Source organism: Pinus tabuliformis, chromosome X (genome assembly GCF_031772625.1).
Source record: "Pinus tabuliformis cultivar Carrire ecotype Pingquan chromosome X, CPIR1, whole genome shotgun sequence".
In the NCBI taxonomy this organism is placed as follows: domain Eukaryota; kingdom Viridiplantae; phylum Streptophyta; class Pinopsida; order Pinales; family Pinaceae; genus Pinus; species Pinus tabuliformis.
In genome coordinates, this window is record NC_142308.1 from 294,352,486 (window position 1) to 294,424,574 (window position 72,089).

Below are 72,089 nucleotides of genomic sequence, written 5' to 3' on the forward strand. Positions count from 1 at the left end.
ATGCTAGAGGCATTTCAAGATTCTTTCACCAACCATTGTGGTTATCTGTTTGACATATATAAAATTAGTCGTATATTATGGTATTCAAGACAGTGATGTTGTAAATTGTGTGAAAGTTATTTGTAATGTAATATTTATAGTTAATCCAATTTCTCTGTGATAATTCATTTGTGTTATCTACTTTTTCATCTTCAAGATGTCAGAGCAATGAATTTAATAATGAATTGAAATAGAATTTTAGAACTTTGGGAGCCTTCGCTATTGTCTACTACTACGACATTTAATTGTATTAGTCAACATATTTAAAACTTTTGTTATGAATTTAGGATGAGCATGGTAGTGTCAATTTCTGAAGTTGCACTATCATTATAATTCTAGCTTATTGTGTGCTTTTTATCCCCATTCAGGTTGCTTCTTGGAAATTGGAAGTGAGCCTTTTAGGTATGATTCTAGAGTCCTCGGCCTTGGAACCCATTCTTTGGTTTTACAGAATTGTATGCTTATGTGATTAATACACTAAATGGTCCTCTGCCCTTATAGTAACTCGTGAGCAACACCAACCTCAGAACAACCTCAACAGGAATTCCATCATGAAAAAATCTAAAAAGATATCAGCTAGGACTTCATACAATATGCTCCTCGATTACCCTTATGCATTGGAGGTTACAGGGGATTCAGATGGAAGGAGGCAGAAGGTTCAATATGTAAAATATGAAAGCTTTGGAGATTCCGTCAGGTTTGATTCCGAGATTGCCTCGGAGGATTCCTGTTCCCTCAAGAGAGTCTATAAATCTTAATTCTGCAGGCCTATATGAAGTTGGTGCTATATGTGTAAAGCCTCGACTTCTTGGAAGATTTGAATCAAAAGACGTGAAGAGGTTGAAACGGATCCTGTCCAAATAAAAACAGTTGCTGAGTAGATGAACTAGTGTGTTGATACTCTCAGGACACATAAATTTGTCTAGGTATTCAATGAGCATGTTGATCCAGTTAAATTAAATATCCCTAAGTATTTTCAGATTATCACTCAACCCATGGATTTGGGCACTATACAAAGTAAGTTGGATAAGGATCTCTATTCCACCCCAATGGAATTTGCTCAAGATGTAAGATTGACTTTGTCCAATGCAATGAAATATAATCCTCCTGGTAATGATGTTCATTATATGGCAGTTAATATGAGTCAATTCTTTGAGGGAAAATGGAAAATTATTGAGCACAAGTTGGATGGGGAAGAAGTTTATAGAAAATTAACTCAAGATGTTCAGCGTATTCCAACCCAGAAGTGCAGTAACAAAAATAGAAAAACAAGAAATAAACCAAAGGTGCAAACTCCAAATTCTGCTCTTCTCTTAGATGTACTAGTGAGCATAAACCGAAGGTTGAAAAATGCAAGCACCCGATGTCATTTAATGAAAAGAAGAATCTTAAATTGTAAATAATTTACAAATGATCTTGGACATTGTAAATATATCATTTTGAAACATTATAATACTGTGCAGAGATTGCATCGATTTTAAATGACACTTCAAGCTACTAGTTCCTTTTCTACAGCCTTACGGCGTTTTCTTTGCAACATCTGGTGCAAATGCTAGTTTTACATTGTGCCCCCGGTGAACCTAAAGGCTCAGATAAATCGTGATCTATGACTATCATGAATGTCGTTTTCCATGCAACAATCTTTTGGAGTATGACAAAATCATATCGGGCTTACACTAATTTACGAAAGGTAAATTCCTATTTCCGAAAATTTTGCAGACTCGGGCCAAATTGCGCTTCACTTAAATGAAAGAAAAAACTCGCCAATGATATCATATCGATGATGAATCTGTTTCATAAATATACGCTTAAAAACAAAACTTTGTAAACATACTCTTTTAAGTTTTCTCTAAATTGATTCGTTTGTTTCATTTATTTTATTTTCTTAACTTTCAGATTGAGGAAATCATGTTATTCATTTTCATTTTTTGAATTGAATTAAGAAATTAAGTTATTTTTTTATTTTATTTTTTTATTCAATCTAAAAAGCCAACTTATGATTGGCATTCATGTTAGACATGATATGATAATTGCGGATGTTTTTTTGTAAGCTTATACATTTTGTAAAAATATTATGAAGATCAATATGAGTTGTAGAACTGCCATCTTCCTACTCAATATTTCCATTTTGCACTTTGTCATTTCGGATTTGTTTTTCATGACCTTGTTGTTTCAGATGAATATGAGGAAACTAGGAATTATGTTGTTGCACTTCATATATATGAACCACACTTTACAAGAGTTTTGGGCTTAATGGTTGGTCTTAGAATTCTTCTCATCTTTTTTTATTTGATGGTGAAAGATATTTCAGAGGTGGTTGAGGATTCTAGAAGAAGGGGGTTTGCTTAATGAGATCTTAATGTCATATTTTTTTCTTTAATCCCTATGATAGAGGAGCCCAAGTCTTCCAATGATTTTAGGTCGATAACCCTATGCAGTTCTTTGTACTAGATATTTTATAAGATGATTTCTACTAGGTTGAAGGTTAGTCTATTAGGTAGATTCATGATGAAATATGGACAACAAAAGAGGTCATTCATACAATCAAGGCTCAAAATTTTCCGGCTTTGGTGATGAATATTGATTTGAAAAAATGTATCATAGAATGTACTACTCTTTCTTAAGATTGGTTTTAATAAAAAATGGTTCAAAATTTGAAGTTGTTTCTTGGATCTTGGGTTGTATCGATTGAGAGCCTTCTAAACTCTTCAGAGCAAAGGGGAGTAAGGCATGGATGCCCCCTATCTCCTTTTCTATTTATGCTCACTATTGAAGGCATAAGTAGGTTACTAACTAAAGCAAAGGAGAATGGCACATTTAAAGGAGTAGAACTAAGGCCTCACATGTTGATAACACATATCTTATTTCTTGATGACATGTTATTATTTGGTGAGGGGTAATTGGATGAGTGGAAGATGTTTAAAGAAATTTTAGACTATTTTTGTAATGTTGTAGGAAAGGAAGTAAGCCTTGAAAATGAATTGGTATTAGTAGTAACCTGGAGGAGGAGAATTTGAAATCCATTAAAGATATTTTTCCTCCCAATTTGGGTATACTAAACGATGGTTTCTTGGATATATCATTAAACCAAAAAATTATAGAGTAGTTGATTGGTTCTGTATTATAAGGAAAGTGAGAAGAAAATTAATCTTTGGTGTACTCGGTGGCTCTCATTAAGAGGCTCTCTAATTCTTGTGAGATATGTGATAGAGAGGATTCCTATTTTTTGGGTAATATTAGCCAACATTCCCAAAAAAAAAAAATGATTTTCATAAGGAAATTGAGTGCTTAGGTTTTATGGAATGGAAAGAATAAAAAAAGATTTTTTCTCTGGCGAAGTGGTAATTATTGGAATCTAAAAAAAATTGGAGGTTGGGGCCTAAGAAATATGGACCTATTTTCTTTAGCCCTTATGTAAAAAGAGGATGGTGGATGATTTTTTAAAACAACCTGTGGAGTGCAATCATGAGGTTAAAATACATAAAGGGTAAGTCAGTGGATGTATGGTTGAGATAGCAATGAAAATCAACTAGGGGCAGGTCAATGATTCATAGAATTGTGGTATGAATTGTACACTTAATGGGGAAATGGATCACATGGAAAGTTGATAATGGCATGAATGCATTATTTGGATAAAATATGTGAATTGGGTGTGATAATAGGCATAGGTTGTCTATAGATATGGTAGAGTTTCTAAATTCTCATGGTATTTATTATATTGTGAATGTGTCTACAGATGAACCCACAAATGTTGATAATCAAGTCTAGGATTTTGCTTAATATTTACAAATCCCACCAATATTTATAGTGAATGGATTTTTCTTTTAATTAATTTGGGGAAAGCATGGATTTGTTTAGATAGAGATGGGGAGGATAGCCATTCTTGGTCATAAAATAAGGAATGTGGGGTTATTTCTTCGAAGAAGGGATATAATGCTTTGATTAAGCAAAATATGACCTGTTAATCAAAATGGTGGTTTAATTTAGTTTGGAAGGGTCAAGGACCCCTCAAATGTCATATTTTTTATGGATTATCCTTGGAATCAATATTTTCAATTGGGATGTTTTAGCCAAAAAAGGATGCCAAGGTCCTACATTATATGTCTTATGTCATCGTGATAGCTAATCTATTAACCATTTACTTGTTTTCTGTCATTTTATGAATAATATTTGGAAATTGGTTTTTTCAATCCTCAAAATAAAAAGATGGTGGTTTGGGAAGTCTGTTGAAGAAATCTTGTGGTTTTGGATTCAAAGATTATGTTTGTTCTCTTTTAAACTTCTCTGGGTTTTTGTCACGTGGGGCATTTGGTTAGAGAGAAACAAAGCTCTCTTTCAGAATTATGTGATATGCTCAATAGTAATTGCACATAACTCTATAGTTTATTTTTTGGAACACGTCAAACCTTTGAAATTGAAAAAGACAAGAATTATAAGGGAGTTGTTGTTGTTTAAAGGAAACTTATGGGGTTTCTTTTATGGTTCCAATCTAATGGAAAATTGTGGAGTTCTGTGTATTCTCATTCCAATCCATCGGATTGTGGTTCTAAAATGTAAGTTGGGCATTGGAAATGATATGAAATTTGTTTTTGAGTTTATTTATATATGGTGTTATTTGTGGTTAAATTTGTGGAAGCAGGCGAATGTTTTTAAATTGATTGGTGATTCTAAAATAATAGTGGACTGGTTCAACTGAATGGTGTATCTTAGAAATCTTCAATTGGAATAATGGAAAAGGGAGATCCAGAAATTACAACAATAGTTTGATGATATTCAAATCCTTCACTATTGTAGGAAGGATAATGTTCTAGAATATTTTCTCTCAAAGGAAGCTTTACTTTTGGATATTGTCTTTTGTTCCTTTTCATAATTTGATAATGGTGTTCTAAGGCTAGTCTTTTCCTTTAATCTCTTTACTCTTTTGTTCTAGTGACAAGTTAGTATTTCTTCCTTATCCATGACTAAACCATATTTTGGATGCTAAGGTAAATTTTTGTTAAGAAATCAAGTGAGCTTCTTTGTAGAAAATAGATTATACTTTTTTAGTTATATCTTAGAAATATCAAATGTATTTTCTTCATTTTGAAGTAAGGACTTGTTTTCGTCCCACTCTGTTCTTTGATACCAAACCATTTATGTTGGAGACACCACTAATGATACCACCCATTGTACAAAGACAATGTATCCATGTTTTTATAATATTTGAAACTTTTTTAAATAGAAAAAACAATTAGTTGAGTGTAAGCCATGCACATACTCAAATTAATATTTTTAAAGAAAAATCATTGTGAATATGGGAAGCATATCTAAAAATATTTCTTTGTGAAGCTATTTCTCTATAATTATGATTTCATTACCAAGTGATTTTTTTTGAAAATATAAATCATGGTTTTAATGAAAAATAGAAATAGGAACCACACATCCATTTAGTGATCTATGGGTGAACATTAACTTGTCTATTTCTTATCACTTAATAATTCATCACTTGAAGGTTATAGAGCCATTTGGTGTATCCATCAACACTCCTATGAATTAGTGAGTATATTTGGCATGACTAGGGTATGCCCACTCTAGAAGTGGTTTTATTTGATGTTCTACCAAATGAGTCCCAATTGTGTTTGGTCAAATGTTTAGTGTCAAGTGGGTTCATGGTGATATGGATACCATAGTGGTTGTGTTTGGTCAAATGTTTAGTGTCAAGTGGGTTCATGGTGATATGGATACCATAGTGGTTCAAAATCCTAGTGCAAATATAAACAAAATCCCAATCAGAAAAATAGTTTAAGATCAAACTAAGATTGAGATGCAGCAACCTGAAAGAAAGTTGTAGGTAGGTTCGCTAATTTTATTGAAATACCTACTTGAAATTTCTTGGATTCTCTAAGTTATTCCATTCCAATAATTTATAGAAACATGGAAACAGATGATGGTTAATGATGTACAAACCTATCTGAATGCCACTTCCACCTCTCAATATGGTTTTTAATCCACTTTTCGTGGTCTCAACTAGAAGTAGTTGATGAGAAGCACAACTAAAGAAATAAATGGTGTGATGAGGTCACACAATATTTATTTTTGGATGTTGAATGAGAAGGATACTTATATCTACACCATCAATTCATGGAAATTGCCATAGACAAATATATCCATGAACTCCTCATCAACATTTCTAGATTGGAAACAAAGTTAAAATCTTGTGGATGTATTGGCAAAAGTGGGGTACTATCAGTCCCTAACATAATAGTATCAATTTTAGAATGGGAAATTGATTCTAATGGATATTCATCAACCATTCAAGCTAAAGTAGACAAGTCCATAGATTTCTCAATGAAAAGGATCATAATCAACCTCAAGGCGACTTCCCAAAGTGGAGGAACTACTAGTGTTGAACATTATAGTATCTAAGGTAGAAAATGAGCTTGAGACAAACCAATATTATTCCACCAATAAATCCATAGTGGGGAGTGATCCATATTACTTGGTTAAGAGGTTTAGATTATACATTAAAGCCGAAGTTTATAAAGTGATGTGAGAATTCCTTCAAGAAATATGAAGCTCATGTTTCTTAGAGATGGCATGGATCAAACTATCATCATCAATTAATTTCCTTCCCAAATGATTGGTGTCAATATATATGGATCTATAATTATTGGTAAATAATACCTATTATTAAAGAATCTAACTTTAGATGTATATTCAATATATAGGATCAATTATATCGGCATATACACTACGTTTTTCAATATAGGATTGGGAGTTTCTAAGTAACTACAGGGGTGAACACAAATGGTTGTGGTGTAGGACATGACATTCCAAAATAGTGTGGGGTCAGAGATGCATTGGGATATACCCCTCAAAGTTGATAGATGTCTCTCAACATTTTAGAGGTAATATATCCTTCCCATAACAAGGTAATATCTACTTCCCATAACATTAGTTTGAGAGATTTATTTTTTGAATTTGTTTTTGCAAAAATAAAATGTAGAAAATAGGGAAACAAAACAAAGATAGTTTGGAGAAATAAAATTTATATTTTATTTCAATCTTACATTCAACTATCCTATAGAAATATAAATACAAAAATATAAATTTATATTTAAACTTTCTTTATTATTCAACTTTACAACAAAAATATAAACTTTTATTTAGCCTTCCTTTGTTTCAGCATCCAAACAATTTTGTGATCTATTTTGTCATCCAAACATAGTTTTCATCTATTGTATCTTTTGAAATCTAACAGATTTAGTTGGAAAAAATCCCATGTATCATCTTAAAACAAGGGTATTTATATATGAAGAAAAAACATGAAAAGAAACCGCATGAACTATTTACTGATGCATTCAAACATATATGTCTCCTCATCTCCCGTTAGGAAGCTTGGGGATTCAATTGAATAAAGCTTCAGGACTTAGTTATAGAGAAAGGATTCGGTTGAAATGAGGCATCCAAAATTTGTCTTGATTTAATAACAAGAAGTAGGGAAAAATTATGGATGTTGTCACCTAAGGAAGCAGGTTCTACATGGCCACATATCATGGAACAAGGCAATGGCATATATTCATAAATGGTACAAGGAAATGTAATACTATGTATTTAGTGATAAAATTTCCATCAAAACAATATATTAACTAACTAATGCTAAGTGAGACTTGGAATTAGTCCATTCATACTAACATTTTATTTGATATTCCATGTACTTACCTATGTCTGAATCCTTTGCACAAGTTTAAAATCTAAGATATATACATTGATAAAACAAAGATGATAATTAGAGATTGATTTCTGAGGCAAATTAAACAAAATGAAAACAACAAAAAATAATAGTAATTATAATGATTTCCCTATAATTTCGTTAAATGGCTAATATGAATAAAAGTTCAAATCAATTAATATACATTCAAGTAATTTTGATTGCTACATACTAACTTCAAAATATATAATAAAATTTCATATTACATGGAATTGTATTTTTGTAACAAAGTGATCATTGGCTTAGAGTATATCTATGTGAAAGTTATGAAATAACATGGTGTTGGTTGAAGTATATGTTAATTAATGACACAACATGCTTGTGTCAATTCAGGGTAGTGTATACTTTGAGATGCAGCATTGCATGTGCATGAAGAAGACTTCAACACTATGGTAAACAAAAACCTATTCTAATATATCCAATAGAACTTCATCAATTTTCTGCAAACATTATCATATTCTTGTTCTAAATTTTCAAGCAAATGGAAATTGTTGAATGCAAGCCCTATGTATTAGTCACGAAGAGATGTGAACTCTGGCTCCTTCTAGGTTGAGCAGCTTCAGTGTGAAAGGTTCTCTCAGTGGGCTAGAGGAAATAAGAGTCAAGATTCCGTAGCAACCTTCACTTCTATTGTAAGGTTTGTAAATGTAACAACCTTCTTTTCCACACAAAATGTATAGTATAAATCCAAAAGAAGAAACAAAAACTTTTATAAATTTGCGCACAGTCCTACACTGACTACTCTAGATAAAATCAAATGAACCAAAAGGAAAGGTTTTAGATCTTCTTATGCCAGGACAATCTAACGAATATGCTAACTATGCAACTCAGGAATCATGTGCATAAATGAATGTCTTTTCTCAAATCTGGCACTCAATATTCATTTACAACCTAGTGGACAAGTTTCAAATCATTACAAAAAAATCAACTCACTCATATAACGAAATATGAATATCGGAAATAAGTAAGTTTCCACAACGAGAAATATTATGGAAAAGGAGTAGCAAAAAGATACTCTGAAGCTACAAGAAGAACATAACCATTACAGTGTTTTCAAACAGTTGTAAAACCTACAGGTCATTCATTCAACGATCATATTGTTTTTATCAAATAATCTAGAAATTAAGTCCATGTTAAATGAGTACATATCAAAATATTGGAAAAATGAAATTGGATATATTAAAAAACTATTTTTAAATCCACAAGTCTCCTGATCAAGAAAGAAATATATATATGTTCAAACTTCATTCTAGTGTTTAAACACATGAAAATCCATGAATAAAATTTCAACGCACCCAAGGTCACAGATAGATCTGATGAAAGTTTGTATCCCACATCAACAAAATATCTTAGATCACAATAGATCTAATGTATAAGTTAATGAAATACTGTAGATCACAATAAACCTGATGCAAAAAATTAATAAAACGCTCTAGATCTCATCCCATAATGAAAACTAGATATAACAATCTTGCAAAACATAGTATTCGGTTATTCCTTCATTACAATGCGCAAAAGTAAAACTTGCAGTGGTTTAAATGTGGGTTTTACAACAATGGTTTATCACACTTGAATTCGTTGTATTTCCAGATGCACATGCATATGAAGGAAATACATATAAAGGGTTATGTCAATGAAACAAAGCACACAAACTTTATCACGGTTACCACAAAATAACTTCTCCAAATCATAATAAAACAAGGCAGGCTGCGATGCAGCGAGTCCCTGCACTAAGTTGAGCTAGCTTATAGCTTAGATGCTGCAAGTGAGACTGAGTTTGAAACGGGCGCTTCAGCCAAGGTGGCTGCACAGCAGCAAGTCCCTGCCGAGCCAGTGAACTTTACCAATGGAATTAAGGCCGAGAGGAGCAGCGAAGTCAATACGAGCCATGGAGATTCCCAAGGCGTCTCAAGACCTGCAATTGCTTGCAATATTAGTCACTGCTTTTTTTAAAATTGCAGCCTCTCTTTTTGAGTTTGAGAGCTAGACACAGAATCTTCAATGCTAGAAGCCAATCCATATAAGTTCATTTAATGGCTTTAATTTCACGTGTCAATAGTGGAGAGCATGTAAAATAGAAAACCTAACACATACACAAAAATGTGTTCCACAACGAATAGATATCAAAGTTTGTTTGGTGTCACCCCATCACGAAGTTTTTGTTGGAGAATGTAATCTAACAATTTATGATTCTCCAACGACCTATAAGTGTCAAACTCGTTTTTTCAATTGTTTTAATTCAGCTTCATGTACTCCAGTTTAAGTAAAATCTAAATGAGTCATTTATTATTGAGCTTTCCAATGTAATTTTTTACGTGATTTATAACACTAAAAAATCAAAACTTTTGTTCTCTTCATAGCAATAAAAAGAGACAAGTTTGCATAAGAGTCTCGAGAACAACAATGTGAGCGCAGATAGCGTAAGACTCGTTGAGAACAGCGTTTCATACGTGTGTGCATTCACAACAAAAAAGCACTGACTCACTACAGAAATTGTAAGGTTGCTGCAAACTCTGCGTTGATTTTTTTTTGAAGATTAACGTTGTCTAGGAATCAAACCATACCATACTAATGCGGTGCAGCGAGACGACAAAAGCGTTAGTCACCTTTAGTTAGACCAATTTCGGCTTAACAGTGCGCTCCATGGAGCACTAACATTGAACTACTGGTCGAGAAAAGAGTTCTATTGGAAAAGTAAAACTTCCCGAAAGGGAGTCGTTGGTATGTTACTTCACGGGTCTGTATGTTATGAATCTTTTTAAACACATGATTTAAAAGAAAGGAAGGTTGCCTTGTAATATTTTAAAAGGGAGTAAGCCCATTTTTAAGGAAAAGGGATTTTAAAGAATTACGAAAACGATTTAAAAACAAATATTGTTAAAGAGGTTGTGGAATCTTTTAATAAGGGATATTTTGAAGTTTATTTAAAAACGCGTAGAAATTTTCTTCCACATCCACCATTCTATTGGCGTTAAGGTACTAAAATTTCGCAGCCAAAGTTCCTACGCAAAATTCCACAGCCACCATTCTATTGGAAAAGTAAAACTTCACGAAAGGGAGTCGTTGGTATGTTACTTCAAGTAAAGTATGTTTGTCTGTTTATAATATTTAAGGAACTAAAAAAAACTGAATAGACACTAAAACCTCTTGAATGTGAAAGAATTTATTTGAACGAAAAATACTTCCGTTGATTTATTCGTTTAGTACCTTGATTGTTTACATGTCAATCTCCATGTTAAGTTAATGAACCTGAAATCAGAGCGTTGCATACGATTCCAACCGTCGAAGAACTCCACGAAACGCCTGTTTCATGAAACAGATGTATGTACGCTATGACTATCATGGGCATATACTTATTTGTCACATGATATAAATACTTCTGTTGATTTATTCGTTTAGTAATTTGATTGTTTACATGTCAATATCCATGTTAAGTTAATGAACGTGAAATTAATCACAAAAAATCAATTATATGTTACAATAACCCAATAATAATATCTTAAAGAACTCAGAGCGTTGCATACGATTCCAACGGTCGAGTGTTTCCAACGACAGGTGTTGGAAGGAGAGGCACAGTGCCCATGCAAAGAACGAAGGCTTCTCTTAACTGAGTGTTTCCAACGACAGGTGTTGGAAGGAGAGGCACAGTGTCCATGCAGAGAACGAAGGTTCTCTTTTCTTGTATTCGTGTGTCAGCAGCTCCCATGGCTTCTGCAAGCAAACTCTTTCTCATATGTCTTCTGATGATGGTATTTGTTCAGGTAACGACCATGTAGTTTGGCTCTTGGAAGTCTTATTTTATATTTGTAGCTCATTACTGTTTCATGATGTATGTGCAAGCTGCCGACAGTGGAGCTTCAACCACAATTCTGGTGTTTCTCCTAAGTCTACTGATCGCCATCAGAAAATTTACAAAGAAACAAGCCTTCCAGCTCCAGTGCCTACTAAGGATAAAAAAGGTACGAAATGACCTTCCAGCTCTAGCGTAGAATAAAAAAGGTCATTTGTCTATTCTTTTCATGTCCAGTTCTGATATGAAACTCTGTAACAGATATATAGAGATTCAAGAACGTCACTGCTTAATAGCAATTTTGCAGACCTACTAAAAACTAAATTAATTTCATCAGTTATTATGGAAGTTCTGTTTTGCCCTTCATCACTCTTTGTACTCTCAGATTCCTACTAAATTGGCAATTAGTCCAAAAGGCAATATATACATACTACTCTAAGGGCTCTATTCTGAACAGAATCTGTAACTGATATTGACTATGAAGTCTAACAAAGCCGGTATTAAACAGAGTTCCCCCATATCAGTAGATTTGCAAACCATAGGAAAATCTAGAACTGCTGCAAGAGGACAAGAATAGATTTGATCTCAATAAATTTTCTTCTCGAACAAAATCTTAAATTATCGCATGTTGCATCTGGATTATAGCACAAAGGCATTAAATTATAACGAAATGCTCTGTAAATTCAAAATATCTTTCCAGAAATTCTGTAAATTATAACGGCATGATGTAAACCATACCATACTAATGCGGTGCAGCGAGACGACAAAAGCGTTAGTCACCTTTAGTTAGACCAATTTCGGCTTAACAGTGCGCTCCATGGAGCACTAACGTTGAACTACTGGTCGAGAAAAGAGTTCACACGCGGCATGCTGCCTCTGTTCCTTACAAAGTGCGTTAAGGTACTAAAATTTCGCAGCCAAAGTTCCTACGCAAAATTCCACAGTCAATCACGCAAGATGAAGCTGCGAAAGGGAAATTCTCTTTATAACTGCACATTAAAAAAAATTTAAGTGGCAGCAGTACTGAATAGGTAAAACAGGAAAAGAATAAAGATAAAGTGGGAAAAACTATGAAGCTTCTGTAAACCCTTGATCTTTCATAGTGTGGTAAGAGGTTGGGCCACTGCATGGGAAAAATAGTAACCGGAAGATTGAAAACATTTAATGAAAACCTACAGATTTGGTAGCCTCGAAGGAATAGGCAAACTGAAGAATTTTTCTTACCTGATGGTTCAATCAGACCGTGTAGCGTTGACACGACTCCAGAGCTATGAACAATTGCCATGGCTGGACTGCAATAACCTTCAGAACTGGTAAACCCTCTTCAACAATAGGAAGCAAGATGCAGAGCAGGGAATGAGCAAATGAGACCCACCAGGAAGAGAGAAAGAGTCACCGTAGAGGGCTGCAACTAGTGGATGAGCCGAGACCTCCTTGCGGCAGAGGCACGAATGACCGGAGTGAAGCAAGGAAAAGGGCAATTGTTACCCTAACAAAGCGCTGGGAGATGGAGGGACTTTATTTGGGAGATTGCAACAGCCATTCAGTGGAGACATCGACACGTACACCACTTCATGCAGAACAGCTGCCAACCTGCAAACAAACCTGCTATACCAACCTGCAAACAACCCTACAAACAAATGTTAGCGAACTAATGCTAACATATCTGTAACATTAATATAAATATACGTAGACCGCGAGAGATAATAAACACGGTAAAGGCAAATAAACCTATGGTCCAGGCAAATAAACCTATGGTCCAGCCTCTTCCGCCTCGGGAAGAGGCCAAATAAGAAGGCAAAAATGGTCACTTTCGGAAACTTTGGTTACGCTGATCATGGTAAACACAGCAGCGTTCAAAAACTTTGGTTACCTTGCCATAAGCCGCTTAAAGTCGCCCCGAATTAATGCTACAGCATCGCGGATCGATTACTATAGTCCCTGCCGGATGCCAGATGGCAGGGACTAATAATATCTTATATCAAAGAAACAAAATATGTAGTCTCTATGACTATTGAAAACAACAACTCATACATATTTGTAAATAATTATAAAACTTAGCACTCTTAAGCATAAAATTCCAAACACCAACAATATATCTATAACCTATTCAAACAAATACAAAAAAAAGGAGGCGTAATGGGCTTGGTTGGTGGGCCCAACCAACCAGGATCGTTGCCTCTTGTAAAGTATTTAAATCACATAGTAATCAAATGTGCAAATAATGAAACATAAAATCTCTCATAGTATCTTTACATTAAATCACTGCTCAATATTTACATCACAAAATAATAGTTGAGAGTCCAATGACCAAAGGGAGCGAACCAAGAATCTAAACTAGCAACATAGTATTACAAAGGTATCGCTAACCAAGAACGAAGCCATGGCTTGCCTTTTTATGCTATTTAAAGTACAAAAATAAGCTTCAAAACAGCAATAGTAAATACAAACAAAATAGATATGCATCATAAAAATATGTGGAATAAAATAAATCGGTTGCACCCATAAGCCAATCAAGAAAAATTGTAGATCTAGGTTAACAAGAACATGGATATTATCTCCTCTAATCTTAGTGATGAACCAAGCAGAACCTCATTATAGCGCGCTTGACCTAATCCTTGTTGAGGACTTTGGCATGGTGTAGAAGATGCTGATTTTTCACAGCCCACACGACAGTATTCAAGTCAAATAGTCATACACTTCTCTTTTTCTCAGTTGTAGGATCGTATGTGGAGTGTGGGATCTGCATAACCCTCATTAGAAACTTTTCAAATAACAATTAAGCCTAAAAAATTCATGTAAATGAAAGTTTTAGGAACAAATAAACATTTACCTCTTAAGCTTATAACAAAATACCTATTAGACACATTCTTTACCATTGCACCAAGAAAGGGTATGAGAAGTGCAAAGTAGGAGGCTTCAAAATGAGTAAACATGGGAGAGAATGAGGCATTATAGTGATAAGTTCATGAAAATTAGCCGACCTGACCTCTCCCCTAGCCTAATTTTTTTCTGTGCCGCAACACAAATAAAATAACTGTTGTAATATACCCAGGTCATTACCATGCAAAAATTTGAAAAAATTGGAACTCCCCTTTGATCATTTTTTCTATTTGAATGTTAATCTCTAGGCTAGTGGCCTGTATCTCTTTCAACTTCCATTTAAGCCTCCTATTACAATCCTACATATAGGTTAAGTTCACCCTCCACTTCTTGGACTCCTTAACAATACCTTTATTTACCTCCAATTTCTCAAATTCCCCAAATAGTTCCTCATTCCTATTCTTCATGATCGAGTTCTAAGTTTTCAGATATTGATCCAGAATTTCAATCTCCTCAACCTTTTCCCCCAAATTTTTAATATTTTTGTCATACCTATCCTTTTCTATGAGGATCTTAACTGGAAATGATTCTCCATAATCTTCTAAAGGTGGAAAGCTAGGTTCATTCATATATGCAACAACTTAGACCAACACTGAAAATTTACCTTTCCTAACCATGGATTCCTTTCCAAGAGTAGAGAATTTATCAATAACTATGTTTTTCCTCGATAAAGACTAATTCTATTAAGAAAAGAAATATGGTACAATCAGAGCTTTTAGAGAAGCAAAGCTAAAGAGAAAGGGAGTCGGAAATGATATGATATCAACCTTGGTCCCAAAGAGCAACCACGACATAAATAAAAGGAACGGGTTGGGCGAGGGAGTCTACCCAACATGGGCAGAATCTTCCAATCTACATTTTTTATCTTTCTTTTTGCTGACTTTGACCCAACCATTTTGATCTGGCTAGACCGAAACTACTTGTAGATTGTTCTGTGCTAAAGGAGGAGACTCCTTGTCTGAATCAGATGGTGAAGACTCATGTGAACGTTTCTGCGAGAACAGAGGCGCAGAATGATCCTCGGCACAGGCTGAGGGCGCATCCTTCGGTTGCTCCAGATTCTCCTCTTCCACTTCAATGTCCTCCTCATCAGAGCTAGAGGACTCTATGTCATCCATAGGGGGTATATCACAAGGTTTCCAACTCTTGGATTTGGATTTGCGATTGGTATTCTTCTTTTTGTCAAAGAACGATGCACATGAGTTTTGGAGATGCCCCGTCTGATGGCAATGGCGACACCTCAAGGATGTGTTCTCATAGTCCAAAGTTTGCGTCCAATGGAAGTCCCCGACTTTGAGGATGATCTGATCTGGCAACCCTTTACTAATTTCTATTTCTACACAAATTATGCCAAAGGTGTATAATCCTTTCTCCGCTCTTGAGGTATCTGTAGCCAGGAAGTGACCTAGAGTGTGCTCGATTCCTTGAAAGACAGCAAAATGCCATAGATTCGCAGGGAGATTTGGAAGCCTGACCCAGATAGGAAGTTTGGTGATGATCGCAGTGGAGGGGTCAAAGTCTGGGAACTAGGGGGAGAGGAAGAGTCCGGCTGATCCCCAGAACCAGGGGCCTCCCGTTAAGGCTTTCTGGTAATCTTCGTTGAAGGCGAAGGCTACAATAAAGAAGCCTTTCGAGCAGAGGAAGACTTTGCAGTTGTTGGTCCAATTGGAATGGATCCACTAGCATAGATCAGCCATGCGGGGCCATAGGCCATTAAATCTGCAGATGAGGGCTATTTCTGCAAATGTCTGGTATAGATCATCCAGAGATGGATGAGAGATTTCAATGGCAGGGGTTTCCTCCATTTTGTCCACCAAGAAAGGCTTGGGAGCCTCGGCAGATTGCGTAGACTTCTTGGCAGGTTGTGCATGTACTGCATCTTTGTAGGAAAAACCTTTGGAGGCAGAGGATTGCCCAGCTGCACCTCCTCTTAGTCGAAGTGATAGGATCACTGTGGCAATTCTTTCAATCTTATAAAAGGAAAGAGGCAGATTGTTATCAAGCTGCTTACCTGCAAAGAGGAGCCGCAGAAGGGAGGAAGGGATCCCCAACCTCTGTTCTAGTATCTTTAAGAGATGGCGCACTGTGAAAGACGGCTGGACCCCAAGGATCAGGGTTTTGCCTGTCAAAAGAATTATTTGAATCTAAAAATTCACTTGCTGGAGATGAATAGCATCTTGGCTGCCTGAATGAGGATTCGAGGTTGAAACAGTAAGATTACGGACTGTAGAGCCAGCTCCAGATCCTAGCAATACTGCTGCTGCATGTGGAAGAGTGTTGTAGTTGCCAAGGGTATTTCGTCAAACACTTGTCGCGCGTAGGGAGGGGATATTTCCTCCGCAAGAAAAATTTTCTTGACATCTCATTTAAACCTTTCGTCAAACAGTTCGCTTGCGATCTGAATAGGTGAAATTTCGTGCAGAAATGCCAGGCCCTGAGCTGCACTGAACGGAATCTTCAGTTTGGAAGGCCAATCCAGCGGTGGCTTATCGGAACTCCTACCGTATAGCAGCTGGTTCGGGCTACTGTTCTGCACCCCAGCGTAAACCACTAGTTGCTCTGACGAGGGACTCGGGTTCGAATCCGGGACTGGGATGTAGACATAGAAACCCAGAACATCACAAAGATGAGGATGCCATAGCCGCGCCATGGTTTTCAACTCCACGATCCATTTTCTTATGCTCTTGGGAGGCTCGGAGGTGATCCGAGTAATGTCAACCTCTGTTATGTTGCCCAAGCGGTATCTGTAAACGGGCCCGACAACCACCTCTCTACATGACAAATCCGGCGATAAGTTCTGGTCGGCTCCAGCGAGTTCTTCCCTGCAGAAAGCCCTGAACATGGCGAGCTGGTCTTTTGGGGGCGGCAATGTCCTCGGCTCCGAAGCGTCCATGAGATCCCTCATATCGCTCAAGGATGATTAAACTTTCAGGAGCGTACAACATGCAATTATTCTCTCATCTTATCAATAACTATGTTATTCACCTCATCAACCACAATTATTTCTTTGGTAGGGTTTACATTGCTAGGTAGATGGTGTCCTTCAACAAAAAAATGGACTTCTTCATTCAAACTAGGTTTACGTTCTATGTTTGGTTCATCACTAGATAAGGAAATTTTAGGTGATTCAGTATGTACATGGATTACAAGATGAGAGGAAACACATTTTATTTCATCATACTCCTTTTCATAATTATTATGGCTAGAAAAAATGTTGGGTTTTCCACTGTGACCCTTTTCCCTACTCTTTTCTTATTCAATCTTGGAACCCTTTCTTCTTCACGTTCCAAACTAGGTCATTTAATTTGCACAGAATCCAATTCAAGGCACTTCTATTTACCTCCAAATGTTTCCGCCTGGTTCTTCACTAAACTTATCTTTATGTTTAGAACATTGTATACCCAGAGTTCTGAGGTTTCCAAGTTGGTTATTGGTGAGGAAGTTATTCCAACTAGAATCTCACCTTCATAATTCTTCAGAAGTTAAAATTTTAACCAAACCATGATGATAGAGATGACATCAAATTTTTGTTGGGGGCTCCACTATAGCTACCATGACATTTGACCTACACTTTTAAAAATGAAATAGGCGAAATTCATTAACTAAGACGATTTGAAATGTAGCGACATCCGGATTTGGTACAAGAATGTATTGGATATCGACCATTAGAGGTAAGAAAATTCTATAGCACATACAAAAGGAACTTCCATTTGTGCATAATGAAGTGCCTTAGGATTCCCTTATTCCAGTCAGGTTCATACCATGGTTGTGACATAAATCTCTACCATGCTCCATGTTCCACTTGTAAATTCTTAAACCACTTCTCCCCTTGGCACGAAAGGCCTGTTGCTTGGGAGATGAAATCCTCTAGAACTATAATTACCAAATTTCCCTGAGTGAAAACCTTGCCGTTGAAGTTTTTTTTGAATGCCAAGTAACTATTGTTTCAAAACCCTGACACTTCTATAAGAATGGTATCCAACTTGTTGCTTGTAATATGGGTAAACATGCATTTTACTCAGGAAAGCTTTCTATCTCCTTTATGGACCATGGCTCCAACCTAGCTCGGCCTAATTTATCCATACTAGCGATGGATGAAACTAAATACCTATTAAAAATCATGAAGGAAGGATAATTTACTGTGTTGAGGCTACAATTTCAACAGACTAGTGGGGTTTTAATAGTTATCATAACAGAAAAATTCAACAGAGAGAGGAGAAGAAGGGAATATATATCCAAAAGATCAAGGGATAGTTGGGGAAAAACGGGATCGATGATAAACAAGGGAAGCTGTGAGGCAGCAAGTCCCTTCATAAAGTTGAGCCTAAGAATTGGGAAAAAACTAGTTACTTGTTCTCTTGCTGGCTATAACTGATATGATTGGCAATGAAAGGGGTCTACTCTCCTGTGCGTAAAGGAGACTAAGTTGAGCCAACTTGTGGAGATTTTACGTCTTATAGTAGCTACAGGCATCAATAAGTGAAAGTATCGGGGTTTGACTCTACTAACAAAATGAATCATCCTTCTGTTTTGAGAAGAAAAATTACATGCTTTAATACAGTCATAGGAAACTTCAGTAGCAGAGCAGAGAATCTGTTGAAAACAACTGTCTAGGATAAGATCTTGAATTTCTCTAAAGGAATGGTCTTCCTGAAAGTATGAAGACCTGTAGCTATCAAGGATAGAACCCTGTGCAGTGAATATTCTTGGTTATATGCGGCATGAGTTCTACTATTTGTGGCACTGCCCTAGGTATAACATCTCAGCATATGCAGCTCAGCATCATTTATGTTGTCTCTTCACTCCAGCATCATGTATGATATTGTAATCCTTGGATAGCCTATCTTTTGAAAGACCGTCTACTATGAAGAAGCTAGAGGGATCTGACAGTATAAGGAATTGAAAAACCCTTGACTTTGGTAAGGGGTGTAGGACACTTGAAGCTTTCAGATGAGCTACAAGAATAAATGCATGGCACTTTGGAACAGTTATTTGTATCGATCCCTATCAGCATGAAAGCAAAGAAGAATTTTGGCATCTTGGATGCATTAAGTCAGGTCCTATAGTACGCTAGTAGCTGTCATCTAGTTGTGTTGAAATAATCTCATGGGAGGACTTTTTTAAGGACCATAATCCACTGGCTATAACTGATATGATTGACAATGAAAGGGGTCTAGTCTCCTGTGCGTAAAGGAGACTAAGTTGTGCGTAAAGGAGACTAAGTTGAGCCAACTTGTGGAGATTTTCTGTCTTATAGTAGCTACAGGCATCAATAAGCGAAAGTATTGGGGTTTGACTCTAGTAACAGAATGAATCATCCTTCTGTTTTGAGAAGAAAAATTATAAGCTTTAATACAGTCATAGGAAACTTCAGTAGCAGAGCAGAGAATTTGTTGAAAACAAGTGTCTAGGATAAGATCCTCAATTTCTCTAAAGGAATGGTCTTCCTGAAAGTATGAAGAACTGTAGCTATCAAGGATAGAACCCTGTGCAATGAATATTCTTGGTTATATGCGGCATGCGTTCTACTATTTTTGGCACTGCCCTAGGTATAACATCTCAGCATATGCAGCTCAGCATCATTTATGTTTTCTCTTCACTCTAGCATTTGCAAGTGTTCCAGCATGTTACACCAGCATTTGCAAGTGTTCCAACAAATGGTATTGTTCTAGGTGTTGTTCTGTCATCTGACGCATGTGTTCCAATCTGTAAAGGTTGTTTCAAATAAGGTGTAAGTGTCAAGACTGTTGTTGCGTATCATCCCTGCTATCAAGTGCTTCTGCTCGGTCAATTGGCGGATTTACTAGTGATGAAAATCGGTAATGAGAAAATTCACTAGGATTACTCCCATGCAAACTAATGGTTAACAACTTCAGGTAATAACGGAGGTGCGCGGTATTAGGACGGTTCCTCGCTTCATTTCTCACGCAGAATCAGAAGAAGAATGGTGCTCATGGTTCAAAACTTGGTGTGATGAGTTGTTGGGAAACTGTCTGAGGAAGCTGATCGACAGTGCACCATATAGTTTCAGGAACTTACAACTTGTTGCAACTGAAGATGGTAATCTAAAAAGCATATTGAGGAGGGTTGAGTCGCCAAACTTGAAATGGTTGCGCTGGAACAACTGTCCCTACTGCCCATAAAATAAGATAAAGTGATTTATAATGTATTTTTTAATAGGTCAACCATATATCAAAATTATAAATTGATCCTTGATAACGATCTTCTGCAACTCCAGAAATATTTGTTGTATGACTCTGAATGGTTGAAGATGGAAGAGAGCATCTAGATAAGATATGTGCAACATTTAAACCAAAAACGACAGCACAAGAAAACAGAATATGACCTTCGACGCTTTCAGTGACTTACATTTCTACTTCCGAGGGAAGACATCGAGATCACCACAGCTTACACCTATTTGGGGGTCTAGTATGGGGGGCCTCGTTTCAGTGCGCATTAGGCCCTACAACGACGGCTTACACCTATTTGGGGGTCTAGTTTGGGGGGCCTCGTTTCAACATGCATTAGCAATGCTAGACTTGTTGCAATGCTAACCTCTTTCTTGCTGCAACTAACAAGAGCATATGGCATGTATACAATGCGAAGGCCATAGCAATTTGTTTCAGAAACTCTTTATGCATCGTTTTTTATATAAAAGACAGCCCGATAATACAAGGGTGTGATAAAGGCCCACCTTCTAGATGCTTTTCAGAGACGATAACAATGAAAATCCGTCCACGCCAATCTATTTAATTATAATCGACAATATAATTCCTTTGAATCTCTTTTTTTACTCTGACTTCATAATTCATGTAGATAATTGACATTGCAATTTTAATAACCAGTTATTAAAATTGGGATGATTATGTGTTCACATAATTCGAATTAGAACATCGATATCAATGCTCAATTTATATACAAAACGGTTGGATTTGCGAAGCAATTATGTTCACCTAATTCGACTAAGAAAATCGGTCTGTGTTTGGAAAGTAGAGGATATGGAGAAATTGAGATCATGAGTCAACATATTAAAAAGTACAAGGTACATATAAAGTGAAAATGTTCAATCAGCTCTGTGAAATCCAATCATATCAGAAAGTCAGTAACTTGTGCAACTAATTTAAAAAGTGGGAAAGGTTTCCACTAAATAATAATGAAATCCATTCATATCAGAAAGTCAGTAACTTGCGCAACTAATTTCATTTTTTAAATGGTGGCGCATTGGAGCCGTTACAGTGACCGTTGGACCACGACCCTAATAGTAAATATTTATATTCGCAAAACAAGTGGCGAGTATCGGATTACACACGACGAGCCATGTTACATCTAACCAACAATATATCAACGGCATGAAACGGTCACTGATACACCTGTTTTATAAAAAAGTCTCAACACGGCCATGTATCTCTCATGCCATGAGAGATAACCTGCATGCATATCAAATGCCTTCTTCCGGATCTGGGGTGCATGCATACCAAATGTCTAGATTGGGAGGCTTCTCTATCAGGTTCGATGAAGGCCATGAGAGATAACCTACTTGCATATAATATTGGAACATGCTCAGTTTCACAAATTCTGTTAAGACAAATGAACTTGAGGATGTTGAGTTTTCTAGCTTCAGTGTCTAAGACTAAGGTTAGAATGGAGACTGAAGCTACTGGTCCTGGATAAACGTGTGCTTCAACAGGCTCTGCCTAGGCTCTGCTTCAAGCTCTTGATATAGATCTAGATCTTGCTCTCTAAATTCAGAATCCCAATCAAAAGCATGAGGGAAAAATGTAAATATACAGGTTTAAAAAGCTGAACCATGAAGAGATAAATTCGCCGAATTATATTGATTGTCCATGGCTAATGTATGCCTACCTGCCGCTGCTTCTGTTTACATGTAACAGGTGCCAGCTCTATGTCATACACTTGAACCCTCTATCGCCACCTGCAAGATTTCATCTCCTTTAGAAAACTGTCAAAGAAACACTATTATTTTTTTCAAAGAGAAATGTTTTTCAGAATCCATTAATTCTTGATATTGATCTCTGCGACAAGGCTCTTTGCACAACAGTAGAAGAATTGCGGCAACAATTTGGTTTGGCAATTTATTCTCTGTGCTTAATAATTTATGTTATCCAGCGATATGCCAAAATCTTGCTGAGAAAGGCCATTGAGGAAAAAGATTGGCTTTCGCTTAGATATAAAATCTTTATGTTTTTTATATGGGTTAGGGTTGTTAGTCTTCTGGTAATTTTTTTGTTGAGAGTTCTTATCATTTCAAAAGTAAATCTCGTTAATATTTTGACCTCCCTAATAATTAGATGCAATATTGCTACAATGAAGTGAATTTAGACCTCGATAAACTAATTTGACTGCAATATTGCTAGAATGAAGTGAATGTTCTGCATTGTTTCATGTATTTTATGCATTTTAGAGATATTCAAAAAATTTTAAAATGAGGGAAATCCTCCCTTACAGATTTTCGGTGGCCTGAAACCGATATAGTAGACATGTAATCGCTCTAAAGTCTGTAGATCATATAAAGAAATAATTGTATCCATTTTTGGGGATTTCTTTTTACATAATACACTATTTCCTTAAAATTAAATCAAAATAGCTTGCACGGATTTACGGTCTCGCATTATGATATACTAGTAACCATTTGAGTTTTATCTCACATTGTTCATTGTAGGTTCATTGTATCTCACTGCAGAAACACAACCGACTCTGTCCACAGCCCATATCAGAAGCACATTATCCCATACCAGAAGTACATAATAAGAATGAAGAAGAGGAAAAGGCAGCAGTAAGGGTTGCACCTTCGCCAATGTCAGTTTGAGTGATCTTTCAGCATCAAGAACAGCAGGTACACACCTGGATGATATGCGATGAACGGATTTGGACAAGCATCTGCTTCTGGTGAGGGGGTTCCTATTGGTGGTTCTGGGTCATCAAGGTAAATTGAATTGACTGGGGTAGGAAGGGGTGCTGCTTCCACTGGCGCTGGATCCCTAATAAATGGAACTGAATCTGCATCCACGAGGTTGAACCAGAACCAGCTGCACTCGAATCTCTTTGAATCAGAAGGGCCTGCTGGTAGGGCAATCGAAGGAGGAAAATAGGCGGGTTGAGTGAAGCAGGCAGGGACAGTTAGAAAGCCAGAGCAAAAGCGGCTAGAGATCCCGGTACCTGGTCCAGATTAAGCAATTGATCGCGGCGATGAGTAGGGCAATCGAAGGAGGAAAATAGGCGGGTTGAGTGAAGTAGGCAGGGATAGTTAGAAACCCAGATCCCGGTACCTGGTCCAGATTAAGCAATTGATCCCAGCATCCTTTGAGGTCGACAGCTCAAAATCTGGTCTCAGTTAATTTGGCTCTGCCATGCATAGACAACTGCAGCACCTGCATGCAGAAACATTGGCTGCCAATACGCCCAAACTAAAACTGTAAATAATTCAAACTACAAATAATCCAAACTAATGTTAAGTATTGCTAACATTAATATATGAAATCATCTGAAAATAGCCTAAGGAAAATAGCCTATGCTCCAACCTCTCCCACCTCGGGAAGAGGCCAAATAATATGGCAAACTAGAAGACTTTGCTCATTCTGGCACGGAGCATTTGAAAACTTTGCTCTAACCACTGCATTCTTCGAAATAGCACTTCAAATTAATGCTAAATCAACCCATTCGGATTACTATAGTCCCTAGCCATTGCCAGATGGCAGGGACTAATAAGAATGGGGATTGGGACAAGTAGTTATGATTGCAGAAAGTTGGTTCCAATTGAATGATATCCCTAACTCTGATATGATTTTGGGACTAAACAGAAAGCAAGGCCACTACCTTCACACAAGGGAAAAAGGGAATCAATGAATAATAGGAACGGGGATCAGGATAAGTATTTATGATTATGGAATGGTCAGGGTCAATTAAATGATATCCACAACTCTGTTATGGTGAAAATAATAAAGATAGGATAAGAAAACTATATCCAAACCCACCAATATTTATAATGATAACAATTCATGGAGAGCGACGAAGGCATAATTAAAAATTAAAGTTAAAAAGGCTAAAAATTACCCAAACATTGCAACATTTTTTATACAGTAATAAGAATTTATGTTTTCGAAAAATAAGGTTGACTCAGGTACTAGCTCTAGAAATATTGTGCATGTTTTAATATTAATCTATCTTATCCATTCTTAAAAACTTGTATCATAGTAAAGTATGATTGTTAATACACTTGTTACACTGATAAAAAATAGTTTAAACAATAAAACCCTTTGAGGAGCACATATTCCCAAAGACAAAAAAATACATTATCAATAAGATATCTAATTGCATATGGTAATGAAGTGGTCTATCAACTACAGGTGATCCTGCACCTATAAGAGAGATCCTACAACTCTATTACACCATACAAATGTAATAGAATTTCCTTGCTTGGTCTAGCCATTTCAAAGTTAGTGGAAGGAATGCATGTTGTCATTGCTCATGCACTAGATCAATCATTGTCAAGACTAATTTCCATTATTTTCCGAGAAGAAAAACTAATTCTAGGACTACCATAAGAATATTGTCATTAATTTATACAAGATTACTAATATTCAAATTATGCAAAAACTAAGAAAATGGTAAAAATAAATAGTGGGAAGAGGGATATAGCGAGTAAATATTAGGAGGGATATATATAAAAGGGAAGGAAGAAATATGGACAACAATATACTAGTGAGAATAGGAAGAATATTGAGATGGAATATAAAGAGAGGAGGATGGAAAAATGATAGGGACAAAGTAGTAATAATGCAAAGGACAGTGAGAAAGGATATAAAAGGAGAAATAGAAGTAGGGAACAAGATATGTTGATAAGAATGGGTAGAATATAGAGAAGGGGTTGTAAGAGAAGGGACGATAGAATAAGGAAAAGGTATTATAATAAGAATGGTAACAATGTAAGGAGGCAAAAAAGAGAGGGGATGAAAGAAATAGGGGTTTGAGCCAAATAAAGATGCACAATTCTAAGGAAGATAATCCCTCTGTAAGGCAGTAATTCTGATAACCTTTTTGGAAACAAATAACTATATATATGTGAAGCAAAATGATTTCCTTGAACTTGGTAAGGATAAATATTGTTATAGATCTTTGTCTATTGCCACTAGAACTGTCCCTAGAATCCAACTTCTTCTCAGTGAGAAGTCAAGATGTTTAAAAATCTAGTTAGATCTTGCTTTTTATTGAGTTATTTAAGAGAGAATTTTTCGCTAGTGCCCTATTTTTCAAGCTAGCCTCTTGTTTAGTCATGTGAGCAAGTTGATTTTCATGAATAAACATTTTTTTCCTTTACTTTTTTTTTGCTTTATGATTTTTTTCTATTTTCTATTTTTCTTTTTGAAAGGAAAATAATAGGTTAATAATACCTTGGATTAGGATGGAATTCCTTCTTGCCTACCATCTCCAAATATGAATGTTTCTTCATTTGATGGATAAACTCCTCTTTAGTGATGGGTTATTGATATAGTGTAATCTTGTGCCTATTCACCAAGAATATGGTCCCCTGCTCATCTATAGTTTTTACTTCTATCGATGTATTATCAAAGGCTCAGACTACCTCATATGGGTCGAACCAATGCGTATGAAATTTTCTTTTAAATTGCTTGAAATTGGAATTATAAAGGGAGCCCAATCTCTCGATGAAAACTACTTCTTCTTTATCAATTGGTCATGCCATTTACTTCTTTATTGTTGAACCATAATGGTCCACTAAACAACTTCTCTTCTCATCTCATAAATTTCATTTAGTTGTAGAAGATGTTATTGTTTTTCTTCAAAGAGATCAAGTCCTAATTGTATTGCAATTCTAAATGCTTTAATTTGGAATGGTATAGGTAAAATTACATGATTTCCATATATTGACTCATTAGGTGTATACCTGATGCTATTACTTCATGTTATACGGTAATCCCACAAGGCATTAAGAGGCTTGATTTCCTAGTCCTTTTGATGCATGTGTACATTTTTCATAAGGATGGCTTCAATAATCTTGTTGGTAGATTCCATGTGGCCATTGGCCCGTGGATGGTACAAAGAATATTTCTAGTGCCTGATATTATATTGTTCTATGATGTCTTTCACGAGATTTCGAGTAAATTGTGGTCCATGGGCAATAACAAGCTATCTAGGAATACCAAATGTAGTTAAAATATAATCAAACAAGAAATTCACAACAAATCTTTCAATAGCACAAGGAATAGCTTTAGCTTCAATCCACTTTGTAACAAAATTAGTTGAAGCTAAGATATACCTCTTGTTAAGTGATGTCAATGTAATATTTCCTACAAAGTCAATAGCCAATTTTTCAAAGAGCTCTAGCATTAACTATTGACATAAGGGAATTTCATCAGCTTGCACAGGGCATCCCATTCCCTGAAAACTATCACATCAAGTGACATATCACTTGGCATCCTTAAAAAGAGAAAGCCAATAATAGTTTGCACAAAGGAATTTGTATATAGTTCTCTTTTCTACGAAGTAGCCCACGCAATGTTCATCACAAACTTCCTTTAACATTTCAAATGTATCCTCTACACACAAACACTGGTGAATGATCAAATATGGCCCGATGTAGAAGAGTTCTCCTTGGATCCAGTAGTATGAGGTATTATTTTTAACAATTCTTTATTTTTCCCTAACATACACATATGATGGTGTCCTCCCTGTGACCAAATAATTTTCTATATCCACAAACCATGTTGAGTTATTAGAAACAACAAATAAATGCTCATCGGGAAAGGAGTCATGAATGGGAATCACTTGAACTAGATTATCAATTCTAGAAAGAAAGTCAGCTCCAACATTAGCTCGACCAGTTCTATAAATAATATGTATATTAAATTCTTCCAATAATAACAACCACCCAGTGACTCGAGCGTTAGTCAAAGGTTTATTCATTAAATAATTTATAAATATTGGTTGGTGTGAACAAATACTTCATATCTAGTTAAATATTGTCTGAATTTGTTGATGTAATAAACTAGAACTAAGAATTCATTTTCTGTTACCATGTAATTTACCTCAGTTGGAGAAATATTTTTACTCGAAAAATAAACAACATAAGGCAAAGAGTCTTCTTCCTATACTAGTGTTGTGCCAACAGAAATTTCTAAGGAATTAAAGGATATGTGGGATGGAAAGTACCAATTAGGTCCCCTCAAGATATGTGCCTTAACTAATTTTTCCTTTAATTCCTCGAAAGCACATTGGAAAGCATCAATCCAAGAGAAGTTAGTATCTTTATCTAATAAATGTGAAAGAGGTGTAGCGATTCTAAAACAATTCTGAATGAACCTCTGGTAGTAGCATGCATGTCCCAGAAAATCTCTTACCTCCCTTTAGGATCTGGGTACTGACAGGTGTATAATGACTTCAACTTTATCAAGGTCCATATGTAATCTTGCGCTGAAGATAAGGTGGACAAGGACTATCCCCGCATTAAACATCATTTTACATTTTTTATTACTAAGGGAAAGCTTAGCCTCCAAGTACCTAATCGGTCCTTTTTCAAAATTATGAAGTGAATGCTGAAAATAAATGCCATATACAGAAAAATCATCCATATACACCTCAACACACTAAAGATGAAAAAATGTAGCTAAGAGTTCCCACCAAAATGTAGCAGGAGCATTAGACAGCCTGAAGGGGAGCACTTGATAGTAAAATGTTCCCCACAGATAGGTAAAAGTTGTCTTATCCTGATCTTTGGGAGCAATCCCTATTTGGTTTTAACCACCAAAGTCATCGAAAAGGGAAAAGTACTTCGTACCCACTAGGGTATCTAGTACCTTGTCGATAAAATGAAGTGGGGAGTAATATCTAAGGGTGGATTTTTTCAAACTTCGATAGTCTACAAAAGTATTCCTCCTCCCATATTTCTTCAGAAGTACTGCCAATGGGGAAATCAAAGGCTATAGGAGATAGGGTAGATAAAATAGACATCTATGAGTTTTTGAATTTTTCTCTTTACAATGTCTTGAAGCGAGGGGTTCATTCATCGCATAGGTTTTTAGATAGTTTGGACCCCTTCCTAAATATAGATATGATAGGTACAAGCACCAAGAGGGACTCCCTTTATGTCTTTGTATCTTCGTATCTATGTTGTCTCTCAATGATGTCCTCATGTTGATCTAGGTTGAGTGATAATTTCTAAAGTAGAACTGATTGAATGATGAAGTTGAATTTGGTTACATGTTGATTGGTTGAAAGGATTATTGATGTTACCAACTGTATGAGGGTTCTCTAAGCTAACTGATGAGCCCCATAAATGGGTAATTATATGGGCTCATTTTGCCTCTTAACTTAGATTAATCAACCATTCTCATTAGATTATTGCATGTATTTTATTATATTTATGCTAATAGAGTGATTTGGGTTGGTCATTATGCCTTGAAGTCTAATGTGTGCTTAATCCATATTTTTGGTCAATTTTGGAGATAAAGTCAAAGATTTAATGAACATTCGGTAGAAAATATTTGAAGAAGACAAGGGAGAGTATTTATAGGAGTGTGTCCCCCTCATTTATGACTCTCTACTGTGAATTCTCCTTCAGAAAGCTTGGAGCACAAGCAGCCACATCAATGCACCAAAGAGGTAGCTGAGGAAGTGGAGGATAACTACTTTCTATCTCAAGTTATGGTAGCCAAGCCTCCCTGATTTTAAGGGAGTTGTTGGGAGCTTCAGTTGTATAAGTAGAGAGGCCTAGGGCCTCATTAGGTTGTTGAATGTTAATCAAATTTTCAAACTTTTGTTTCAGTTTTGCTCTGCTCAACTTCGAGCTTACTTTTCTTGACAGTTTCATGTAATGTTATTATTATTTTGATAATGAAGATGAGATCTTGTTCGAGCTAGCACTAAGTTACCTTCGAGGGCTGAATCTCTTGGGTTAGGGTCCAGTCCAAGCAGCCAAGCACCTCTTGTTTTGTATTTATATGTTTGTTTCAGTTTATGAATTCATTTCTGTTAGATAGATTTCTTTTTTGGTTAAGGATAGATTATTTTTGTTGATTTAAAAAGGTTATTCCTATTTCAGTTTGTTGTAGGAGGTTGAACAGTGATAGGAAAAAGATACAGAAAGGCCATCAACAGAGCCTTGGCCTCCTTTCTCCCCTTTGGGACCATGAATTGAGGCCAAGACCCTCTTGCTGCCACCAAAAAAACACAGACTTGTCTTTTCCATAGGATCTCTAGTGTTGCAGTTTGTTAGAAGGTTAATGCTTTTGCTGTAGATTTACTTCACCATGTTCATTTCTGTCTTTACAATAAATTTCCTTCCATGTTTTCTTTCCATATAGCATTATTTAGCATTTAGTTTCCTAGATCAGAATTTAGACTAGCTTGATGAACAATTCTGTTTTTTTTAGTATAGCTAGTTTCTTTGCTTGCTTAGTCTCAATGTTTGATTTTCAGTTCAATTGCAGTACATCTCTACGGACAATAAAACAACCAATCAGCCATCGCCATCTCTCTTTTATCCATGTTCCACAGGTCATCCAAAGTCCCTCACAAATCTGCCTTAATTTTCTGTACTTTTCTCATGAACTTTCGTCTCTTTCCTTGAACAAGTCCAACCATCTTTCTCTTCCCTAATCCTCCTTGATGAACCTTAGACACCTTAATACATCCTCCTAGCTATCAGCTACCCTTTCCACCCATTTTCCCACCTTCAAAACGTCTAAAACAACTCTTATCATCCTCTTGTAGACCTCCTGTAGATCCCCTACAGCCTCCTGTAGATTTTCCTGTAGGTGTCCTTTTGAAGTTTGATTGCAGGAAAAGCCTCCAGAAGGCCACCTGGGGCCTCCTAGGACCCATCCACACCTTCCTACACCTCTGCAAACTCCAAAGTCATCCTCCAATGCCACCTAATCACTTCCAAATTTGCAAACAAATAAATTACATGCATTCACTGGTTGGAGGAGGAGGATGACAGTTTTTACTGCACACAATGGTGCAGAATAGACTTCATCCTCATCCCCTAAGAATATCCCTGTGGATGATATTATTTGTGACATAGAAATTATTTGATAATATTAAAAACACCATTAGGCAAGATTGTGTCGTTATCCTTAGGAACGCTAAACCTCCTAAGAGAAACCTTAGCAAGGAAGAATTGGAGGTCCTCAGATCCCTAAAGCAGAATAATGATGTTGTTGTTCTAAAAGCTGACAAAGGTGGGGCTGCTATCATTCTTAACAAGGTAGAATACCGCAATAAAATGTTGGATCATCTTCATAATAGCGGAAGCTATAAGAAGCTCCCCAAAATCCCATTAAAGAAGATTTCTAGAAATGTTTCCCTTTCCATTAAATCTTGCAACGCAGTGAGTTCCCTACATCATAAACTCATTGAGAGCAATTCTATCACTCCTAGAATTTATGGGCTCCTTAAGATTCATAAGGAAGGAGCTCCCCTTAGACCCATTATCAACACCATTGGCGGTCCTACCTACCTTCTTGCTAAGTTCCTTGCCTTGAAGCTTAAACCCTTAGTTGGTCATACAGAGTCCTTCGTCAAAGACTCAGCTTCCTTTATTGAGGAACTTAAGGACATTAACCTGGACTCTGGAGACATTCTTGTTAGTTTTGATGTTGTTTCCCTTTACACTTGCATCCCTATTAATGAGGCCATGGAGGTGATCAACCGTCTAACAAATCCTGATACCACTCGGTTAGTTGATATATGCCTCACTTCGACCTTTTTTAGTTTTGAAGGAGAGTTCTTTGAGCAAACCTGTGGGGTTGGCATGGATTCACCCCTATCCCTGGTTGTTGCTAACATTTTTATGGAATATTTTGAGTCCAAGGTTCTAAACTCAGCCTACCTCCTACCTAAGCTTTGGAAGAGATATGTAGATGACACTAATTTCATCTGGTCTCATGGCCAAGAGGAGTTAGATATTTTCTTCGATCATCTCAACAATCAATCTGCAACCATCAAGTTCACTAAGGAAAAAGAAGTAGATGGTTGCCTCCCACTCCTTGATATTCTTATTTCTAAAAATCGTGATGATTCCCTCTCCCACCAAGTGTTTTGTACGAAAACACATACAAAGCAGTATCTTCATGCTAGTTCCCATCATTTCCCAGTGTAGAAGTTGGGGGTCCTCAACACCCTTGCTACTCGTGCCATAAGGATCTCTGATGAAAAGAGCTTCGACGAGGAGAAATCCCATCTCCTAAATGTCTTTATGGGGAACGGTTATAGTAGATACATGGGACAGAAGGATTTCCTCAAAGCAACCAAGAATTCATTATCTAAAAGAGAACCGAAAGAACGAATTCTAGGTGTCCATCTTCCATATGCTCAGGGAACCACTGATAGGATTGCAATGATTTTGAGGAAGCACAATGTCCCCTTCACATTTAGATCCCTTAACACCATTCATAGGTCCCTCAGATCTGTGGAAGATCCTATCGACCCTAAGGACATGAAAGGAGTATATATTATTCGTTGTTCCTATGGGACCCCCTATATCGGTGAAACTGGTCGCTCCATTAATCAAAGGATTAGTGAACACGTTACTGACCTTAAACATAGGAGAACCAAGTCTTCCGCTTTAGCAGAACATGTTGAGAAAACCAATCATCATGTCTGTATTTAGGAGGCTAGTGTTATTTCTAGGGTTGCGCATTTCCATCACCGAAAATTTAGGGAGGCCCTTGAGATTGAAAAAAGGCCGAGCAATCTCAAAAGATAGGATGGCTGGAAGATCAGTAGCTGCTGAATCGCAACCCTCCCTTCCTAGTCATTTTCTTCCCTCCCCCCCCTCACCTGTAGGTTATAGCTTGTTCTTGTTTTCTTCCTGGTACATTTCCCCTTGTATCCCATATCTGGTAGCCTTTGTTCTCTAATGAGTAGTTGATTTAGTTTGAGGTTTTAATAAAATTTTGTTCATGCGATTAGTTATATTTTAATAATTTTAACTTAATTAAAAAAGAAAAATAATCGTGAAATCAATTTATGATAATTTGCTAAATAAATAAATAATAATAATAATTTCTTTCTAACCCTTAAATCACTCCTTTACTTATATATTTAATAACTTTTATTTAATATTATTTTATTTTAACATATATTTATAACTGAAAGTTTTTAGAATATTTAAAACTTTTATAGTCATATGGCCCTTTAACTTTTAATCTAATAAGAATATTACTAACTATCAATTTAATAATTAGTAAGAATATTAATAAGAATATTTATAACTGAAAGGATTGATTAGCTGCCTCCTCATTATGGATAGGAGGGGAAAAGACAGGATAATTAATGTTCGCTCAGGGTGTATGAAGACGAGAGTAGATAACATTAAAATCATGAATGGTGAGTATAATCGAACAATGGGAGGAATGATCATCCCAAGAAGGAACGGGGGTAAGGTACCGAGGAGGAGAGGTGGAAGCGTCAGACGGACAGTGTACGTCTCACATCATGATCCAGGAAATGAGACGTGTATTAATGAGGTGGATAGGCAGCAACGAAGTATCAAGGAGGAAGGGTGGCCGAGCAGGGTTATATTACTGTCTGCATGCAGTCGATTGGAGACAAGGACGAATTTGGGAGTGAATAGCAGCCAAGTGAGGGGGAGAGTTACGAATTTACTGTTTGCATGCAGTCGACTGGAGACAAGGACAAATTTGGGAGCGAATAGCAGCAAAGCGAGGGGGAGAGTTACGAATTTGCCGATAAGCAATATGGCAGCGAACCCAAAAAGGGGAGAAGGCAGGCGGACGCGAAGCCAGGGGGCGAATTTAGATAAGAAAGGGAAGAGTGCGGTTGAGGAAACATCGCAGAGGATTTACCTTGAAATACCGGAGGAATCGGAGGAAGAATTCGATATACGAGATTATATTGCAGAGGAGGAGCAACGTCCGACATCGGGGGGAAAAGTTGGTAAATGGAAGCAGTGCAGTACTGAAATGGGAGACAGGGGAGATACGGATGAGGGGTCGGAAGAAGACGAAGAGGAAGCGGATGGCAGACGCGGAAGGAGCAGAGGACTGAGGGGACGTGGTAACCAGAGGGGTAGAGGGAGACCTAAAGCATGTGGAGGTCGAGGGAGCAGAGCTCAAAGATCTGAATATGAGGAAGGATCAGCCAGTGAGGTTAGAGGCAGGAAAAGAGGGAAAAAAGATATGAGGAAAAAATTGCAGGAGGCAGAGGAAGCTTATCTTCATGAAACCAACCCGAACATCCGCAGAATTATTGACCATTTAGAGGAAGATGCTATGCAGGAAATCTCAGATCCTGAAATGGAAGATTGGGAGAGGTTTCTTCCTGACCCGGGGCACACAAGAGGAAGAATGTCCTTATACAAGCAGTCATTACATGTCTATTGGGGCATGAAGAGATTATTAGCCAAGGCCATGGAGCAAGTGGCCATGGAAATGGTGGAGCTGGCTCAAGGAATTCCCACCCTCAAAAGGGAGCTGAAGAATATCCAAGTAACTCTTCTTATGCAGGACAGAAAGATGGACAAGCTGCTGCAGATGTTTAAAGCGAGTGGAATGGAGGTCAAGGTAGAAAGTGAGGCCAAGCCAGATACAATGAATCAGTAGAATATGCAGTTGCTGCAAGGAGGTTTTTCTATACTTCTTTTTGTCTTTTGAAATATTAGATGGTAATGCTTCCAGTCAAGAACAGTTTGTTTGTAGTAAGAATAGAGGGGTTTTTTGCATGGTTAGATCGACTGGTCATATACTTTTTCTGGATGGCTGTTAAAAACTTTCGATGGTCACCCGGTTTCCCTTCTGGGCGGGTGGAGACCTGCCTATGTATGTAATCTCTCTTTTTTCAGTAATAGAATACCGCCTCAGTTTACAAAAAAAAAACTATCAATTTAATAATCAATTTAAAATAATATTATTTATTTTAATCTTGAAATCAATCTATGATAATATGCTAGATAATATTTATATTATTTAAAATATACTTTCTAACCCTTAAATCACTCTAATATTTATATATTTAGTCAAGAACCTTTATAACTAACTCTTAATTTATAGTTTATTTTAATATATATTTAAAAGTAAAATATATATATTTGATATGTATGGTTAAAACTTCTATATTCATATGTCCCCTTAACTTTTAATTTAATAAGAATATAACTAACTATCAATTTTAATATTAACATAATAAGGTTATGCCCCTAGTCCAATGCAACTAGCCGTTTGCCAGTCAAATTTAGTTGTTAGTCAATATAGTTGTTACCTGGTCTAGAATTTAGTTGTTGGATGTTCTGCTCTAACTATTTAACATGCATAGCTAGATCTAATTCTTCAACTTGTCCTGATGATGAACCACACTAGTTGGTTCGAAACACATCGACAAATGAAATATCATGTGATTTACGCTGAAAAATCTCTCATAGTTGTAGTTTGTTTGTTCAATCAATTTCAGTTTTGCAAGTACAAGCAGAAAAAAGAAAAAAAGCAAAAACCACCCAAAAAGAGATTTCCTTTCATGCCTCATAGGAACAGAGATAATTCAGGAAAATTCTTGCGCAACACCCCCACCACATCACGTAGCCACCCTTCTATCTTCTTTGGTGGCAGTGATCAAGAAGAACCTTTAGGTGAACAACCAGAGATATTTGAAGAACCTATATGGGAAGGAGAAGAAGAAACCATCCCTCCTGAAATAATGGCTGACAACAGAAATGCTACGGTGAATGGAGAAAGAGTAGAGGGTACCTTTCCCATCCGAGAGACCAATGGGGACACTAAAATGAAAAACATAAGCCCTTTAGCCCTACCTCACTTCCATGGATTGACTACAGAAGATCTTGACACCTTTTTGTTTGAGTTTGCTATTATCTGTCGAACCTATGACTATGCAGAAGATGAGAAAAAGTTGAAACTATTTCCTTCTACCCTCAAGGATGCAGCATTACACTAGTTCATGGGGTTACCTGGCAATAGCATCACAACTTGGGCTCAGATGCAGCAAGCCTTCAATAACAAATATTGAGACTATTGTAGGTCAAAAGACACCAAGGAAGAAATCTTCCGAATGACCATGGGAAGTGATGAATCATTGGAAGATTATGAAGAGAGGTTCCAGCTTAGTTATAAAAGGGCCAGGTGGACATTTGACCCTGAATCACTGAAGTTGGTCCTACTCAGGGGAATTTCGGAAGACCTTCTAGACACCCTCCATTTGCTGGGTGGGGGAGACATCTACAACTACCTTCTGAAGAGATAAAGACTGTTTTTAAAAACCATTCTAGGGTAGCCAAAAAGGGAGGTAGGGGGAGTCAATCCATACCCAATACCTCCTCATCCAGTTCATCCCTCAAAGGTGAACTTGGAAACATGTTGGAAGACTTCAAGAATGAGATGTTACAGACTCTTGCCAAGGAAATGGATACCTTGCATATCAAAAGGAAACAAGAGGAAGCAGAGAGGGATTTGGCCATTTTTTCTCCTATGTGCACTAGAAGGCATCCTAGGAATGAATGTCCATTGAACTCTATAGAGGTTTGTTCAGTCTGTGAAGAAGATCATTCTACAAATAAGTGCCCCTCCCTGCCCAGACTTAAAGTTGTATACCAAGGGGCCGAAGGAGCCACTTAACCACTCTATTTCATGAACCAAAGGAGACCCCATGGACCTAGACCATACCAGCAGGGGATGCAAGGGACATCTGAGGCATACTACAACCCAAACCAAGCCACTTCCATATCGTCTTGGGGCTCTCCTACCCATCCTTCGTGGTCCACACCTCCTCCTTGGTCCTATCCATCTCGATATCATGCCCAACCAGCTGTTGATGCATTTCAATCGTATTCTCAGCCACAACCTCAGTGGAATGCATCTCATCAGGGGTGGAGGCCCCAATACAACTCTCTTCTTGCTCCTTTTTCTCCACCACCTACTCAACCACAACCATTTCCTCCTGCTCCACCAAGGCAACCCCAAATACCTACTCAACCGAACCCAAACCTGAACAACAGACAGACCCAACAAGTATATAGTGGGGAACCATCATACCCAACTTATGTTGTGGGGATTCAGGAGATTAACCTACGATCTGGGAAGGTTCTCCCAGATAGCCAGCCTCCCCCTCAGAATGTTGAGCAAGATAAAGGGGAAAGTGAACCGAATGCAATTCCACCCTTTCTTGAGAGATTATCTGGGGCAACACAGCCCACCCCAGAAGAAACTGAACTTCTTTGAGAATTGAAATAGTTATGTATAAAGATACCAGTTCTCCAAGCCATAAAGGGTGTGCCTCTATACAATAAGATGATCAAAGAGAAGTGCTTCAGGCATCCAGGTAGGCACAAGAAAGATGCCCCAACCATCAATGTCATAGGACAACTATCCGACCTGATGTTGGGGTAGGTAATATGTCTGAAATATATAGACCTTGGAAGCCCCGTAGTTGATGTCCACATAAATGGCACCATGATCCCACATACCTTGATTGATCTGGGAGCTGCCATTAATGTGATGACAAAGGACACCATGCTCAAACTCAACCTCCAACGCTCCTTGAGAAATACCACAATAGTACTGCAACTAGCAAACTGCTCCACCATGACCCCTGAAGGGATTGTGGAGGATATGATGGTCTCCATTGATTCTTGGGAGTACCCTGCTGATTTCCTGATTCTGTAGCTGAAGGAAAAGCTCACCGGGTATCCTCTCATCCTAGGAAGACCCTGGTTGGCCACTGCCGATGTTTACATCAGTTGTTGGGCTGGGAACATGACCATCAAGAATGGGCATATGTGCAAGAAGCTAATCCTATACCCTCCTGCCCAACCCTTGCTAGAACATGATCTACCTCTCTAGTTGGAGGAGGATGAGGATGAAGTCTATTCTGCACCACTGTGTGTAGTAGAAACTGTCATGGGGAGAAAACCACAAAATGAGGATGATATCATTAAAAATTTAATTCAGAATCCACCCCCTAGTATTTTTCCATTAGAAGATCTAGTGAAAGGAACCCAAGACAATCCCTTAACTGATCTCTGTGTGGCCAAACCAACCTCTCTTCATGTTAAGAATATAGAGTTTATCCAAGAAATAACCTTGAAAATCAACTCATCCCTATCCAAGGAAAAATGGTAAGTGGAGAATTTTTGTTGATTGTCGGGAACTAAACAAAGCCACTAAAAGGGACCATTTTCTTTTGTGCTTCATAGATCAAGTGTTAGATGGTCTGGCAGAGAAAAAGTTTTTCTCCTTCCTAGATGGGTTTAGCGGCTACAACCAGATTCAAATCAGCCTAGAAGACAAAGATAAGACCACTTTCACTTGTCCTTGGGGTACCTTTGCATATCGGGTCCTTCCTTTTGGTTTGTGTGACGATCAAGCCACTTTCCAAAGAGTAGTATTGAGTATATTTTCTGAACTGTTTCATGATGCAGTGGAAATATACATGGATGATTTTACTCCTTATGGTTCTAAATTTCAGGAAGCTTTATCTAACCTAGGAAAATTTTTGGACAAGTGCATTGAAATGAACCTATCCCTCGGTCCAGAAAAATGTGAATTTTTGATGACTGAAGGGACCGTGCTAGGTCATGCAATCTCTCAACAAGGATTGCAGGTGGACCCCAACAAAATTGAAATCATCCAAAGGGTCCCACCTCCTCAGAAGGTAAGAGATGTCTGAAGTTTCCTAGGGCCCTACTCTATGGAAAAATACAATGACAATGGCTCAGTTTTGATCATAACCATTCATGAGGAGGTCATCCCCATGCTTGTCAATGGACATAGGTTGAAAATTTACAAGAAGTCCCTCTCCAAGCGAGAGTTCATTGAAGATCTAAATAAGACAGTGTTGGTAGTGGAGCAGGTCTTATCCTCCCTCCACCCACTCATTGAAGAAGTAGAAAAAAGAAAAATAATAAGGACTCAAGTGAAAACCTCCATGAGGAACTTGAGTCCCATCATTGGGTTGAAAACCTCTTTTGAGGGAGCCCAGTGATGAAAAAAAAAAAACAAAAAATGAGAGAAAAGAGAGAATAAGATCCCTTGGTGAAAACCTCGTTTCGAGGCACCTAGGGCAGGCAATTAGGGTGAAAACCTCCTTGAGGCACCCTAGTTGTCTTTAAAAAAAAAACAGAAACAAGGAAGAGAAAATTGACTTTTAAAATGCATTTCAAGTTACAGGTGGACCACAGTAAGCAAGAGAAGATGCCACAAAGCCTATTTCACCTCCTCCACACTCTTCGCCATCATTTCTGACCTTTCTTCCACCTCACTGTTTCTTTTTTCCGAACACTGTGTATCCTACAAGAGGCCCTGGGTGTTCTACAAGAGGCTCCTGTAGAATTCACAGAGAGATCAAAATGGATTTTAAAAATAGTTTGAGGAGCTAGGAAGTTTCATGAAGAGTATGTAGGCCCTCCTATAGCTATCCACCCTCTTGGCTATCCATCCCACACCTACACCACCTCATCATTATTGATTTCTTTCCTTCCTACTAAAAAACACAGAAACCAATTTTTAGAAAAAATCAAAAAATAAAAGGAACAACACCTCCAAATCTCACCTACAGCTTACCAAATACCTCTCCATCACCATCAACATCTCTGGTAGCATCCTCACAACTTCCAACACAAGAATCAAGTAAAAAAATTAAAGGTAGAAGCAGCTACATGAGCTCCTGTAGGATTTCCTGTAGCCGCTGATCCCCTTAAAATGAAGCCACAACAGCAAAATAGTTGTAGTCATAGGATTGAAAAGGATGTCTAAAGCCAAATCTAGCCAGAATGTACCTGCAAAAAGTAAACAAGCCACACATCAAGGAGAAAAAAGCATACATCAGATGAGATTCAGGCGTGGCACAGCTAAAATATGAGCATGCAACGACAAAGGAACCAAGATGCACCACAACACGAACGTTCGACTTGCAGGTAAGTGTCTAACCCTCTCCTCTGTTGCATTTGTGTAATTCAAAAAAATACATAAGTGAATGGGATGGTTAGGGATGAATGAGAAAAGGTGGCCAATTAACTGGCCACAATCATCTATTTGACTGCGCTCATCCAGAGATGCCACCACATATGTGCCTAGTCAACTCACAGAAAATCCAAAGGACAGGTAGTGGAGGGTATAAAAACTCCAATGCAATGATGGGAAGTGATTGCGGGAAGGAGCCATGAGGAGTCATGATGATAAGGCAGTGGGGAAAAATGGTACAAATATGGAAATGTACCTTTTTGCCAGCTTGCCCCATTACCGGAAATATCTCAAGGCAGACATAAGTACTCCTCCTCGAAACTCCTTCACCACCTTTTCTTCCATTTCATCCTCGTCCACTTAGTTGTAGCAAGCTCTATACCACCTCCATAACCTCAAAACCATCATTCTCTATCGTTTTCAGCCATCCTTCTACTATCGACATTCTACAGGAGTAGGAACAAGTTCTACAGGAGCACCTACAGCCAATTCTACAGGAGGGGCAGTAAGTCGTTTTTAAGGAGGAAACATGGGGTTTTTGCTCAAATTCTGGATTGAAGAGGTAGGTTCTGCATAGAACCACCTTGATTATTAATATGTGCAATGAATGATACAATTTTAAGGGGGAATTGAGCCTATATAAGGAGAGGAATTCCATACAAACATTTCTGCCTGTTTTCTTAAAAAAAAACATAGTTTTTCTCTGTTTTGTGTTTCTTCAAAACTTTTGTCTCCGTCTCTACCTAGGGTGTTCCAAAGGGGTATAAGAAAAATGATAGTGGGATTTATGAGGAAGGAACCCACAAATTCAGTTAGGCTCTACGAACATCCCGAGGTGGTAGCCATTTTCACCAGAGCAAATTGGATGCCATTTTTAAAAAAAATTCAAGGGTTTGATGAAGAAGTGGCTCAGGAGTTTTCCCTTTCTTTAGTACCTCACTCGAAGACCCATGCCACTGTTACTTTCAGAGGTCTCACCATGGAAATCACCCCAGAATTTATCAGTAGGGTTACCAGCCTTCCCCTTGGATTACTTTGGAGCAAAGATGAAAAGCCATTGGGAAACGTTGCCAAGAAAACCTTCTTCCAACAAAATGAACATCCTGTAGAAGACAAAAATGGCATTAGAAGAATAAGCATACCTCACCCTTGGGATGAGGTCAGTTACCAAATCATCAAGTATATTTCCTGTGAAGGGAGGTATAGCATAGTTTATGGCTACCATTTTAGACTTCTCCATGAGTTGAGATATGGGATGAACACTCCCACACCACAAAAATTGAGCATCCCCTATTTTCTCCTGCAGTCCCTTATAGACTCCAGTATTAAGTTGAAGGCAAGAGGTCTAGATTAGTTGGCTCACCATGGGTTAATTAAAATATTAGTGGAAGAAGCTCTCCACACGTTCACAATCCCCATAGCATAGGAAATATTCAGAAATATGATAGGAGAAGATGATATAAAGGCCCTCAAATATGACCACAATCCTTATGAAAGTGAGGGGGAAGAGAAACAAGGGGAAGAAGAGGACGAAGACACCAAAACATAGAAGGACGAAACTAAACCAGAGGAGGAAGAAACCAAAACAGAGAAGGAGGAAACTAAAACAGAGGAGGAAGAAACCATAACAGAGCAAGAGGAAACAAAACCAACATAGATAGAGAAGACAAAAGGAGAGGAAAAAGGGGTAGAAAAGATAGAAGTGTCCCATGAGACCCTAAAAGGGGCAGCAATAGATGTTCTTGCTACCCTTAACACCCCAATTAAACCCGAGAAAAAGAGGAAGAGGCAAACATCAATATATTTCAGGTCTCGGAAAAGAACAAGGATAAAAATAGGGAAACCACAACCATCGTCAACAGTGCCTATTACCATTGAAGATTCACCCATTATTAAAGGGGAAGAATCTCCCTCTAAAACCCCCATCACATATGAAAGAGTAACTCCCAAATCTTCCACCTGGAAGGAAAGAGTGCAACTACAAGACTCAAAAACAGCTCTACAAGAGGCACAGGCTGTTCTACAGGAGACCCTAACTAAGCTATATGAGACCGAAAAACTTGAGAAAAGGGTGGAAGAATAGCCAAAAGGGAAGGAGGAAACAACAGAGACTTAGGATCCTGACCCCCAACCTAGTTTGGACTCTTACTACAATCTTCTTGAGGGGAAAAAAATCATTCCACAGAAATTTGCAGTCCCACATTTCTTTAAGTTGGAGAAAAAAAGGATAAGGAGCCATAGATGGATGCAAATTGCCAAATCCAAGGGGGTAGAGGATATTTACCACATGGAGAACCAGCTTAAAGAGATGGAGAGGGAGTTATGTGATCTAAATATAGAGAATCAGTCACAAGAACTCACTTGGAAGCAGAAAATGAGTTGTTAAAAAGACAACTGCAAGAAAAGGAAACACAATTGGCATGCATGGCCAGCTAGTCTATGGAGGCACTACAATGCAGAACACCAGAAAAATCATATGGAGTATACCTCAAAGACTAGTGGCTACAGTTTTAGATCAAGACTTTGGCATAGAGAGGCACAATCTTTTTAAGATTACAGACAGTTCATGGACCTATGTGACCAAAGTTCAGCAGAAGACAAGGAAAAGATAGCAGAGTTCTATTTGCATAACATGGCCCTCACCAATATGAACCTATGGGATCCCAATGCTAGCTAGGGGACCTACAGTTAATTTCCATGGCCTCATGGATGAATCATGAGGAGACAAGGGCAATAGAAATCAAAAAGTTGATGGCAAAAGAGAAAAATGAACCCCTAATGATCAAAGAGAAGCCATCCAACCCCATGGCTCTCATTAGTACACACCAGCTGCTTGCAAATAATCCTCAAAGTGCCCCTAAGTATATCAATGATCATGCTCAAGCCATTGCACATTTTGAGGACATGGAAAGATTACTTGGAGATGACTGTATTCATGCTTTTATGAGGAGGCGGAATACACTGCCACACAGCTTGGAGATAAGGGAGTATCACTCCCCAACAAGGATGAAAGAAGAATTAAGGAGAGTGCCATTGTACAAGCACTCTATGTAGAGTTTGAAGGTCAATTGGATTGGCCTCAAACTAAGTCCCGCACTACTGCTAGGACTGCTATAGAGCAGAAGAGAGGAAGAACAACAACAATGGTGGGAATAAGTGGATAGAAAAGCAGGATTCCATGATAAAGAAGAGGATCTCACATCAGAAGCATGGGATGTCAGGGAGGCCATCAGGGCCATCAAAGATGAGTAGGTGGACTAGTTGCTCAGAGGATGAGCAACTCATTCAGTAGGGGGGTGATGATGAGCCCCATAAATGGGTAATTATATGGGCTCATTTTCCCTCTTAACTTAGCTTAATCCACCATTCTCATTAGTTTATTGCATGTTTTTTATTATATTTATGCTAATAGAGTGAGTTGGGTTGGTCATTATGCCTTGAAGTCTAATGTGTGCTTAATGCATATTTTTGGTCAATTTTGAAGACAAAGTCAGAGATTTAATGAACATTTCGCAACAAATATTCAAAGAAGACAAGGGAGAGGATTTATAGTATGGTATCTCCGTTATTTATGAGTCCCTTGTTGGGTTGTATTATATTCTTTCCACATAGTTAATAGGGGGTTTGAAGGGCACCCGTAACCCCACTTTATGGGGTCCGGGGCAGCGCCCCAGAAAATTTTGGTTTTGGACCATATGTTAGGTTGCGCGGACCCACCTATGGTTTTGTGCATGATTTTCGCACATGTTTTTTGGACGCGATGGTTTTCGGTCCATGGTATTGGACGCGATGGTTTTCGGTCCATGGTATTGGATGCTTCGGCATGTATAAATATGTATTGTAACATTGAAAGGAAAATAATGAAAAATCAAGTTGGTAGTCTCGGTTTTGGGATCCAGGGAAAAATCTTTGTGCATATGTGTTTTATGGGTTATGCTCTCGCATTGTTTATTTTCTTTGTTTAAGAATTCGTATTCAGGTAATTTCTGTACAGGGTTAAAACCTACTTTTGGTATTAGATCTATTTTGGCTTCAAGGGGACGCCTTTGTTGCTGAGGGGTTTTGCTCAGGCCTGTGGTAGACCCTGTTCAGCGAGAGATATGTGAGATCGATTCTCGTGGTGAAAGAAGATGGTGAGCAGTGGAAAGATAGAGATTGAGAAGTTCAATGGTCAGAATTTTGAGTTGTGGAAACTCAAGATGGAGGATCTGTTGGTGGATAAAGATTACTGGATCGTGGTAGATCCAGGTACTAAACCATCGGGAGTGACCGATGAAGAATGGAAGAAGTTGGACCGAAAGGCAAAGAGCACAATATGATTGTGTGTCTCGGATTCAGTATTGTTGAATGTATCAGGGGAAGCTACAACAAAGGCTTTGTGGGTCAAGTTAGGAACTTTGTACCAATCTAAGTCTCTGGTGAATAAACTGTTCCTGCGGAAAAAGCTATATAACCTGAGGATGAAAGATGGAGACTCGGTGACAGAGCATCTGAATGCGTTTAATACTGTGGTAAGTCAGATATTATCTATTGATATTAAAATTTCAGATGAAGATAAGTGCATCAGTCTGTTGTGTTCTCTACCAGATTCGTGGGATAGTCTGGTTATTGCAATAGGTAGCAATGCAACTGCTTTGCAGTTTGATGAAATAGTCTCAGCCTTGCTAACGGAGGAGATGAGACGAAAAAATATGGACAACCAGAATGGTGATGCCTTGTCTATACGAGGACGGTCCCAGAACAGAAACAAAAATAAGTCATCGAGTGGGAGATCTAAATCTAGAGGGAGATCTAAATCTCCAGGAAAACCTACAAAGGTGGTGTGCTGGAAATGCGGAAAGGAAGGGCACTTCAGAAGGGATTGTAAATCTAAAGCTCCTGATAAAGGAAAGGGATCTGATGATGCTCCTTCTGCAGAGGCGAAAACCACCTCAGATGAAGGTGGGGATGTGTACTTGGCTTCTTCAAGTACACATGTAGATCATGAGGCATGGTTGATTGACTTAGGTGCATCCTTTCACTTCACTCCCCATAGAGAGTGGTTCTGTGAGTATGAGAAATACAATGGTGGTGATGTCTTCTTAGGAGATGATAGGAAGGCTAGAATCATTGGTCGGGGAAAAGTAAAGTTGAAGTTGCAAGGTGGTGTTGAAAATGTGCAACAAGAAACGCTTGTTGAGAATGCAACAAGATGATGGAGCTTAGTGAAAAGAGTCGCCTTCACTAAGTGGGCCCGCAGGCTATTTTTGGCGCAAGTCTATTTTTAGACTATGTCTATTTTTAGACATATGGATCATGTCTATGGATTGCAGGTTGCTGTTTATGGATGATTGATCAAGTTGGGAAAAAAATAGATGGATTTCTATTTTTGATGAAAGTGTGAGTGATCATAGTGTGAGTGATCAAAGTCAAAAATAGAAAAGTCAAATATTATTATCTCACAATAATATTTGGACTATAAAATTAATCTTATTCTCTTGGAGCACTTCAGGATGAGCTACGGATGTGGTACATGCAGATCCCAAAGGGAAATACGTGGTTACCTATGGGATGACTAATATTTGCACGCATGACTTCAGTTAGAACTCAATCAGTTGAGTTTGGTGGAGTTGATGGAGTTGTGTTCAGTTTAGCTTTGTTAAACTAGTTGTATTTAGTCTAACTGATCAATAGAATAGAGATGAGTTGGGTGAATTAGTTATTAATTAATTCACAAGTTATTAGCTCATAATACAACTATAGAATACATCAGTTAACTCAGTTGCATGTCAGTGCATGTTCAGTTCAACAGGGACAGGTGGTAGAGAATCAGATTGCTATCAGTTGTGACTATAGTTGTGCACCAGATCTTGCACAATAAAGGGATTGAGTATGCCAATGAGTTTTCTCACGTATTTTCCCACATTATAGCTTGTGATCACGTCCAAAAAAAGTGTGAGTGACTATTTTGCAGGTGAAATACGAGTTTGGGAAGCCATTCTCATCAGTTCTTGAGCAGGTATTGAGCAGTGGAGGCAGGCAAGCAGTGGAATAGATTTGGAGATCAGATCTGAGTTGTATTGTGTGTAACAGGTGGAGATACTTGTGAGAAGTATTATGTTGTGTATTGTTACATGATTCAATCAGTATAATATACAGATAGTGTGGGATTTTTAGCGAGATGCTTTCCCCGGGATACATACTGTGTTAATGAGTTTGATTGATGATTCTATGTGCACCTGTGAATGTTTCTACTTCTGTAAATTGATGATAAACGTAGAGGAGATTATGTATTATACATGTTCCACTTATACTTGTATGATCAGGATAATCTCTGTCAATATGTGTCATATTATTCAAAATTTCTACATGGTATCAGAGCTGCTTGATTTGTAGAAGAGATTTTTACAGGATATCAAGCGAGGATTGATCATCGGATCTATTATTCAGAAAGTGTTTACATTTTATTTCTTGAAGAAGAGTCTGTAATTGGGCCAGGTAGCCTCTGGATTTATCCTTCTTTTGGAGGGTGAGATCATATCCGGTAAAAGCCCATACAGTCAATCTCTGTACGAGAAATATTTTGTTCTCACGAATTCTAGATCGAAAGCGGTTGAGTTTTGAGCTGGTGGAATTTGGATTTAATTCCAAAGTAAGAGATAAACTCAGAAACATTCAGTGTGAGAATGGAGACAGTATGCCCCAGTATCTCACGAAGTTCACCCAATGCCGGGATGGGCTGGGAAGTGTGGGGGTGACTGTCGGATGAGGATGGTGAGTCTAGGACTCCTTGACCTTCCTAAGAGTTGGCATAGCTACCAGGACTCGGTGAATGGAAGGGAGAAACTGCCAGGATGGGAAAGATTGTGGTCAGATCTTGTGCAAGAGGAGATTAGATGGAGCACGAGAGACGGTTCTTCATCCATGTAGGATGAGGAGAACTATGCCTTAGCGAGTAAGGCGAAGAAGGGGAAGGGGAAGGTTTCTCGTTCCGAATCCAGTTCTTCCAATGAGGGGAAGAAGGTTGACAAGGCGAAGGTGAGATGCTTTCGTTGTCATGAGTTGGGTGATTATGCTACTAATTGCCCAAAGAAGAAGTCCAAGAAGGGATCCGGGGAAGGATCTGAAGGTGAGGCAGCCTCACTTGCTTCACAGTTTGAGTTGGACTTCACACTCTTTGCATGCATGGTTTCATCCATGATGGGAAGTGGTTGGTTTCTTGACAGTGGAGCTTCTTTTCACATGACCGGTGACAAAAGTTTGTTTAGTACTTTGGAGGAGAAAGATCTCCAGATACTCATAGGGATGGGTAATGATGAGAAGTATAGTGTCTCAGGTGTAGGCACGGTTATTTTTCAGAGGGAGCATGGAGTTCACCTTACCTTGACCGATGTCAAGTATGTACCAGGACTGAAGATAAACTTCGTGTCGATCACAATATTGGAAGACAAAGACTATGATGTGGTCTTTAGTAAGAAAAAGGTTTTCCTTAGACACATCATCACTAGACAGGTGAAGCAGATTGGTTCATGGGTCAAGAACCTGTATGCTCTTGAGGTTCAAGATGCATGCAAAGCCTTGAGCAACGAGGCAACTGATGGAGACTTGGTGGTTGAGAGGGAGCGTATATTACCTCTCAACATGCAGAGCCAGAAGAAGTCTCAGACGATTGTGGAGGAGCCACAATTGGTGCAGCAGCTTCAAGAGGTTGTGGAGCAGCCACAACAAGGGAAGCTGAGAGGAGATCGAGTAGAGACATCTACTCATCCAAAGACCTCCAGTAGCGGGAAACTTCGAGCCAGGTGGGCTGAGGGATCGCATGCAGCCATACCTCCAGGTAGGAGGTGGGGTGATGTTGATTGATCGTCCCAAGGAGGAGGGGAAAGATCCTTGAGGTACCCAACCTCTTGGATGATACCTTGCTATGGGAGCCTCGATGTGTAGTAGCAGGAAGTGACTGATTGGGTAGAGACAGATGCAGATGGAGTGGCAGAGAGAGCGACAGTGCAGGGAATCCCAGGACAGCACATAGCTAGCAGGCTGTAGCAATGCAAGAGGCACAAGTGTTTTGCACAGTGATAGGTGGCACAGAGGTGTGCAATGGTGTGAGATGCATGGACATGTTGCAGTAGCGCAGATGTCAGAGAGGGAGCACTTGTCAGTAGCAGGTAGAGCTTCAGCATCAAAGGATGTTTCTATGCCAACACGGAGGTCAGTTGGGAGGTGCAATGCAGATGCAATGCTGGGAGATAGAACCAGCAGCAGCATGGATGCAGTCAAAGATCAAAGTGACAGAGGCTAGAGCAGTCAAAATACTGAAGAGCACAGAGATGCAGAGTTTCAGTCGACAAAGGCAATAGCAGTCAGAGACTTTGATGACAGAGCAAGTGGACCGACCAGATGTGTTGCATGGAGAACATTCCAGAGTTACAAGATCGGGTTTCAGAGGAAGCCTTTCTTATTGAGAGGGAGTGTTGAAAAGTGTGCAACAAGAAATGCTTGTTGAGAATGCAACAAGATGATGGAGCTTAGTGAAAAGAGTCGCCTTCACTAAGTGGGCCCGCAGGCTATTTTTGGCGCAAGTCTATTTTCAGACTATGTCTATTTTTAGACATATGGATCATGTCTATGGATTGTAGGTTGTTGTTTATTGATGATTGATCAAGTTGGGAAAAAAATAGATGGACTTCTATTTTTGATGAAAGTGTGAGTGATCACAGTGTGAGTGATCAAAGTCAAAAATAGAAAAGTCAAATATTATTATCTCACAATAATATTTGGACTATAAACTTAATCTTATTCTCTTGGAGCACTTCAGGATGAGCTACGGATGTGGTACATGCAGATCCTGGAGGGAAATACGTGGTTACCTATGGGATGACTAATATTTGCATGCATGACTTCAGTTAGAACTCAATCTGTTGAGCTTGGTGGAGTTGATGGAGTTGTGTTCAGTTTAGCTTTCTTAAACTGGTTGTATTTAGTCTCACTGATCAATAGACTAGAGATGAGTTGGGTGAATTAGTTATTAATTAATTCACAAGTTATTAACTCATAATACAACTATAGAATACATCAGTTAACTTAGTTTCATGTCAGTGCATGTTCAGTTCAACAGGGACAGGTGGTAGAGAATCAGATTGCTATCAGTTGTGACTATAGTTGTGCACCAGATCTTGCACAATAAAGGTATTGAGTATGCCAATGAGTTTGCTCATGTGTTTTCCCACATTATAGCTTGCGCTCATGTCCAAAAAAAGTGTGAGTGACTATTTTTCAGGTGAAATACGAGTTTGGGAAGCCATTCTCATCAGTTCTTGAGCATGTATTGAGCAGTGGAGGCAGGCAAGCAGTGGAATAGATTTGGAGATTAGATCTAAGCTGTATTGTGTGTAACAGGTGGAGATACTTGTGAGAAGTATTATGCTGTGTATTGTTACATGATTCAATCAATATAATATACAGATAGTGTGGGGTTTTTAGCGAGATGCTTTCCCCGGGATACATACTGTGTTAATGAGTTTGATCGATGCTTCTATGTGCGCCTGTGAATGTTTCTATTTCTGTAAATTGATGATCAACGTAGAGGAGATTATGTATTATACATGTTCTGCTTATAATTGTATGATCAGGATAATCTCTGTGAATATGTGTTAAATTATTCAAAATTTCTACAGGTGGAAGGGTTAGAACACTTCCGAGTGTTCTACATATTCCTGCATTGGCCAAAAATCTGATTTCTGTAAGCAGGTTGGATGATGCAGGTGTAAAGATGGTGTTCGAGAAAGATACCTACAAGATGGTTCGAGGAGAACTGATATTAATGCGGGGAGTTCGGATTGGAACTCTGTATAAGCTACAAGGTAGCACTTTTGTTGATGGGTGCAATAGTTCTATGGTTCCTGAAAATGGAGTAGAGAATCTAGTGGTCTCTGGAGAGAAGACCATGTTGTGGCATCAAAGGCTTGGACATATTGGAGAGAAGGGCCCTCGAATACTTCATGGTAAAGGTATGAATAATATCTCTCTGGATTTTGATTTCTGTGAAAATTGTGTATATGGGAAGCAGAATCGGGTGAGTTTCCCCTATGGTGGTAAGAGGACGAAACAGATATTAGAGCTTGTGCACAGTGATGTGTTTGGGCCTGTGAAGGTTCCACCACTAGGTAAGTTTGTGTACTATGTATCATTCATAGATGACTTCTCAAGGAATACATGGATATATTTTCTTAAGAAGAAATCTGAAGTCTTTGACAGGTTTAAAGAATTTAAGGCTCTGGTGGAATATCAGACAGAGAAGAAGATAAAGGTGCTGAGGACAGATAATGGTGGAGAATTTTGCAACAAGGAATTTGAAGAATTTTGTAACAAGTGTGGTATAGCACGGTAGAAGACTAATCCATATACACCTCAGCAAAATGGAGTCACAGAAAGAATGAACAAGACGTTGATGGAAAGTGCAAGAAGCATGCTCAGTGGTGCCAGGTTAGGATAGGAATTCTGGGCAGAGGCGGTGGATACTGCATGTTACCTAATCAACAGAGCACCTTCATCAGCGTTGGAGGATAAGACTCCACAAGAAGTATGGACTGGTAAGAAACCCTCTCTTTCACATCTAAGGGTATTTGGATGTGATGCATATGTACATGTTCCAAAGGAGAAACAAACCAAGTTGGATAGTAAATCTAAAAAGTGCATCTTTATTGGGTATAAGGATGGTTTAAAGGGTTATAAGCTTTGGAACCCAGTCACACGGAAGGTTGTATACAGCCGAGATGTGTTTTTCAGAGAGGTAAAAGATGTTATTCAACATGAATTCCAACCAAAGGAACCTGAGAAGATAGAGTTTGAGCCAAAGGAGGAAGAATCAGACTCTGCAGTAGAGGAGGAATCAGAAGATGAAGAGCCACAAACTCCGGCTATGAGAAGATCAATTCGAGAAAGAAGGCAGCCAGAAAGGTATAGTCCATCTGCTTTCAGTTCAAATTTTTCTTTGTATGTTACTGATAATGATCCTAGAACTGTGGAGGAAGTAGTGGATTCAGAGGATGGAAAACTCTGGAAAGAGGCCATGGTCGATGAAATGGCATCTTTGCACAAAAATGAGGCTTGGGATCTAGTGGAGTTGCCGGCTGGAAGGAAACCCATTGGCAGCAAATGGGTGTTCAAGAAGAAGAAAAATGCAGAAGGAAATGTGGAGAAATACAAAGCTCGGTTGGTAGCAAAACGTTATTCCCAGGTGCCGGGAATTGATTTTGGTGATATTTTTTCTCCTGTTGCCAAGGTAACTTATATTAGATTACTTTTATCTGTTGTTGCTGCTTTTGATTTTTAGGTAGAACAGATGGATGTGAAGACAACATTTCTTCACAGGGATTTGGAAGAGGAAATCTACATGAAGCAACCTGAAGGCTTTGCGGTGAAGGGTAAGAAAGAACTGGTATGCAAGTTAAAGAAGTCTCTATATGGGTTAAAACAATCACCAAGGATGTGGTATCAGAAATTTGATACATTTATACGGGGACTTGGCTTCACCAGAAGCAAAGCAGATCATTGTGTGTATTTTAAATTAATTGGTGACCATATTATTTATCTGGTCTTGTATGTGGATGATATGTTGCTGGTTGGAAATGACAAAGAAATTATCAAGGATTTGAAGACCCAATTGTCCTCCAAATTCGACATGAAAGATCTTGGTGCTGCAAACTATATTTTGGGCATGGAAACTAAAAGAGATCGGTCAAAGAGGAAGCTTTGGTTAAACCAGAGGAAGTATGTCGAGACAATACTCCAAAGGTTTAATATGCAGGATAGTAAACCGGTGAAGGTTCCTATTCCTGTAGGTGTGAGGTTATCTACTGAACAGTGTCCCAAGACACAAGAAGAGTAAGAGGACATGTCCCGTGTTCCATATGCAAGTGCAGTGGGTAGCTTAATGTATGCAATGGTCTGTACTAGACCAGACATTGCACATGCAGTGGGATTATTGAGCAGGTTTATGTCAAAACCTGGGAATGAGCACTGGACATCAGTGAAGCGGGTTTTCAGGTATTTGCGTGGCACTAGTGATTATGGTTTGTGCTACCAAGGAAGACTAGGATTGGACAGAGTGTTGGATATTCATGGCTTTGTTGATGCAGACTAGGTTGGAGATTTGGATCAGAGAAGATCTACAAGTGGGTATGTGTTTAACCTATTTGGAGGTGCAGTCAGTTGGATGAGTAAGAAACAATTTGTAGTGGCACTATCAACTACAGAGGCAGAATACATGGTAGCCACTCATGCAAGCAAGGAAGCAGTTTGGTTGCAGAGATTGTGTTCAAGTATGGGGTTAGTACAGGGGGCTATAAGAATAGACTGTGACAGCCAAAGTGCAATTTTCTTGGCAAAGAACCCTGCTTATCATTCAAAGACAAAGAACATTAATGTTCAGTATCACTTTGTGAGGGATATGATAGAAGACAGAAAGGTGTTGCTGGTAAAGGTGGACACTTTGAAGAATATTGCAGATGCATTGACAAAATTTGTGAGCTCTAAGAAGTTCTCTTGGTGTAGAGAAGCAATGGGAATCTAAGGGCTAAAAAAATGACTAAGCTCTCCTGTGGCCCCCTGTGGAAAGAAAACAACAAGTGGGAGATTGTTGGGTTGTGTTATATTCTTTCCATGTAGTTAATAGGGGATTTGAAGGGAACCCGTAACCCCACTTTATGGGGTCTGGGGCAGCGCCCCGGAAAATTTTGGTTTTGGACCATATGTTAGGTTGGGCGGACCCACCTATGGTTTTGTGCATGATTTTCGCACATGTTTTTTGGACGCGATGGTTTTCGGTCCATGGTATTGGATGCAATGGTTTTCGGTCCATGGTATTAGATGCTTCGGCATGTATAAATATGTATTGTAACATTGAAAGGAAAATAAAGAAAAATCAAGCTAGTAGTCCCGGTTTTGGGATCCAGGGAAAAATCTCTATGCATATGTGTTTTATGGGTTATGCTCTCGCATTGTTTATTTTCTTTGTTTAAGAATTCGTATGCAGGTAATTTCTGTACAGGGTTAAAACCTACATCCCTACTTCGAATTCTCCTTCAGAAAGCTTGGAGCACAAGCAACCACATCAATGCACCAAAGAGGCAGCCGAGCAAGTGGAGGATAACTACTGTCTATCTCAAGTTTTGGAAGCCAAGCCTCCATGATTTTAAGGGAGTTGTTGGGAGCTCTAGTTGTATAAGTAGAGAGGCCTAGGGCCTCATTAGGTTGTTGAATGTTAGTCAAATTTTCAAAATTTTGTTGCAGTTTTTCTCTGCTCAACTTCGAGCTTGCTTTTGTTGACAGTTTCATGTAATGCTATTATTATTTTGATAATGAAGATAAGATATTGTTCGAGCTAGCACTGAGTTACCTCAAAGGGCTGAAGCTCTTGGGTTAGGGCCCAATCCAAGAAATCAAGCACCTCTTATTTTGTATTTATATGTTTGTTTTAGTTTACGAATTCATTGTTGTTAGATAGATTTCTTTCTTGGTTAAGGATAGGTTACTTTTGTTGATTTAAAAAGGTTATTCCCATTTTAGTTTGCTGTAGTAGGTTGAACAGTGATAGGAAAAAGATATAAAAAGGCCATCAATAGAGCCTTGGCCTCCTTTCTCCCCTTTGGGACCATGAACTGAGGCTAAGACCCTCTTGCTGCCACAAAAAAACACAGATTTGTATTTTCCATAGGGTCTCTAGTGTTGCAGTTTGTTAGAAGGTTAATTCTTTTACTGTAGATTTATTTCACCATGTTCATTTCTATCTTTACAATAAATTTCCTACCATGTTTTCTTTCCATATAGCATTGTTCAGCATTTACTTTCCTAGATTAGAATTTAGACTAGCTTGATGAATAGTTCTGTTTTTTTGGTATAGCTAGTTTCTTTGCTTGGTTAGTCTCAGTGTTTGATTTTGAGCTCTCCTGCAGTACATCTCTACTCACAATAAATCAACCAAATGGCCATCACCATCTCTCTTTGATCCATGTTACACAGGCCATCCAAAGTCCCTCACAAATCTGCCGTAATTTTCCGCACTTTTCTCATGAACTTTCCTCTCTTTCCTTGAACAATTCCAAACATATTTCTCTTCCCTAATCCTCCTTGATGAACATTAGACACCTTAGCACATCCTCCTAGCCACCAGCTACCCTTTCCACCCATTTTCCCACCTTCAAAACCTCTAAAACAGCTCTTGGCATCCTCCTGTAGACCTCCTGTAGATCCCTTGTAGCCTCCTGTAGATTTTCCTGTAGGTGTCTTTTTGAAGTTTGATTGCAGGAAAAGCCTCCAGAAGGCCACCTGGGACCTCCTAGGACCCATCCACACCTTCCTACACCTCTGCAAACTCCAAAATCACCCTCCATCACCACATAATCACTGCCACTTTTGCAAACAAATAAATTACATGCATGACAATTTCACCTAAAATTACATAAAAATCCAAAAAGATGTTTTTTTCTCATTTCCTTCTAGGAATAGATTGAGTAGATGTTGCTTGCTTCCTAGATTAAGTAATAACATTCATTTCATGGTTTTTCATCTCTCTCTCTGCAAAAATATGATTAGTTGGTTAATTAGGGTTTGCTAGGTTTACTTTGCATTTCAGTGTTCTTTCTCTTTCTGCAAGTAGAGTAGCCCTTGTAGAGTAAGCTTTATTTTCTTTCATCACATATAAAGCTTCTTCTGGAATTCATAGAAGTTGGCTTGAGCTCCTAGTGATCTTGCGTGAGCTGACCAAGTGACACCCTGCAGTAAGAACTAGTACTTGTGCATACAACACCAACGCTTCCAAGTTTGTTACAAGGGTTGATAAAAGTAAAGTAGGAAGCCCAGGGGTTGCCACATTATTTCTACAATATTGGTGCTCACCACTAAAAAAATATTTCAGAATAACTTTGGTCAACTATATGTCTCATTCATTATTACAAGTTTTTAGTATATTGAGATCTATATGCAGGTTGCTCTGCAGAAAAGTGTAGATACACGCGGGTTGCCTTAAGTGAAGTAGTGTATACATGTTGGCATATGAATGAGCAAGGTTGTAGCTAATTATGTGTGTTGATGCAGTATTCATAGTCCAGTTCTGTGTTCTATTTACAATGATCTCATTGTTCTGAATTAAGTTGTTGTTTTCTTCAGTTGATCTACAAGTTATGATGTATTAAAGTGGGTGGATCCACTGTGAAAATTTATGAAACGTGGTTCATAGATGTTACTGAAGGTTGGAGTATTCAGTGAGGAAGATGAAGCTTCATGCCAGTAGTAGCAAGTAATTAGATTAGGGGGTTGGAGCTCCCTTCTAGTAGGAGCTATAGAATGAGTGAAGGTTGTAGCCTTTAGTAAGTGGGTGTCTGTGTACTGGCATGAGTCTGCACCAGTATAATAATGTAACAAAAAATTTATATTAATAATTTTGAAGACTGAGACGACAACAGAGGTGGTTTTCTCCCACATTGGATTTCCACCTTAAATCCTGGTGTTCATGTGTCTTTATTATGTGTGATACTTTATTTTGCTCTTACTGCACCTTCTTACTGCTTATCAAATACCTCACAAATATCTTGCACTCTTGTTTAAGTTTAATAGATGCATAATTATCTATTTTACAAGCTTACTTAGCATACACTAGTTTCTTTTACAACAGATGCATACATACACAAGTTGGGTTCAGTAAAGTCGCGTACATATTTTAGAAAATAAAATTATTATTGTGATTTTTTAAAAAACTGATTCAGCCCCCTTCTCATTATGTTTCCCAACAATTGCAATCATATATGGTACTTCAAAATAATCTTGATCACTTGAATGAATATCCCCCATGATGAGAAATCAAGGAAGAATGACACCTATCAGACCACCACTCTTCAACATAAATAATTTAATATATTGGGAAACAAGAACCAGATATTATCTTTAGTCCCCTGGAGCATATTTTTGGGAAATTGTGGAAGGAGGTTACCAATATCCAATCGCAATTCCCATAGATGCAACAAAAAAGAAGACGTATGAAACCAATTCCAAAGATGTAAATGCATTACTAGGAAGTCTGATAGAATCAGAATTTGTCAAAGTTATGAATTTAAACACAACAAAATAAATATGGGACATAATCATTTAAACATATGAAGGTGATACCAAGGTAAAAAGTGCTCAACTCCAAAGTATTAGAATTCAATATGAAACTCTCAAAATGCATAATGATGAAAGTATTGCTAGTTTCTTTCTACGTATAGATGAGATTGTAAATCATATGAAAAATATGGATGAAGAAATAAAGGACACCACTTTAGTAGAAAAAATCTTAAGATCTCTAACTCCTAATTCGAGTCAAAAGTGTTTTCAATTGAAGAGAAGCAGGATCCACAAAATATTACTATTGTTCAACTTCACGGGATCTTGACTGATTGAAATGAGGAAAAGAGGTCCCTTAGAAGTTAGAGAAGCTGCATTTAAAGCCTATGCAAAAGGAAAATAAAAGGAAGAACACAAGGAATCAGGATATATATCAAAAGAAGATGAGGTGAACTTTGTAAAGAAACTTCAACTAGGCATCGAAAGGTTCAGAGGTAAACTTCCCTTCAAATGTTTTCCTTGTGGTAGATTTGGTCATTATGCTTCTAAATGTCCTCATAAAGACAACCATGACAAAGGGAAGGAATACTTCTTGGTTACTCATCTATAAGAAAAGGATACAAATGTTACAATTAGAGACTTCAGAAAAATGTTGAATGCATTAATGTTGTGATTGATGAATCATGTAGAGATCCCAAAAAGGTAACATCAACAAAAGAGGACGATGATGATGAATGATTTCCCACATTACATCACAATGATATAGAAGAAGAAAGTAATGAAGCAACAGAAGAATAAACATTAGACAAAGAAAAGGCTCCATCCAAGTATGTTCAAAAGAATCATCTAGAAACTCAAATTCTAGGAGAAAAGGACTCTTAGTTACAAAAAAGAAGAACCCTTGTAGGATATCCTAGTTATCTAGCTTTATTATTCACCACTGAACCACAAAATGTAAACCAATATAGTAAAGATGAATGTTGGGTTAAGGCCATGAATGAAGAATTTGATCGAATTGAAAATAATGATACTTGGGAATTGGTTCCAAGGTCTCATGATCAAAATGTTATTGGGACAAAATGGATATTAAAAAATAAGTTGAATGAAAATGGAGAGGTCATTAGGAGAAAAGCTAGACTTGTTCCTAAGGGTTATGCTCAACAATAAGGTATAGAATTTGAAGAAACATTTTCACTAGTAGCTAAACTTGAAGCCATAAGAATGCTTCTTGAATTGTCAAGTTTTCGACATTTCAAAGTTTATCAAATGTATGTAAAATCCACTTTCTTTAATGAAGATCTAGAAGTAGTAAATATTGAACAACGAGAAGGATTAATTTTGGGGAATGATGAAAACCTTGTATGGAAAATTAAAAAGGATTTATATGGGTTGAAACAAGCTCCATGGGCATGGTATTATCGTCTTAACAAATATCTTCAACAATAAGGTTTCACAAAAGGATCTGGAGACAACAACTTGTACACAAAAATTAAGGATGATAAACTACTATTTATTGTTGTTTATGTTTATCATATTATCTTTGGTAGTAATGAAGAATATATCAGTCAAAAATTTTCTTCTACTATGCAGCAAGAATTTGAATTGTATTTACTTGGGGAACTAACATATTTTCTTTGTCTACAAGTGCAACAAGAAAAACATTGCATCTTTCTCTCACAAATAGAATATCTCAAGAAAATTTTGAAGAAGTATGGGATGGAGGATTGCAAACACGTATGTACTCCCATGATGATATGATGTAGCCTTAGTTCTAACAATGATTCTCTTGCAGTAAACCAACCAGAGGAGAAGTCTATGATTGGAGGTATTCTTTATCTAAAATGTTGTGCAGGTTTAGAATACATACCTGAGATTACCCATTCGCATAGTTTTCTTGCTCCCATTGCATGAAACAAGTTAGGTGTTTGCTTCCCCTCCCGTAAGATTTCCTTCAAACTTGGTATGGAGGGACATTGATTCATATAATGTTAACCTACACAAATAACACAACTTTGGGCGAAATATGTAGGGAAATCACGCAACGGGTGTTTTTTTCTACATTTTGGGTAAAAAATAGAAAGTGAATTTTTCTCTTCTTCTTGCTTCCTTTTGAATTGTAAAACATCTAAATGCACCTTTAAGTTTTCAATCAAGTTAGTTATAAAAATTTCTAGTAAATGCCCATGTCAAGTTCTAGTAACACCAATTGTTTTAGATTTGATACTTTTAAAAGGACTATCACTTAATCTCGTACCATATCTGGATTTACTGCGTGACTACTTCTTGCACCAATCAAAAAGATGCTCAAGATTCAAGTGAGACAGACCTCCTTGGACTAAAATATTCAATAAATTTATTTATTCATCTAATAGACCTTGCAAAAATATTGTTCTAAGAATGCCTCAATCTAATTTAGGTTTATACCTTTGAAGAATGTATAAAAACCTTTCCAGGTAGTCTTCCAGACTTTCAACATCACATCATATCATTCTGAAAATTTCATCTTGTAAGTCATGGGCTTGACAATACTCTTGATATTTTCCATGGAATGTTCATTTCATTTTTTCCCATGTATATATGGTATTCCACCGTAAACCCATGAACCAATGAAAACATGTGTACTTAAAAGTAGTGGGGGGAAATGAGGGAGAACTGATGGAGGAATATTTTTCATTTGAACAATAGTACTGGGTTCCATAATCGAAAACCCAAAAGTTAGATCTCCTTATGGTTTTTTCTCACCACCTCCTTAACCATTACCATCTTCATGCTCTACCATATTATCACCTCTGAATAAATTGTACCCTATGTCTAAATATGGAGAGGGAGGAAAAGTATTTTTTGTAGACTCAACCAATGAGGGAGAATCAACTACAAAAGTCAACTTCTTTTTCGCTAAGGGATGAGAGACACTCAAGTTGCTATCTCTAGAATCCAAATGAAAATTTCCATACTTATTGATCAAAGTGTACTCAAATTTGTTAACTGCAGCAAGCCCAACATTATAAAAATTACTTTCCAAAATATCAAATTTTCCTTTACCCTTCCTAGGTTTTTGATCTTTTCCCCTAGTCATTCATATTGAGAAAATAAAATAAAATTTCAACTAAATCTAAATAAGGATTGAAAAAATTACTTATTGGCCTGCAATAATTCTATTTCAACAAATTTTTGTAGTTATTATTAAAAAACTAATACCTCTAACTATCTCTTACATTAAAGTATTGAAACCCACATAGTGCCCAACAAACATAGGCACGCCTACTAAAAAAATTAACACATACCCTTACCTCTAATGCTAAAAGAATTCACTTGGAAAATTTACAAGAGTCATATCATAAGCACCTCACTTGCAATGGCACAAAATTCATCGTCTTTCCACCTAATGGCTAAGAGACAACTGAGCTTCTATCCCTAGAATCCAAACTCAAAGTTCCATACTCAATGGTCTAAGTGTACTTGGAGTGTTTGACTGCAGCAGGCCCAACGTTAGAAAAAGTTCTTTCCAAAATATCAAATTTTCCTTTACCCTTCCTAGGTTTTGGATTTTTTCCGTAGTCAATCATATTGAAAAATAAAATAAAATAAAATTTCAACAAAAACTAAATAAAAATTGAAAAAATTACTTTTTGGCCAACAATAATTCTGTTTCAACAAACTATTGTAGCTATTACAAATAAAATGTCTCTCTAACAATCTCTTACAATAAAGAATCTAAACCCTCCTAATGAGCAACAAATATAGGCACACCTGCTAAAGAAAAAACACATATCCTTACCTCTAATGCTAAAAGAATTCACTCATAAAATTTATGAGTCTTATCCTAAGAATCTGGCTAGAAATATCACCAAACTTTTAGTTCAAGTAGATGTTAGATAATGACCCAACAATGTTATAGCAATGTAGGGTAGTGTACAATTCGATTCACATCATTGTATATGGCCAAAGAAGACTCCAACACTCTACAAAATAAAAAACTTATTCTAATTTATGTAATAACAATTCTTCAAGTTTCTGTAAAGTCTGTCAGATTCTTACTTTAAAGTTGAAATCAACTGGAAATTATTGAAAGAAACCCTATCTATTACTAAATGGAAATATGAGCTCTGGCTCCTTCTACGTTGAGCACCATCAATGTGAAAAGTTAGCTTAGTACGCTATAGGAAAAAGGACTAAAGATTCCTTAACAACCTTCAAACTATTGCAAGGACTGTAAATGTAACAAACTTGTTTTACACCGACAATTCAAAGCATAAATCTAAGAGTATAAACACAAACGTTTATAAATTCTCACATAGTCTTGTACTGTCTAGTATGGATAAAATCAAATGAACCAAAAGGAAAGGTTTTAAATATGCTTAGGTCGCACCAATATAATGCAAATATGATAACTATGTCACTTAGAAATCATATGCATAAATGAATGTGTCTTTACTCAAACATGGAATTCAATATTATTTTACAACCCTTTTAAATGCTTACAAATAAATCAACTAACTCATACAATGAAATATGAATTCTCAAAATAAGCATGTTGTGACAACAACAAAGCTTATAGAAAAGGACTAGCACAAGGATACTTTGTTTCTATGAGAACATGACCATTACTTTATTTTCAATCACTTGGAAAAGTTACAAGCCATTCATTCAATGATCATATTCTTTTTATGAAAAAAAGAGAACTTAAATCCCTGTCAAATGAATACTCATCAAAATATTGAGATAATGAAAGTGCATATATTAAAACACTACTCGTAAATCCAGATGTCTCTCTATTAAGAAATAAATAAATAATTAAACTATATATATATATATATATATATTCATACTTTGTTCTTGTGCATAAACACAGACATATCGAGGAATAAAGTTTTAATACATTTGAGGTTGCGAATGGATCTAATGAACTTATGTATCATGCACCAACAAAAGATACTAGATCAAAATAGATCTGATGTGTAAGCTAATGAAATGCTCCATATAAAAATAAACTTATTGCACAAGTTAATAAAAATGTCCAAGAGTTATTGTAGAATTGAAACTAGATAAATCAATCTCACAAAACAGAGTATATGGTTGTTCCTTCGTTACAGTGCACTCAGGTAAAACTTATAGTGGTTTGTATGTGGTGTTTGCAATAGTTATTTATCACACTTGCATTCATTGTATTTCCATAACCACATGCATGCGTAGTAAACATAAAATAAAGGTTTATATCGTAGCAGAGGAGCACATAATATTTATCATTGTTACCACACAATAAGATCCCCAGGTCAACATAAAATAAAAGATTATATAAAAGAAACAAAGTATGCAGTCTGTATGACTATTACATAAAATAAATCCTCCAGATATGGAAATAATCATACAATTTATCGCACTTAGGCATAAAATTCCAAACACCACTAGAAAATCTATAACCTATGCACACCATTAAACAAAAAAGACAAGCAATGGGATTCGTTGGCGGGCCCAACCAACTTGGCTTGTTGCATCCTATAAAGGATTTAAATCACAAATTAATTAAACACACTAATAATGAAACATAAAACCTAGCATAGTATTTCAGCCTTAAATGACTAATAAGTCTTTACATCACAAAATCGTAGTTCACAATCCAACAACCAAAGGGAGCAACCCATGTATCTAAGCTAGCAACATAGTATTACAAAGGTATCACTAACAAAACAAGAATCAGTTAATCATATTATTATACCAGCTACATTACAAAAATAGTCATTAAAGGAAATTGGAGCCTAAAAGTGGCCTCCTAAGGAAAACCAATAAAATAATAGGAAAATAATAAATTAATTCTTATGAATTTTGGAGGGAAAAGGGAAAATCTATTTTTTCTTTGAATTATATTTTTGTATTATTTGCTTTTAGGTTTACTCAAATTTTAAATGTATGCACTCGTTAATTAAATTCCACATCCAACGATTGTCTACACTTGAAATTTTAATAAACCTATAAGGAGATAAGCTAAAAATACAATTAAAAAAGGTAGTTTTTTTTACTTTCCCTCCAAAATATTTACATGTACCTCTTTCTGAATTTAAAGGAATTTCATTGGTTGACATATTATGTACGTGAAAATTTCATGGGTTCCTTTAGGCTAACATTTCCTCTAATGTTTCAAAACAACCATAGAAAATACAAAAAAAATAGATATGGATCATAATGTTTGTGGAAGAAAATAGATCAGTTGCACCCATAAGCCAATCCAGGAAAACTACAAATCTAGGGTAGGAAGAAATTGGAGATTATCTCCTCCAATATGGGCCATGAACCAACTAGAACCTTGTTACAACATGCTTGACCTAGTCCTTGTTGAGGGATTTTCTAGGGTGTAGAAGATGTCCACATGGCAATCCTCAAGTCAAATAGTCATTCACTTCTCGTTCGCTCAGTTTTAGTATCCTATGACGAGTTCAAGATTTGCATGATTTTCATTAGAAACCTTTCAAATAACAATTAACCCCAAAGACTGCATGTAAATGAAGGTGTTACAGAAAATAAACATTTACCATTTAACTTTATCATAAAATACCTATTAGACACATTATTCTACCATTGTACCAAAAAGGCGTATGAGAAGAGAAGAGTAGAAGGCTTCAAAATGTGCAAAGAAGGGACAAAATGAGGCATTATAGTGATAAAAGCTTGACAATTATTTCATACAGAATGTGTAAAAGTTAAATATTAGAGTTTTATCAGAAAAAAATTGTATTTTCTATATGAGTTGGTATTTATTAAAATAGAAACAATATATCAAGAGGGAGAAAAGCTTTTGTAGGCATGTTTGAAAAGGTGTTTATGATAAATAACTAATAATATGAAATAATGATTCATATACAAATTGTTAAACATTGTAGAAATAATTATATGTATCTAATGTATGGTAATTTTTTGTAATTATAAGGTTATTTTAAGATGGAAAAGAGAAAACTGATGTACAATAAAATTTCAAAATATTGTAAAAAAATTAAGATGCCCTTTTTTGTGACAATAACATTAATTGTAATATGATTTCATCTAGAATGGGTAGCCTATTTTGTAATTTTTAACCCTATACAATTAATTATTGCAAGCAGATACTTAATAAAATAGAAAAGATACAATGGTAAACACACAAGTTTAGACAAATATTTTATCCTCGAGACCCAAATCTGGGAAAACCAACAAGCATTATCTCATTTCTTTTATACAGTATTAAAACAAAATATATATCCCACCTACCATAGATTAGCTTCTAGTCCAACTATATTTCCTTAACTAAAACTACAAAATGATGGGAAAAACCATTTTGTGGTAAAAAATCTCTTTTATAAAAAGTGTGGGCCAAAAACCACCAAAAATAGATGCAAAGATCCACACAAAAAAATTGAGGTGCTTCCCTGAACTGCATCTATGGGGGCTCCTACCCCCAATATACTCCCTGACAAAAGTGAGATGGAAACCCTACCTAGGACCCCACTAATTTTTGTGGTGCATATAATTCATGCAAAAAATATAACACATACCCAACATAGTTCCACCCTAAACCTATTTAGGACTTTGAACCAAACTTCATAGAGTTAATAAATTAGTGACAGAAATTCGAGTGTCTTCTTACTCAACCCTTATAATTTGTTGAATAAGTGAATCCTTCAAAAGTATCCAAGTCATGAGGTGATGAGGCAATGAAATCCCATATGTCAAAAAGTATCTCAATGTTTCAAATGAAGTGGAATATCATAGAAGAAAGATTTTTTGACCATGCATACAAACAAACATTTAATATTACAAGAGTAATAGTAGAGTTAGCTCTAGAATTAATGAAATCTTGAATTTAATGTAAGATATTGGTGTACAACTTTGAGGTTTTACCTAAGATGTAAAACAAGACCTCAAAATTAAAAAATAATGGAAAAAATGTATCATTTTACTAAATTTTGGTTAAAAACAACAAAATGGCATCGATTATCATCAATTAAAATAAATAATAAAACAACACAAATCCATCTAAACCTCATATATACCAAACACGGAGAGAGACCAAATTTCTCGATGTACAAACCATTTTTATAGTGTAGAAAAAACCTTTTCACCTTGATATATTTGATCCCTTTTAAAGATTGGTATAACCCAGGGTGAATATTGGTCTATGTTGGTTACTTCCATATATATGTATATGTGTGTATACCATGTATGAACTCCCTATTGAGAATATAAGGAATTACATGCCTCCCTTATTTTGAGAAACATATTAATAAAAAAATGAATAAGAAGAATATTTTCATTCTCAAGTGTTTTATATAATATATCCATATTTAATTGTTGGCATTATGATGCATGTTTTGTCGTTGATGATAAAAAAATTGTAACAAAATAAGTATATGGTAACTAGATCAATCGACAAGTCAGTTCAAAGGTGACAAAGTGATGGAAGAGAAAAACAGAATGATAGGACAAAGGTTTACAGATAAGAATCAAAAGTTTGATAAAGGTGAATATTTGAAGATATATATGCGGGTTCGTCAAGACCAAGTTGCGTATACACACAGGTACAAAAAAGCAAATTCGCGTACATGCTAGCACACTAATTTGAGAATACAAGGGTCCTTACCATGGTATTAGCCCACAATACTAAGCACAGTAACAATTGCTTGATCTCGTCCATGTTTACCACTGAAACTAGTGTATTTTTGACCCATGGTATTAGCTAAGGCTCTATCTATATAAGGAGGTGAATATCAAATTGCTAAGTGTGATTGTGAAAGAGTTTTTTATGAAAAGTTTCATCTAAAGTATATTTGCATGGTAAGGGTTTTAGTTGACACATAGATTTGAAATAATTATCCACTAACGAATACAATGATGGATCAGGATCATGAGACCTGAAATGACTTTCCATTATATGATATTCTCATGGATTAACTAGATATAAGTATTGACGCATGTTTTTATCTCTGAATATTATGATCTGGGTCTTTCGGAAGTTATGAAGAGATGCACAATGTTAGGTCAAACTTTGCAAATCTATACGCAGGTTGGTCTTGGTTAAGTCGCATATACACGCAAGTTCATTTCTTCAAAGTCACATATATAAAGGGAGGGTTTCTATTCATAAATGACTAATCAACATGACCAGTGCTGCTCTATCTCTATTGTTTGTCAATTATGTCCTAATATTGATCTAGGTTGAGTGATAATGTCTGAAGTAAAACTTATTGAAAGATGAAGTTGAATTTGATAGTATGTTGATTGGTTGAAAACAATATTCATACTGCTAACTATATGAAGGTTCTATAAGCTAACAAAATATTTCATAATAGCTTTTCTCAACTCTTTGTTTGATTCATAATTACAAGTTTTTAGTATATTGAGATTTGTAAGTAGGTTGGTCTCGATTAAGTCATGTATGCACGCAGGTTCATTTCTTCAAAGTCAGATATATAAAAGAAAGGTTTCTATTCATAAATGACTGACCAGCCTAATCAATGCTCCTATATCTCTCTTGTCTTTCTATGATGTCCTCATGTTGATTAGGGTTGAGGGATAATGCCTAAGGTAGGGCTAATCGAATGATGAAGTTGAATATGGTTACATGTTGATTGGCTGAAAATATTATCGATGCTACTAACTATATGAGGGTTCCATAAGCTAACCAAATATTTTAGAATAACTCTAGTCAACTCTTTGTCTGATCCATTATTACAAGTTTTTAGTATATTGAGATCTGTATGCAAGTTTCTCTACAAAAAAGTGCATATACACGTGGGTTTCCTTAAGTGAAGTAGAGTATACATGTTCGCATATGAATGATCAGGGTTGCAGTTGATGTTGGCATTATGATACAAATGTTTTCCTTGATGGAAAATCACTCGCAGGTCAATTCAATTTTGATAAAATGTATCTCACAGTACAACAATAGGGAATTGGTATAGAAGAACAAGAATATGGAACTAAGGTCTATTTATCAGAATAAAGAAGGTGAAGGAAAAGTTTGATTTGAAGAAAGTATATGCAGGTCCACCTAGTCAAACCAGTGTATGCATGCTGGTACATAGAACAAAAAGAGCTTATATGTATACACACACTCTCACAAGAGGAAAAGCACGTAGAGGTTGGAAAATCAAGGTTTTGGTCCAAGGTATTTGGTTCGAGATATTTGGTTCGAGGTATTTGATCCAAGGTATTGGTCTGGGGTATTTGGGCTAAGGTATTGGTCCTAAGTGGTATTGGTCCAAGGTATTTTGTCCAACGTATTGGTGCTAAGTGGTTTTGGTCCGAGGTATTGAGAAAGGCCTAGACCATATAAGGAGGAGAAGATCATTTGGCCAGGGTGTTCCAGTGAAAAGGGTTTCTAAGAAATAATTCTATCCGAAGTATATTTTATGTTGCAGGGGCTATGTTGGTGATTTGATCTGAAATATTTTGTGCACCTTGAATTCAATGTTGGATCAAGATCATGAGACCTGAAATGACTTATCATTGAATGGTCTAATATTGGTTGGGCTAGATCTAATTGCGTACACCTTTTTTATTCTTCAAATGTCATGATCTGGGTTTGTCTGAAGTTTGGAGTAGCAACGAAGTTATGAGTTAATATTTGCAGATTTGTACACTAGTCTGTCATGGAAAAAACACGTGTACATGAAGGTTCTACTCTTCCAAGTAGTGTATACAAAGGAAAAGCCCTTTCTTCAGGTCTTATTAATCTATCTGATTAGTTATGTTGTTTTACTATTGTTTGTCAATGAAGTATTCTTAGATTTGAATGAAAAACTAAATGCAAAAGGAGTATGATATCTGATTGTTTGATTCTATAAGTTACAAGGGTGATCTCTGCTACTGCCTGTGTAAGGCTTTGTAAATTCATAGTAGTTGTTTAATATATTGCTGGTTGGTACAGACTTGATTCAGAAGTCTTATGTTTCAGTAGTTTTGAAGGTAAACACAGGTTTGATTAAATGAAGTAGCGCATACATGCAGGTTGGGTTCAGTAAAGTAGCGTATACATTCTGATGTATGATTTTTGATGTAGCAGTCGGTTTTGAATGACGATACAGGTTCTAGGTTCAGCACAATGTTCTGGTGACAATAATCTAACTGTTTAGATTAATTGATTATTGGTTGATGCAATTTGAAAGTTTTGATGGGTCTAGTATGAAAATCTGATGAAATGAGGTCTTCATGTGTATTTTTGTGTACCAAGAGCATCCAGTCTGAAAATTTATGAAACGTGGTCCTTGGAGGAAGAGAGAGAAGGTTGTAGCCTTCTATATGTCGGCACCTACGTACTAGTAAACACATTGGCTAGTACAAGACCGAGGGTGTTGTAGCTACCTTCCAGTAGAAGATAGAAAATGAGAGAAGGTTGTAGCCTTCTACAGGTCGGTGCTTACGTATTGGTATGAGTCTACACCAGTACATGATTGTAAATAGATTTTCTTATTATTAAAAGAAGACAGAGATGACAACAACAGGTGGTTTTCACCCACATGGGGTTTCGACCTTAAATCTTGGTGATCATGTCTATTACTTATGTGTGATGGTTTATTCTATTTTTATTGCACTGTTTAATATGTTACTGATGCACAGTTATAGATCAACACATGATAAACTAACTAAATCACAATTTCTCTAGGTATACGCTGGTTTCACTAATCACAGTAGTGTGTACATGCTAGTTAACTTCATAGAAGTAGCATATATAAATCTATTTAGGAAATGAAAAATAATTGATCTGATAATACTTAGTCACCCCCCCCTCTTAGTATTATTTCCAACAATTGGTATCAGAGCAAGTCCTTCAGAAGAAGCTTGATTGCTTGAAGGAAGATCTTTCAAGATGAATAATCACGAAGGCATGGGATCCATCATACCAGAAATCTTCAATGGGAGAAACTTAGTATATTGGAAAATAAGAACCAAAGCATATCTAAAATCACTTAGAGTCGATGTTTGGGAAATTGTGGAACGAGGATATTAATTTCCAGTAGCAATTCCTACAGACTCTGTAGGTAAGACGTTATATGAAACCAATGCCAAAGTTGTCAATACATTACTGGGAGGTCTATCAAAATCAGAATTTGTCAAAGTCATGCAACTCAAGACAGCCAAAGAAATATGTGACAAAATCATTTAGAGCTATGAAGGAGACTCTTGGGTAAAACATGTTAAGATTCAAACTCTTAGAATTCAGTATGAAACTCTTAAGATGCATAGTGATGAGAGTGTTGCTAGTTACTTTTTACATATAGATGAGATTATTAATTGTATGAATAATCTGGGTGAAGAGATAAAGGAAGTTACCATAGTTGTTAAATTTTTGAGATCTTTGTCTTCTAAATTTGAGTCAAAAGTGTCTGCCATAGAAGAAAAATAGGATCTTCAAACTATTACTGTGACTCAACTCCATGGAATCCTAACTTCCTTTGAAATGAAAAAAGGAGGTCCATCAGATATGATAGAAGCCACTTTTAAAGCATCAACAAAGGGAAAATAAAAAGAATAGCACAATGAATCATAACACATTTAAGAAGAAGATGAGGTAAATTTTGTCAAGAAGCTTCAACGGGGTTCCAAAAGATTCTGAAGTAAGCTACCTTTCAAATGATTTTCTTGTGGTAGAGTCAGCCATTATGTTACCAAATGTCCTCATAAAGATAAATATGTAAAAGGAAAGGAATATGCAAAACAAAATAGAAAACAGGTTGTGAACAGAAAGAGTTACTATATGCATGAAGATAGTGATGGCTTATCCAATAGTGATGAATATGAAACTGACCAAGATTATAGACTACTCATGGCTTATGACAATAATGATTTCTTGGATGCCTTAAAAGAAGAAGTCTTTATATGTTTAGAAGAAAAGAATATGGTCATCGATACATTGACTCACCAACTCACTAAAAGAGAAAAACATAATAAAAATCTAGAATGTGAAATTATGGGTCTAAGCAAAGAACTTGAGAATACAAAATCTCTTAATCTTATATTTGCTAAATGATCTGAAACTTTAAATGAAATCATTAAAGTTCAGGATTTTCCTCTGATCAAGATAGGTCTTTGATACACTGAAGAATCATCTCAATCACAGAAGTTGTCAACCTCCACCAGAAGTTATCTTGATGCAGAAAATACTAGTGAACAATATGTCAATCATCAGCAAAGGCATAAAATTACTCATCAAGTAATTCATACCCAATTTACTCCAAGGATGAATATTAGTAGAAGCTTCAACTAATAGGTAAACAATGAAAAAAGACTCTATGATGGCAGAAACTTCTTTAATGGGCAATGCTTTTCATGTCATAACTTTGGGCATAAGGCTCCTAATTGTGTTGCTTACAAAACCATCATGACTAGAGAAGCACGAAATCAAAAAGGTGTAACAGGAATCAAGAAAAGTTCATCTAATAACTTTTCTCCTCTTGAAAATGAAGTACAATGTTCGATTTGTAAGAACTTTGGTCATGAAGAATCTGAATGTAGGAGCATATTTCAGCCATCACTTCAGAAAGAGCAAACATCACTAAATCCCAAGATATGGAGAAAGAAGGAATCTCAATTAGAAATATGTGGCATAGCTCTGTATGTAGAAGGACGAGAAAATCAGTGGTACATTGATAGCGGATGCTCCAAACACATGACAGGTGATAAAGAGAAACTTCATTCATATACTGCTTTATAAAAAGAAAAGAATGTCTCATTTCGAAATTACACTCATGCTATCATTAAAGGTAAAGGCTTTTTTTTCTTGAAATAAAAGGTTGAAGTTGGAAATGTCATCTATGTAGATGGTTTAAAGCATAAACTATTGAGTGTTAGTCAAATGCGTGATCAAGGGAACGAAGTGGTATTTCGATCAAACATATGTGTGGTTCATGAGCTTGATAAAGGAAAGACCGTGATCAAGGCGAAAATAACTCAAAACAACTTATATATACTTAAAGCAAGACAACAACAATGCTATCTAAGAAAAATAGATGAAAACTAGCTATGGCATAGAAGATTGGGACATCTAAACTTTTCTCAAATAAGAAAAGCGTGCAGGCTCAAGGCAGTTCATGATCTTTTAGATATGAGCATCCCAGAAAATACCATATGCAAACCATGTCAAATCAGTAAGAAAACCAAAGTTCACTTCATTGAAAAAGAAGGGTCAACAAGTAAACCTCTTGAACTCACCCATAGTGATTTATGTGGAACAATAAGGAAAAAATCACCTTGTGGAGATGAATATTTTATTTTATTTATTGATGATTTTTCCAGGATGTGTTGTATACGTCTACTAAAGGACAAAGATGAAGCATTTGAAAATTTTAAATCCTTAAAAGCTTTAGTTAAAAATGAATTAGATCGAGAAATCAAATGTCTCAAATCTGATCGAGGGGGAGAATTCATATCAGATGAATTCTTTGACTTTTGTGAACAACATGGAATAAGAAGGAAATTCTATGTCACGAGAAGTCCTTAGCAAAACTGTGTGGTAGAAAGGATGAACATAACAGTTCAAGAGATGGCTCGAGCTATGCTAGATGAATCTATAACTCTTGCAACCTTCTAGGGTGGAGCTGCAGTTGCTGCCGTAACTATTCTCAACAAAGCGAATGTTGGAGTATATAGCAATCAAAATCCATATGAACTTTGGTATGGTAGGCCTCCTATTGTAAAACACTTTAGATTTTTTGGAAGAAAATGTTTTCTCAAAAGGACTGATGGAAAACTTGGTAAGTTCAAAGCCAGAGAAGATGAAGGAATTATTCTTGGTTATTCATCCATAATTAAAGGATACAAATGCTATAATAAAAGACTTCAGAAAATTGTTGAAACATTGATGTTGTAATTGATGAAGCATGCAGAAACCTGGAACAAATGAAATCAACAAAGGAATATGATAGTGAGGAAGTTGGAGAATGCTTTCTCGCATAAAATCAAAATGACATAGAAGAAGAAACCAATGAAGCACCAGAAGAAGATACAACAGATAGGGAAAAGGCTCCATCCAGGTATGTTAAGAAGAATCATCCAGAATCTCAATTTCTATGAGAAAATGTGGTTGGTGTATAGAAAAGAAGAACTCTTACAGGGACCTCAAGTTATCTAGCATTACTATCTTCCACTAAACCTTAGAATGTAAATGAATCCTACAAAGATGAATGTTGGGTCAAGGCCATGCATGAATAACTTGACCAAATTGAAAAGAATGATACTTGGGAGTTAGTTCCTAGACCTCATGATAAAAATTTTATAGGAAAAAAATGGATATTTAAGAATAAGCTGAATGAAAATGGAGAAGTTATTAGAAACAAGGCTAGACTTGTTTGTAAAGGGTATGCTCAACAAGAAGGTATAGATTTTGAAGAAAAATTTTCACCTATTTCTAGACTTGAAGCCATAAGGATGTTTCTTTCTCTTTCTAGTTTTCAAAAATTCAAAGTATATCAAATGGATGTAAAATCAACCTTAATGGAGACTTAGAAGAAGAAGTTTATATTGAACAACTAGAAGGATGCATTCTTGGAAATGATGCAAAACTCATATGCAAGCCTAAAAAGGCTCTCTATGATCTGAAACGGGCTCCAAGGGCTTGGTATTGTTGCCTTCACAAATATCTACAACAACAAGGTTTCACAAAAGGTTCCACTGATAGAAATTTATACACAAAGGTTGAAAATAATAAACTGCTAATTATTGTTGTTTATGTTGATGATATCATCTTTGGTAGCAATGAAGAATCCATGAGTAAGAATTTTGCTTCAGTAATGCAACAAGAATTTGAAATGTCCTTACTTGGTTAACTTACTTATTTTCTTTCTCTACAAGTACAACAAACCAAAGATGGTATGTTTCTTTCACAAGCCAAATATCTCAGGCAGATCTTGAAGAAGTATGGAATGGAAGATTCTAAACCCTTATGTACTCCAATGGTAATAGGATTCGGTCTCAGTTTTAACATTGAATCACCAGTAGTAAACCAACCAACTTAGATCTATGATTCAAGTTTGATTTATCTAACAGGTACTAGACCTGATATCATGCATGCAGTAGGAATTGTTGGAAGGTTCTAAGAAAATATGAAGGAATCACATCTCCAGGTAGTCAAAAGAATTTTCAAATATCTTCAAGAAACTCAGGAATTTGGACTATGGTATCCTAAAGATACAGATCTTACTCTTCATGCATATACAGATGTAGATTGGGCAGGAAATGTTGATGATTGAAAGAGAACTAGTGGAGGTGTATTCTATATGGGTTCTCGGTTAGTGTCATGGTTCAACAAGAAACAAAGTTCGATTACCTTATCTACAGCTAAAGCAGAATATGTGGCTACTACATCTTGCTGCATACAACTACTTTGGATGATGCAAACATTGAAAGACATTCAGATCACATGTACTCCACCCATCTCCATTTTATGTGATAATACAAGTGGCATCATTGTTTAAAAAATCCAGTCATGCACTCCAAGACCAAGAATATACCCATTAAGTACCATTTTATAAGCAAATGAGTGCTTGAACAAAAGGTTAAATTGGAGTATGTTCCCTCCAAAGAATAGGTTGCTGATATATTCACTAAAACACTTCCCAGAGAA